Here is a 68,013-nt window from a genome sequence, read left to right on the forward strand (position 1 = left end):
TTTCTTCTCATAAATGACTCTAGTATATCAGCAAATTTACCAATTTGACATTACATTTAATGCTCATGGTACTTTTATGACACTTCCATTGAGATTTGGCTAAGAGCATCCCGAGTGTATGTGACTGCTCCCACCCTTAAACTGGGCCTCACCCACATATGGTCGCCTGCCCTAGTGTATAAGATCGACCAGGTCTTAAGAGGTGGGTCCCGATCTGAATAAAATAATATTTTTCTATTTCCCAATCCCTTTGCCAAGCTGCAGCATGCACACATCCTTTATTTCATTTTGTAGTCCTTTGCTGATTTTTTATTATTTTTATGGCTCGATCTTTAGTTTGAGATTGGGTTTTTACCGCACTTTTTGCTGTTATAACCCCCTCTTAGGATCGGTACTATTACCCTAAGATCTAAAACTCCCTTATTCCCAACACTACTGATGCTTAACATCCTATGGAGTTGATAGAGATAGTCTTGGTGCTTTAATTCGGCCCTTCACCATCTTCTTCTTCTTTGACGAGAACACGTACCCATCATGTGAACGCTGAAATCTTTCCAAGACGTGCGCAGCTGAGGAGGAAGAAGAAACGGGCGCGGAGCGCGGCCGAACTACTGATCCGGAAACCCACCGGCGGGAGCGGCCGTACGGTCTCACTCGCCGCCCAGCCCCGCGAATCCGTGACCGTCGCTTGGATCAGAGCTGGCAAACGGGGACGAGCCGGCGGTGCTCCGGCCATGAGTAGTAGCTGGAGTAGGGCCGGAGCGCCGGTCGTTTTCAGTGCACGCTAGCTGCAACGCACGCATCTCTGCTGCTCATCAGGTAGCGACGTGCGTGCGCGATAAATAAAACGTTACTACGTGGCACCGGCCGGGTACCGGCGCTCCGTCGTGAGCTTCGGTTTGATCAGGCCGGACATGGCAGGGTCGCCCTGGTCGCCTGGCTGCCGGCGCTCTCCATGAGAACATCCGATGCGGGCGTCGCTGTCCTCCTGGAAACTTGGGTAGTTCTGGGTCTGCACTGTTCATCATGGGATTCCTGCTGCCTACCTGCGGGCGCCGCGGCGCCTGATTCGCGGCAGCGGGCGCGAGGGGGCACCGCACAGCGAGTGGTCTCGGGCCCCGTGCTTGGCCATCCGTGGACGGACGTGCCACCGCCGGCGAACCGCACCCCAATCGATGTCGATCGCACCCACTCCCGCCTCGTCCTCCACGCGATCCGGCCCGAGGGTCGCCGCGGTGGACGCTGTCATCATCAGATGGCACGCGACGCCGTCGCCGGGGTGCCAGCCAGTTTCTGGGTTGCGACTTTCCCCGCGTGGAACCCGTGCCCTTTTCCGCCGGGGAACACCAGTTGGCGGAGGCGCGGGGAAGGCCGGCTGGCCCCGCGTTGAGCCATGCCCGGCCCCAAGCGGGTTGCCGGCGCCCGGCGCGCACGGCGCACGGATCGCGATCGGGATGCCACCGGCCTGCCTGCCAGTCAGCTTGGTGCGACCTGCGACGGGCGCGTGTGGGCCGGGTCCACCTGCACTGCAGCACCTAGGACTCCAGCGTTTATTCCGCGGGGGCCCATCGTCAGCCATCCTATGACCTGTCAGGGAGCTGGGTCCTTTCACTGTTGCTGCTTACTCCTGCGCCATCTCATCAGGCTATGTGCTGGTTCCACGGCGCTTTTGCTGGAACACGGGGTGATAAGCCACGGTTGCTCAGTATCTGTAGCAAGATTGGTTCGGCCATGACTCATCTTAACCACCCAAACAGCTTTTACACTCTGCGTGTTCCTTTCGGCTAGGATATAAACACCAGCATTACCCAAAAAAGATCACCACCCAACGGTGCCGATTGCAGTACTAGTAACGAGCCTAGAACGAAAGACCTTCGGGTAGGGAGGTCATTTGAGTAACGTTGATGTAGATGTCACACCAGTACTTACAAAAAATAAACCCGTTGGCTCGCGTGAAATCACAGTAGAATGGTGATGTATTCGTCGTTTAGCGTTCTATCATCATCAACAGGGATATAATTGTCACACGTGAAGGTATAATAGGACAAGGACGCACTCGTTGCCAGCCGAGCCCAAATCAAAAGGTATAACCGTCTCTGAGTTTTACATGCATGCGTGTGTAGAGACGCAAATACGTGTACAATGAGCTGTATACACGTACATCTATTTGACTATTTCAGATACTGCAGTTGTACCTAGCTGTAAACACAGCCCCAAATCAGTCGAGCAGTCCTTGATCTGATTGTGATCCTGCAGAAACCCCCAAACCATGGAGCCGCAGCAGCGCTGATCCTCAAGGCATCAATGGAGGCTGGAGGCAGCTGTCCCATTATTTGACCACCACTTGTACTCCCTCCGACTCCGTGTACCGCACCACCACCTTTCCCCCGCTGCCAGTACTCCTTCCTGCTCTCCCCTCGCCTCCCCCGACGCAGGCTCGGCGCTACTTCGCCTCGTCGTCTCCCTCTCCCGGGGCTTAAAATCCAACAAAGCCATTGCGCGGAGGTCAGGGGGATTTCTCGGTTCTTGCTGCCTTCTCGGCCTCCCGGGTGGCGGCATTCCTTGCGCCGAGGGCGGCGCGGCGCTCTTCGCCGGAGGCGATGAGGGCCGGCCATGTCTGCTCCGTTCTCGCGTCGCTCGTGCTGCTGTGGCTGGGCGTCGCCGCCGCGCAGGAGGCCTCTTCTTGGAAGACATTGAGCGGTACGCGTCCCCCCACGGTCCTCTTCTTTTCTTCCAGGGCCGAGCCTTTGGCTTTGGGACGCCGCCAGTTCATGTTTGCTCAAAAAAACCCTCTTTTGCGCACCACATCTGTTTTAGTTTTAGCCTTGTTCGATCTTCATCCATTCTAGCATGGCCGGAAATTCCTACAATCAGCTACGGATTTTAGATTTTGGGTCAGAGGATATTTTTGGACCGAGCAAGATGTCTTCTTTCAGCTGATGGTCAACTAATTACTTACTTATTTGGATGAAGTTTTTGAGATGAAACTTTGGTACATGACTTTGTGGTTTGTGCTGCTGGTATCTCTGTATACTTGACGTTTATTGTTAACGGAGAAATATAGCGTGGTCTCCTTGAGGTTTTATCATACCTGCATATCCCGTTTTGCACAAGACATCCTGCTTCTTGGATGCATTTCGGATCAGAGTTTGGATCCACCCATTTCATGCGTACTGTAGGATAACAGATACGCATGTTTTTTCAGGCAAGGCGCCAGCAGTTGTAGCAAAGGGTGGATTTTCAGGGGTGTTCCCTGATTCAAGCGAAGATGCTTATAGATTTGTGCAGTATGCTAGCTTGCCGGATACAATACTTTATTGCGATGTGAGGCTGACCAAGGATGAGCTTGGCATTTGCCTGCCGGACATAAAGATGGACAACTGCACAGATATTGCAGATATCTATGCACAGGGTCAGAAGACCTACCTTGTCAATGGTGTGCCTACCTCAGGATGGTTCTCTGTCGACTACAATATCACTGAGCTTGGACCAATCCCTCGTAAGTGATATGATACTGTTCTAAGTTATCTCATTAAATATTGGATGTTGTTTATGCCAGTAGCCATGTCAGTATTAGACGAAGAACTGGGAAATGCCTCTTCCCCTCTTAATGAAAAACATACCTAGGCACAGGGGGAATGCCTCATGCTGTGAACTTTCTATGATTTCAGCAACATGATTTGTTTACTTATCTAACTCATTGTGATGTATATGTCGTGCAGTTGTGCGGTCAATCAGCTCTCGATCTCCCAGATTTGATTCAAATTCCTATGCAATACTTGCTGTTGAAGATGTGCAGTCCAAGTTCAAACCTCCTGGAATTTGGCTTAATGTCCAGGTACCACTGATAATATCATTCTATATAGTAGATCACATTGGACTGTTTTCTGCTGTCATGCTGTAACCTCGTATTAATGCCATTTGCAGCATGATAGGTTCTACAGCCAGTTCAATCTAAGTATGAGGAACTATATCATTTCCGTATCTAAGCGTGTTGTTGTTAATTATATCTCATCACCTGAAGTGACCTTCCTCACCAGCGTACATGGAAGAGTTAGCAACAAGACGAAGCTTGTGTTCCGCTTTCTTGATGAGAGCACTCTTGAACCATCTATGAACAAGACTTATGGTTCCATCTTGAAGAACCTTACATTTATCAAGACATTTGCATCCGGGATACTGGTCCCAAAGAGCTATATTTGGCCTACTTCATCAGATAATTATCTACAACCGCATACTTCAGTTGTCGATGATGCTCATAAAGCTGGGTTAGAAGTTTATGCTGCTGATTTTGCAAATGACTTTATGCTCAGTTACAACCATAGTTACGATCCCTTAGCAGAATATCTGTCATTCATCGATAATGGTGTGTTCTCTGTTGATGGTGTACTCTCTGATTTCCCTGTTACACCATCAGAAGCAATTGGTGAGTCCTAATTTTTTCTATATTTTTTGTTTTATATCAACACAATTTTGTTCTTCGAATTTACTACCATTTTCTTTTATGAGGGAAGAAAGCAGTGGGTGAGGCTTCTAAGTCAAATAATTTGTAAACCACAAAAGTTTTGACACAAACTTGGTTTTATCTAATAGGTTTTATAGCTATTGTTATTAGAACTCAAATTTTTTTATTGAGGAAGCGGTTCTCTGTTCCTGAAGGAAGTAACTCACTAACCAAATCTACAAGCTGCATAATTTCGCTGTTTTCTTAACACACAGCGTGGAATAATCTTGATATTCTCATTTCTTTTCATGCTTGCTTCAATCACTGTTCAAAATATGTACTTTTCAAATATTCCATGTTTTCTGCTTTTTGCGGCATGTACTTTTATACTGGTTTCAGTGGTTTGGATGGCTGTGAGATTGCCTTTTTGCTGGATCTCCTCCTGAGTCCTGATGAAGCCAAGAGGTTCTCAACGGATCTAGCTTGATTGCCCTAATAAATCTTATCTTTAAACGTCTGTAACTTGATACGCAAGCAAATTAGACAAATCATTAGTATAGATACAGCAGGTAACTATGAAATCGTATTACTAACTTGATATCCAGGAAAACTAACAAGTTGAAAGAGATTAGTATGCAGCTTAATTGCCCTAACGAATTTTAGGATAGATACGGCAGGTAACTATACAATCTTATCTTGAACTTGATATCCAGGAAAACTAACAAATCGAGAGAGAATCAATATCTAAAACTCCTGTGCCTTTGTTGTTTCTTTTCTGTAGAAACCAAAGAGCATTTGCCACAAACATCCAGTGCATTTTCAGCTTTTACACCATATTTAGAACCCGCTTTCTTTTGTTCTTGTTTCTGTAGTCTGTGTTCATACAATTTTCCTGAAGATTCAGATGGGTTATAGCTTCTCATCCACAGTGTTTCATATCTTATTTCTGCAGGGTGTTTTGCCAATTTAAACAAAAGCAACACAGATCATGGTATGTCTAGATCCTTTGTTCATTGTTTTTTTTTCTTGCTTAATGTTTATCTATTGCTGGTAACCAGTTTCTCACTTTTGGAATGTAGGAAAGCCTATGATTATTTCCCACAACGGTGCTAGTGGGAACTACCCTGGGTGCACTGATCTAGCTTATAAAAAAGCAGTTGATGATGGCGCAGATGTCATTGACTGCCCTGTTCAAGTGACCAAAGATGGAGTGCTAGTATGCATGAGTTCTGTTAACCTAATGGATGATACTACTGTATCAAGATCGCAATTCGCCTCTCAGACGACAGTGATAAAAGATGTTCAGAGTGTGCAAGGAGTCTTTACATTCAACCTCACGTGGGATGACATTGTAAAGAATCTGAGACGTAAGTTGAATTGAAATGTTTCTGCTAATGAAACGAAGTGCAAAATCTTATATTTTACTTGTTACGTAAATCAAGAGAAACAATTTTGCTCACCTGCTATCTGATCTGGATCAGCTTTTATTGACTACTTATATATTTTGTTGACCAGCTAGATAGCTTTATTGCTCTGCTCTGCATTCTGAGATTAACTTTTCTCCATCCTTACAGCCAAAATATCTACCCCATTTACCATCTACAGACTTGATAGAAATCCGAGATACAGGAATGCAGGAAATTTCATGAGACTATCAGACTTTTTGGACTTTACAAAAGATAAGGATTTATCAGGAATCATGATCAGTATAGAGGTAAGAATTTATACTAATATTGAGTTTTTAAGTGCATGAAAAGAACCACGTTCATTTATTTACTATGATGATATTGGCTGCCACTATTACTTCTGTTGATTCACTAGTTCGTTCTGCCATCATATTTTAGCACTAGAGTTTGTCATATCGATGAAGACAAAACCCATAAAAATGTATAGGCTTGCAGTTATAGATTATGCCCTCAATTAACTTGTTGTTCATATTTTGCAGCATGCTGCTTTTGTGGCAGAGGAACTTGGATTTGACATGGTTGATACAGTTATCAAAGCCCTTGGCGATGCTGGTTACAACAATCAAACGTCCCAGAAAGTCATGATTCAGTCGACGAATAGTTCAGTTCTAGAGAAGTTCAAGCAGCAAACGAAATACGATCTTGTGTACATGATCAACGAAGTAGTCAGGGATGCTGCACCTTCCTCCCTCACGGACATCAAAAAGTTCGCTAGTGCCGTCTCCGTTGATACTGGCTCTGTTTTCCCTGAATCCCACCATTTCACAATGTACAAGACCAATCTTGTCCAGACACTGCAGAACGCGGGTCTCTCAGTCTATGTTTACACGCTCATGAATGAGTTTGCATCTCAAGCATACGATTTCTTCTCAGATCCAACAAAGCAAATCAATTGGTATGTTACAGCCGCGGGGGAGTGGATGGCCTGATCACTGAGTTCCCTGCCACAGCTAGAAGATACAAGTGTAAGCTCAGTTAGCCTTGTTGTCTGTCTTGCATCTAGATAGCACCCTGTTCAGTTCACAAAGCATCCACAATACCTGAAGCTGTCAATCTGCTGCACTCACACAATGCGTTCTATTTTGCAGTGAACAATTGCATGAACATGGGGAACAGCACACCGGAATTCATGGACCCTTCTCGTCCTGGCGATCTCATGCAAACCATCGTCAAATCTGCGCGGCCACCAGCATTGGCTCCCATGCCGCTCCTGACAGACTCGGACGTGGCAGAGCCGCCCCTGCCTCCTGCCAGATCAAACAGCAGTACACCGCCAACACACTCGGGCGCAACCAGGATGCATGCTCATGCTACTCGTATCCTGGTCCTTTGTAAGGAAAATGACCTCATTAAACTATTGTTTTGTGATTTTAATGATTAAGTAACAATATAATTAATAGGACTAATGCTTTTGTCAAGTGAATAATAATAGATCCCAGGGATGAAGCAAAAATGCCAAACAAAGCAAAACACGAAGAAAGAACTCAAAAAAATATCGAATTGGACGAGTTCTGCAAGAACCAGTAGGACCAGATACACCGGTGATGCCACACCGGTCTAACTGGTTGGCATCGGATGCACCAGTGCCCTATGACCGGTGTATTGGGGCCGAGCAATGCCCAGGCCAAGGGGGAGCGGTTCAAGTTGCACCGGATGAACCGATAATGTTAATTGAAGCACTGGTGCAAGCACCATGCTACTACTCAGAGAGCATGTCAAGCAGCCAACAAACAACTCTTCAGGACCGGATACACCGGTGCCCCACCGGATCAATGCACCGGTGCAATGCCGTGACAGTTGCAAAAGAGAATAGCTGCACCGGTGACTAGGCACAGGTCTAACCGGTGACACCGCGTCAGCTGTTAGAGACCCAATGGCTACCCCATGGCGCAGGGTGACCGGATGCACCGGTGCTATACCTTCGGATACACCGGTGTGTGCGCAGAAAGTTGGGTAACGGCTCTAAACGGCTAGTTCGACTTGGAGGCCTATATATATATGCCACCCCCGGCTATTTGAAGCTTGCTGGAGTTTAAGGAAGTCACAAACACACCCAAAAACATCTCCAAGCCATCCAAGAGCTTAGTGTTCATATCCTTAGTCCTTAGCACACTTTGATAGTGTTGTGTAAAGGATAGCTCTTAGTGAGTGAGATTGCAAGGCCAAGTGCCTTTGTGCTGAGGTTCTTTAGTGAACCAAAAGAAGAATTCGGTGCGCCAGCACTTTGGAGCTTTGAAGGCTCGCCGGCACGTCATCGACCCTCCGACTTGGTGTGGAGAGGCGACGACAACATTGTGTGGGGGACGTGGAGACCCCCATCCTTTGTGGAGAAGCTCTTTAGTGGAACCCAGGGCCAAGGTGACCGTGATTGTGTTCACGGAAGAGACTTGGTGGCCGAGTAGCAATACTCTTAGTGAGTGCTACAACAACGTGGATGTAGGTGTGTCTTTGTGGCTAACCGAACCACGGGATAAACACCCGCGTCAAGAGTTTGCTTTCTCCTATCTCTCTCTTTAAGCTTCCGCATTTCATACTAGCAATTTGTGTGCCTTTACTTTCATAGAGTAGTTTCTTGATAGAAAATGCTATAGGTTGCTAAACTCTTTTGGGATAGGGGTTTCACACTAGAACAATCATAGTTGCACATTTAGATAGTATGTTTTAGTTTAATATTGTGCAAATAGTTGGAGCCATAGGTCTAAGGTTTTAATTTGTCTAATTCATCCTCTCTTCCTCTTAGACTAGACCACCCGATACGGTCTATCATCCTTGTCATACTGCCAATGCTTTTTGCTTGGTGTTCCCTGGTCTGAGCTTGCGATGCAAGTCATGTTCGTCGTTCAAGCTGGACACCCCACCAATCTAGTACTAATCAAATATCTTCACCACCTGTAGCAGATTAGGTTCGGATTCGGAATGCATATGGCACTTCTCTCAGTTATCCATGCTGGCGTTTCAGTACATATATGTGTGATGGGTAATATCTTATCCATTTCTTCTCAAGGTTCTGGGCAAAGTAAGGGGTATGGTCTAGTGTGAGCAACTCAGATGGCATAGTTCTTTACAATCTGAGCCTAATGAGCAGTGACTGTTCTGTTTCTGAAAGGCTGAGAAATATGAAATTTGCGATAGATAACCATCCCTGAATTCTGATGGCGTTGCACATGAGAATGAGATGGATGTGTTTCCGGATGACCTGTGTTGTGTTCTCTGATCTACTCGCAATAGGTGTTTTCTTTCATGCTCTTGTGCCCTGTGCACGTTGCAGGTGCTAGTTTTTGCGTTGATTGGCTGTTTCCCTGGCCTGGCGGCTTTTGTCGTTGGCGAACATTGTAGAGTCCTTGTGGTTTTTCTCTGCTTCCTCGTTCGGAGGCCATGCTACCGTTCTGTTCTCTGGAGTCTGAAACCCTGAAATGACAGCATGCCCTCATCCAGCTGGTTTACCCGGTGCCGGAAACCTAACAGAAACCAAATGCCATTCCGAGGCCTGCCCAGGACCTCGATCGGCAACTAGTCCATTCATGATGATGATCCATCCAAGAAGATGACCATGCAAGCACGAAGAGGCGGGGTGGGTGGACGGATGGCACCTCTGCGCCATATCTGATGCGTGATGCCGATAACGACCTGCAAATCCGGTTCTTATCTCGTCGCCAGCCCTGTTGATGATAAGCACTGCGATGGACAGCCACGTGCACATGATAAAGAAATGTTAGGTCCACGTCTGCCGTACAGCAATGCATAGTATCTCACTCTTGTGCCTGATCCGTCTTTCCTGTTCTTTGGGGGGGGGGGGGGGGGGATCTTTCCCATCTTGTGTAAACTCTGTCATCATCATCATCTTCTTTACCTCTGAAAAGATCAGCAACTTCTTCATCGGCCGGAGTGAGCCGTGAGGCCGTGACCAAGGACTTTGAAACGATTGGCACGGCGCACGCAAACAGAGTCAGCCGTTGTTCTCTCGGTCTGATCTGAAGGTTGCGAAACCCACGTAGGCACGTAGCCCACGCGGCATCCAAGCACGGAAGAACTAATCGTCGAGCCAAGAGCAGCTTAACGGCTATCTACTGTCTTTAGCTGTAGATTACAGGAGCATACATACATGTATACGAATATACGATCTCGGTTGGTTGGGATACGGGCAATCACGATAAGAGCAAGCAACGGTTACATGCATCTGAGCACACATGCGCACGGCTGGCGCGCGGGAGTCAGGCGTAGATGACGTAGCGCAAGCTCTCGCGCACCAGGAGGTGCCCGACCTCGTCGGCCGCGCGCGCGGGGCGCCACCCGCTCGCCGCCGCCCACGCCTCCTCCACGCCGGCGCCGCCCTCGCCGTCGCCCAGGCCGACGGCGCCGCGCGCCGCCGCCACGTCGCGCCACCCACGGCGCCCAGGCCCTGCCGCACGAGCGACAGCACGCCGCCCCACATAGCTCGGAACCCACCCAGGAGAACTGCACTACTACGGTCTACGGATCGTCGGTCTCCTTCACTCCTTGGAGAGCTCCATCATCGAAGCCATGCCTATCTTATATATATACACACGACTGGCCGTCTCGGTAGCTTGTGAGCTAGTGCTAGCACCGATCAAACACACCCGTGGCAGCTAAGATCTAAGGTTAAGGGGACTTGGACAGGAGTCTTTCTCGAAAGGCGAAAAGGCTAGCTAGGTGGTGGTGGAGTGGACCGGTACGTGGGGCTGAGGGGAGGGCACTACTTACAGAACATGTTTTTGATCCAAGCCATTTGTTTCGGCTGTCTTTAAATCCGAGACAAAAAGTGGTTTTTGTCCCGGGTCCAACGGCTAGCCGGGCGGGGGGGAGGGGGGGCCTTTGGTCCCGGTTGGAAGCACCAACTGAGAGATTGGGTTATGATGTTAGATCATCTCTAGAATACTCGAGTTAGACAAATCAAACCTCGTGAGACTAGCACTGGTAGTAACCGATGCCTATTGGGACTAGGAGTTGTAAAACTGATGAGTTTCAGTTCCTATATACTCCATCCGTTCTAAATTATAAGTCATTCCAAACCGGGACCAAAGGCTCTGGACATTTAGTCTCGGGTGGTAACACCAACCGGGACAACCCTTTTTGTCCCGGTTGGTGGCTCCAATCCGGACTAAAGGGGTCTTTTGTCCCGGTTGGTGGCTCCAACCGAGATTAAAGAGTCCTTCACAGGTTAGTTTAATAGGAATGTATTCATTCTAAAGTCACATGTGATGTGTAGATGGGGTGGTAAAGAAACTACATGCGAGGCAAGACATCTCGGGTTCGAGTTTTGATTGCACAGAATATTTTTTTACATTACACATGGTCTTTTTAGTCCCGGTTATTTCACCCGAGACTAAAGACTCCGGGTCTTTTGTCCCGACTTCATTGTCCTGGTTCTAAAACCGAGATGAAAGAGGGGTTTGGAACCAGGACAAGCGGGGGTTTCACGGCCGCGTGATCTCGGTCGCTCGCTTTTGGAAAGTGGGTCCCAAAATCTGTGGACGCTGGTGAACTGTTGGCACGTGTGGATGGGTTCTGAGAGGTAGTGACACCAGGTAGTAGGGCGCGGCACTTGGCCGGAGAGGCCGGCCAGCAGGCCAGTGGTGGCACGCACGGACTGTGGCTGGACACATGTGGGTAGATGGCAAAGACAAGCACGGCTCGAAAGGTGTAGGTAGGTTGCCATGCTGTGTTTCTAGAGTGGTGGTTTAGTTCTTGATCTCATTCAAATATACTCTACCAAGCGCGCTCCTCGTGAATTGCTGCTTTCAACAAAGGGCTCGAAAGGTGTAGGTAGGTTGCCATGCTGTGTTGTACGCTAGCCCGTTAGAGTGCCTATTCACGCGCAGACTAAATTGTTCAGCCACGTTGACTCAACTGTTCGCGATATTTATTTTCTATTATTTACCCTATAAAAATAAATATTCACGATCTTTAATACTTTGTTTGTGGTACATTATTATTCGGTATGTTTAATTTTTTCGTAAAAATAATTATTTGTTCGTTTTGTTAAATCTTTTGTTTCCAGTATTTGAAATTAATTATTTGGTGTTAAAAATATATTTTTAAAAATAATCATGCAAACATAGGTAAATGTGATTTTGTTTTGAAGATCTTGCAATAATAAAGATGATGGTGCAATCGGAATTTAATTTTTATACATGATTTAAGATTTATAGATTTTTTTTCGTATGAACTCTTGCATGTGAGTGATATCATCAACTTATCTCTAGGGGTGGTAATGGGCCATGGCCCTAATGGCCTCTTCACAGCCCAATAAAATCCTTAAAATTTTTAGTTCAAAAATACATATATTTAGAGTCCGGCCCTTTTAGGGCCCGATCCTTAGATTTTCTAGTTCAAAATGTTGGGCCCTTTACCACCCCTACTTATCTCCACCTGCATGCATGCATGTATTAACGGACCTGAGATTGAAATTCGGCTACCCATCCCACCCGAGAGCAAAAAATTAGGGCGCTTACCTTCGCCGCACCACAACCAAACTGCGTTTCGCGAAAAAAGAAAGGGAAACGAGTAACGACCAAACGCCGGAAAAACAAAGAACATAATTTCAGAGCTCTTACACCTTAACGGCCCACGAAGCTAAGCAAAACCCAACTCCGGAACCTATGAATTGGGCCGGAGAATCTCGTTTGCTGCAGACCAACACACACCCGCTGGCCCACGCGACCCAACCCAACCCAATTCTGTAACGCGCGCGTGCGCAGCCTGCAGGCAGTTCGTTCTGGGCCCAAAAGGCCGCAACACGCGAGGACCCCCCCGGAAAGCCAACCTACCCACCCTCTCGGCCCCCGCAGCACGCCCAGCGGCACGTCGCAAAGCGTCCGCCCCCCGCGACGGTCCAGGCTCCCAACCCCGACGCCGCTCGCGCTCGTGTGCCGCCCCATCCCCGCCGCCTCCGCCCGACCTGGTGCGATACCGTAGGACGCGGCTGCGTCGGCCGCCTGAACTTCCGGGGGGACAGCGGCCGGGGCGGGAGGGGCGGCGGCACCGAGCCGGCTAGGGTTCCCCTCCATGGACGGCGGCGAGGGCCGGACGTTCAAGGCCAACTTCACCGCCGAGGGGGTGAAGATGCTGCAGGACCGCGCCAAGGAGAAGCTCAGGGAGCTCATGGGCGACTACTCCGACGACACGCTCGCGGTGAGCGGCCCGGCCCCCCACTTCCCTCCGGCGCCGCGCAGCGGCGCGGCGCGATCCCCCGATCCGCTGCTTAAACCCTAGCGTTGCGCGTGCCATTCTGCGAAGTGCGGCTCCGCAGCGGGCGGTGCGCGGCCGTTTGGATTTTGCGGAATCGCGGCTATCTGATTGGTTCCCTTTACGGCCGGGCGCTTTGGCGTTTTAGTTATCTCGCATTTGGGGTTTAGTGTGGTTCGTGTGCTTTTGAGGATTGGTGGCGTACGATTACGTTCGTGCGTTTTAGAATTTGGATTTTGTTTTGGGATACATGGCATTTAGCCGCATATGGAACCAGTTATACGTTGTTTTTTGAAGAACAAACTCCAGCGTGTCTGGTGGAGTGGAGGAGGTTAAAGCATATGGTTGAGTTCTTCCAGTTTTGTTGCTGAACATTATGTAGTGGACAATTTGTATGATTGATATTAATTGTGTGCTTTTCTCAAAGCGGCAGATCCATTAAGATTGCTGATCAATCAATTTCTTCTCATTGTTGCTCAGGAGTATGTTGTAGTATTGCTAAGGAATGGGAGGTGCAAGGACGAGGTTGCAAAGGAGCTGCTGGTTTTTTTGGGCGATGACAATGATGCATTTGTATCCTGGTTATCTTCTTTCAACCGAACATTTCTTAATTCATTTTTTTCATTTACCATGCATTTCCTCTGACAATATCATGGATCTGTCTATGATTGTGCAGGTTATGGGATCATCTCTCCTCAAATTTGCACCTCTATGTTCAACCTAAAGCTGCCACTTCTAGTGATGAACCTAAAAGCACTCGCAGTGCCGGTAGAGGATTGCCTGTTGGCAGTTTGTCTAGCAGCAAACAAATTAATTGTGAACCTGAACCTGAAAACCAGAAGACAATGAGAACTCATCAGAGAAGAGATTGGGGTAGAACTGTTCGAGAACAGCCAGAAGCAGTTCCTCTTCGAAGTGTTGTAGCCAATGTTTCTCATGCAGAAGAAAAGGAGGCTCATGAATCACATGCACATGAAAGGGATTTTCATAAATCACATGCTGGAAGACAAACCCGCTCTCCTGACATGCATAACCACAGAAAGAGGAGCAGAGATGCAGATGCACGATCTACCAAGGTTTTTAATCCTCTTCAATTTATGCTTGTTGTTTTGCAAAGCTTAGCAACATTGGCAATATATTTATTTATCCTTTTGCTAATTTATCATGTTAAATAGATGAATATGTTAGGTATATGCTTCTTATAGTCCTCAAAATCTGCTAAATGAAAGTGCTATTAGTATAGCAGTGTTTTATTTTCTGTCTCGATATTACTGCCTAGATGGTAGAACAGATTGCCTGTCCCAGATTACACCACATGAGTCTGTTTCGATTTTATAACTAGAACATTACTATTATCTACACCCCTGGTGAAAGCATAAGTAAAACCCCGGGGCAAACTAGGTAAGTCATTTGCATTTTGGTAATTTAAGGTAGCACTATTTGCACTCCCCCCTTTCTGTGTCTATCCCATGATAATTTGAATGTTTCCCTGGTTTGTTTTTGTTGCTCTGTATAAAATTCTACAAAAAATGACCTCTTTTTTGTTGGGCTTGGGCCTAGGCTTGTAATTTGAATATTGAAATCTGATTGTGTACCACCTTTAATAGGACATCAGGATGGGCAAACCCTTTTCTTTACGGAGTAGTGTATAACCCTGCCCATGTTTAATCCTGTTATAGGATTTGCATTGTGGTAACCTCTGGTTATATAATCTTGTCTTAATTGCAGCGACCAGAAGTTTATATCCTCTGTTCTATTTTTTAGCATGTATTTTGGAACCCTGTAAACTATGCAAGCAGATGTATATTAGACATTTGAATCTGGATTAACAGCAACCCTGATGGTTATACAAATGGTATTCTAGATTTGTAGTCACATAACCTTATTTTGAAAACTCATTCCATGTTGGTACGCAGTCATGTCGGGGTGAGGTGCTCATAGGATGTGAGTATAATATGGGCAATGTGAATATTTTCCTATTTTGGTAGGAGCAAAGATAAAATAGATCTACAAATGAGCCTATAGTGCCCAACTTGAATTGATGCCCTGGAGTGCTTTATCTTGTTTTCTTGTTTATTATACCATTACTGATAACTGATGTAAACTACCTCCGCTATTTGTTCATTGAGATAATACTTTTAACATCTTTCCAGAGGACGCCCCACCCAGTTATCGGTGCACCACGCCGACTTCTCCAGTTTGCTGTTCGTGATGCTGTCAGAACTGTGCAGCCAGTGACTCCTAGATCAGAATCAGCTTCCAAGCGACTTCGCTCTGTGGTGTCTACATTGGCATCAGATTCCACACTTGATATTACTCATATTAGGTTGCAGAGAACAAATTCAGATGTGAGAATACCAGGTGCAACAGCAGCACTAAGGGCTGCAGCTGAGGCGGCTGAGGATGCTATCAAGGGTAGCTTTTCGGGGAGTGTTTTTAATAGATTGGGGAGGATGCCCACAATAAATCATACCGAAACTCTTAGAGATCAGGATCCAGAAGGTGAAGAATACGAGAATAAAGATAACATACGAGCAGAAAATCAAGTTGAATTTTATGAAAGAAATCAGTATAGTGGCAGTGATGCTTACATGCATGACCAGGAATCAGAGGAAGCTACAGGTTCTGCTCCCATTATTGATGAGTATGATAGGTATAATGGATTGGGTTCTCGCCGAAGTACATTCCCTTCTACTGGTGGCAAAGAGTCATTAGTATTAGGGTATGTAAGGGGAGCTGCGGAAGTAAGAAGCAGAAGATTGATAACTCAGGGCACACATGCTGGTTCAGGACCAAGACCATCTGAAAAGAACTTAAATATTTCTGCTAACACTAGTATGCTGAAGCTTCCAACTCATGAAACCAGGGATGCTGTTGTATTTGACCCTCAAGTGCCAGTGGAGAAGAAGGTTGCTGATGCAAGGAAGTCAAATGTGAAAATTGCACATGTTAATGATATGGTCATGACTGATAAGTCCAAAGTAAGTTTTTATCTGTCTTTCCCCCCTTAAATTGAATATTTGATTTACCATAAAGTTAACCAACATTTGAGTTCCTCGCATGTTTGGTGCTTTGAGGTTTAGAGGTATAATCTTCTACAAATTTAATATTTCAAGTCAAAGCATTCAGAGAAGAATGCTTCCGCATATCCTTACGGCAAACCATGGCATGCTATTTGACACAAAAATCATCAAAAGACCTCGGAGTGAAGAGAGAGTCCAAATAAAACTCATGTAGCTTGATAAGTTGGTTTAAAAAATATGTTGAGGCCAGCAATTCTCATAAGTTCGTTGAGTGCAATACCCATACATGTGGCAAGGAATACAGTAGATTTTCAACTATTGTTTATTTGTTTCTCATTTTTTTTTCTTTCATGTTTCTTGCCCACATTATTATTTTGTGGACGATTCATGACACATTGTATTTTCTGGATCATTTATGATGCCTCATTCTATTCTAATTTCTTGAAATACATTCCAGGATTTTGTACATTCGAGTTCTATGCTGGAGGTGCAGAAGGCTTCATCACCTGGTATGTAAAGCTGCTCGCTTTTTCGAAGCGACAACTGCAGTGCTTTAATTGCTAACCTTAGGACCTTAGGGAGACGTTTATGTGGAAAACATTCTTTTAATCCTATTGGAGTTATGCTTTAATTGCCATTTCCTGTTGTGATTGATAATTTGATATCAAGTAAACAAAGAACTGCTCTATTAGGGATTTGGAAATGCTAGTTACGAGTTATGATATCATTAGCACTGCTATTGATTTACTTATGGTTCTTATCTCTGAACTAACCTGCAATTGATTTCACTAGGGAGCTGCTTTTTCATGAACAATCTTTTTTAATACTAAATTATAACAAAAATTTGCATGGATTTGACATCTGCTTACTTTTGTGGTTTATTAAGCTTTGATATGAGCACCAAATTAATTTTTTTCTTTAAAAGATCTTTATTTTATAATCCTTAATATTAACCATTTGTTTACCTATTCACCTTTTTTTAACCCTGTTAATTACTACTCCCTCTGATCACAAATACAAGTAGTTTGAGCCTTTGAGGTTTGTCCTAAGTACTCTTTTTTAACTTTAACAATCAATAGCTAAATATCCAAATAGTTTTGCAATATAAGCTTGAGGCTATTAAATTAATCATGAACAGTAATTTCATAAGATAAAACCTTTTCTTTTTGAAACAAAACAACAATATATTTTTATCGAAATTGATAGTCAAAGTCACTTTGTAGACCGTGTCCAGGTCCCAAAACTGCTTATATTGGTGATTGTATGCAGTACATTTTTCATGTTATTTTTTTGTTTTTTCAATTCCCCTTGCCTTGATGACTAAAAGTTTTTGTTCTCCCCCCGTCAGCTGTTGGGTCAAATACCACAGGTCAACCTGAAGGTGGCCCTGATTCTAGAACTGTCTTTGTTAATAATGTAAGTATTCCGCTGCATTTTCCTTATGGTCATGTAGCTGAAGACTTGCACTCATTACTAGTTGTTTTGTTTCTTTTTAGGTACATTTTGGTGCATCAAAAGATGCTCTTACTCGACACTTCAATAAGTTTGGGGCTGTCCTAAAGACCCTTATGGTGACTGATGGCATCACTGGTCAACCAACTGGGTATGAATTCTAAGTCTTATATGTAATTCTGAAAAATCAACTATGTTAGGCAGTATCCTTAGTTTTCTTTTTCTCCTTTTGACTTAACAGCTCAGCGTACATTGAATTTTTGCATAAAGAATCGGCAGAGCAGGCATTAACCCTGAATGGCACATCTTTTATGTCACGCATTTTGAAGGTAAAAACCTTGACCTAACTCCATGTTTACTTGTACAGTAGTTTGCTTTAGTAAGATTTGCTAGTGTAATTCTCAAACGTGCATATATATACATTTAGTTTCAAGTAGTCTTTTTCACTATCCATGCAAGGGTAGCACAATATATGCCATAACTTTTGTCAGTTGCTTTATTAGTGTTTTCCATATTGGTAATTTATGACAAGAAGTTATGCTCCGGCTGTTGCAGTTGATATTGTGCTTTGAGCATTATTGCGAAACTATTCCCAGCATGAAGGTCTTAGAAGTAACTCAAATCATATTGCGCTGCAGGTTGTTCGGAAATCCTCCACCGAAGCAACCCAATTGCCTGGCCTACCCCGTGCTTCTCGGGGATCACCCTTTGCTTCAAGGCTCATTAGAACTGCGTACCCAAGGCCGACCTTCCCTGGTGCTACCCGTGGGCGACTGCCACTCAGAGGTGGTGCCCGGAGTTTACAGTGGAAGCGTGACGCATCTGATTCCGTCGATGCTGGAAAACCTTGTCAAACTACACCTGCAGCCCCTGGGAATCAGTTGGTCACCCCAACCACACGAAGCTTCACCTACACACGCACTGAGCCGAAACCAAATGACGGTGCGATGGCATGACTGGCAAGGCGCAGCAGGCCACTGTTCCTGATGAACCTCGCAGAAAGAGCTCTTGATTGATGGCTGTTTTGTAGTTCATTCAGCCACTTTTGGTACATATTGAAGTAGCTGCAGATCTTAGTTTGTAGCAGGCTGTTTTTTTTTTGTGCACGTCAAAACTTCGAGCCATATTAAGTGAGCGGCGTTCCATGATTTTTTCCCCATCAGCAGACGTTGACACGTTGTGCTGGTTGGCTGTGGGGTTTGTGGGGAGAAAATCTATATAAAAAAATTAGTAAAGGAAAGATGAATGCGACAGGAACGCTGGAACAATTGTTATTATTGCTAGATTATTAAGCCTCCACGGTTTCCATGGCGGATGGTGATCGTGCCCAAACCTGTAGTTTCAGTAAATGTGCTTCATCATATTTCTACAGATGGGTATATTTTCCTTTCAGCTTTCTTGGGTCAGGTTTTGTAAATATATAACCCATGGGGTGCCTATGAGATTTGGTTGTCAACTGTACATGCTTATACGTATTTCACTTCTTTGTCTTTCTTTTCCTAGTCAATCATTTTTGTACATTTGGGCGTCTGCTGTAGCTCTGTCTGCAGCACAGCTTAAATCTGGGCGTCTGCTGCACATGTTTCGTGCATTTTATCTTGGAATAGCGAAACTCACGGGTAGCTGAAATCCAAGGTCTGTTCGTGTTGACCACCGAGTCGTGAAAGTCAGGTGACTGAAGGGGCAACAACCTTTGTCGTAACCCCCACCTTTTTACTGTCTCCCTCAAGCTGCTGCCTCGAGTATTTCTTTACTACCAGTTTTGGCCCCGTTTAGTTTCCAAATTTTTTCCTATAGTTCCCGTCACATCGAATTTTTAGACACAAACATGAAGTATTAAATATAGTTAAAAAAAACTAATTACACAGTCTGACTGATTCCCACGAGATGAATTTAACGATGTTAATTAATTCATGATTGGACATTAATTATCAAATAACAATAAAACATGCTACAGTACCTAAACCCAAACTTTTTCACCAACTAAACACACCTTTGTTTGGATTTGTAGGTGGTGCAACGCCCGTGACGTGCGGTGCCAAGGATTAAAATATAAAATATCAGCCTATAAAAAAGATTAAAATATCAGTCCAGTTTGTTTCACTGCTTGTCCTTGCACTTTTCACCAATCCGAATCCATGATTGAAGCTTGAAGGCTGTTTTAAGTGAGAGCAGCTCGAGGTTACTAGGAAAGTCACCCGATCTTCCCATAAAAATCAAGTTGCTTTCTTTTTCAACTTAATGGCATAATAGGTCGAGGTGGATGTAGGATTCGATGATAGCAGGAAGGAGACAACGATCCGATCGCTCACTACCTATCAAGCCATCCAAGCTTAAAAAAAACACTACCTGTTTGCTTTGCGCTACAACACTGGGAATTTTGTATATATAAAGTACTAAATAAAGTCTATTTGCAAAATTTCTTTATGAATAAAATAACGTTAATTAATTTATGATTAGCTACAGTAACTATTCTCTAATCATACGATCAAAGATTTCATTAGATTCATCTCACGAAGTAGCGCAGAAATGGTAGTGTTAGTTTTATAAATTAATTTTATTTAATATCTTTAATTAGTGGTTAAAGTTGTGCTAATGACTCCTGCCGAGCGCAGAGCTGCTGTTTCTGCTGCAACCACGTTACCACGCCCTGCACGAGCCGACCCGGGCCCATGCCATGCCAGTTTGCCACGGTGCCCGGCACCAGTACTCCCTGAACGTCACATCGCGTCCGACGCGCAGGACAAAGGCGCCACTCCAAAGTCCAAAAGCAGCAGCGCCAGTGCCAGCGTCACCATCCCAGAGTCCAAACGGAACAATGCAAGAGGCGAGGGCGTCCGGCATGACTCGGCCGGCAGAATGTACTGCTAGAGGGTGTTTTCGAACAGAGATTTAAAAAAGTCCTATGAACTTTTTAGTATTTAGAAGTATTAAATAAATGTTAATTATAAAACTAACTGCAAAATCTTGAGGCTAAACTGCGAGACGAATTTAATGAGGTATCTTAATTCATAATTAGCGAATGGTTAATGTAGCATCAATGTAGCAAATTATGAATTAATTAGGATCATTAGATTCGTCTCGCGAAAAAGCACTCAGCTGTCAAAAAATATTTATAAACAGATTTTATTTAATACTATAAAATAGTAAGATTCTTTTTGATGTGATAGAGACTTCTGAAAAAAATTTAGAAGCAAACAGGGCTACTCCACTGCCACCTAATCAGCAACTAGTAGATACTACTCGTACAGTAATGACAAGCGAGTTTTTTTTTGGGAGAGGATTAGACCAGACGAGCCGCTGGCGAGTGGCGATTAGTGAACGAGTGATCAATGACAGGGCACGAACTAGTCGCGCCCTGGCCAATTACACGATCGGTCCTACACCTGCAGAGATTACCACCAAACAGACGGCAGCCGCGCCCACGGCACACACTCAGTTGACACTCCACTAGTCCAGTCCCAACTCCGGCCCTCCGTGCGGCGCCACGCTCACCAGCTCCGTCGTCCATGGCATCCGCCGCCGGCACCGGCGCCGCCAGCCTTCCGCTCTTCCTCCTCCTCGCCTCAACGCTGATCGCGGCCTCAGCCTCGCCGTCTTCGGCAGCAGCGGAGGCGCTGGCGCCGCAGGAGCTGCTGCTCAACTTCAAGGCGTCCCTGCGGGACCCGTCGGGCGCGCTCGCCGGCTGGTCGCGCTCCGCGCCCTACTGCAACTGGCCGCACGTCGCCTGCACCAGCGCCGCCGCCGCCGCCGCGAACGCCACCGTCTCCGTCTCGCTCTCGCTCCAGGGCCTGGGCCTCTCCGGCGAGCTCTCGGCCGCCTCGCTCTGCCGCGTGCCGGGCCTCGTCGCGCTCAGCCTCGCGTCCAACGGGTTCAACCAGACCATCCCGCTGGACCTCGCGCGCTGCGCCTCCCTCGCGTCCCTCAACCTCAGCGCCGGCGCCTTCTGGGGCCCGCTCCCCGAGCAGCTCGCCGCGCTCCCCGCGCTCGTCTCGCTCGACCTCAGCGGCAACAGCATCGAGGGGCAGGTGCCCGCCGGGCTCGCCGCGATGGGGAGCCTCGAGATGCTCGACCTCGGGGGCAACCGCCTCTCCGGCGTGCTCCACCCGGCGCTGTTCCGCAACCTCACCAGCCTGCACCTGCTGGACCTGTCCGGGAACCAGTTCCTGGAGTCCGAGCTGCCACCGGAGATCGGCAGGATGGGCAGCCTCAGGTGGCTGTACCTGCAGGGCTCAGGGTTCATCGGCGCGATCCCTGAGTCCTTCCTCGGGCTGGAGCAGCTGCAGGTTCTTGATCTGTCCATGAACAGCCTGACCGGAGCCGTGCCGCCCGGGTTCGGCCTCAGGCTTCCGAAGCTGATGGCCCTGGACTTGTCGCAGAACGGACTCTCTGGGCCGTTCCCGGAGGAGGTTGGTAAGTGTTCGATGCTCCAGAGGTTCGAGGTGCACGACAACGCCTTCACTGGGGAGCTCCCCGGCGGGCTCTGGTCGCTGCCGGACCTGCGCGTGATCCGGGCCGAGAACAACCGCTTCACCGGCCGGTTGCCCGAGTTCCCCGGCGGCCAGTCTCGGCTCGAGCAGGTTGAGCTTGACAACAACAGCTTCTCCGGCGGGATACCTCAGAGCATCGGCCAGGTCCGCACCCTGTACCGGTTCTCCGCGTCCCTCAACGAGCTCAACGGCAGCTTGCCGGACAACATCTGCGACTCCCCGGAGATGAGCATCATCAACATCTCCCGCAACTCGCTCTCCGGCACGATCCCGGAGTTCAGGAGCTGCAAGAGGCTGGTGTCGCTGTACCTGGCCGGCAACGGCTTCACCGGGCCGATACCGGCGTCCCTTGGGGACCTGCCGGTGCTGACGTACATCGACCTGTCCAGCAACGGCCTCACCGGCGGCGTTCCGGCGGAGCTCCAGAACCTCAAGCTCGCGCTGCTGAATGTCTCGTACAACCACCTCTCCGGCCGCGTGCCGCCGTCTCTGATCTCCGAGCTTCCAGCCGTGTTCCTCCAAGGGAACCCTGGGCTGTGCGGCCCCGGGTTGCCGAACGATTGTGACGCGCCATCGAGGAAGCGTCGGGGGCTAGCGCTCGCCGCGACCGTGGCGTCGTTCCTCACCGGCGTGGCGCTGCTCGCCGTGGGAGCATTCGCAGTTTGCAGGAGGCTACACGGCAGCGAGCCCTCCCCATGGAAGCTCGTGCTGTTTCACCCTGTCAAGGTCACCGGAGAGGAGCTGCTCGCCGGATTTCACGACAAGAGCATCATCGGCAGGGGTGCGTTCGGGAAAGTTTACCTGATCGAGCTCCAAGACGGGCAGAACATTGCGGTGAAGCGGCTGGTGAATTCAGGCAAGCTGACGTTCAGAGCAGTGAAGAATGAGATGAAGGCGCTGGCCAAGGTCCGGCACAAGAACATCGCCAAGATTCTGGGGTTCTGCTACTCCGACGGCGAGGTCAGCATCATGTACGACTACCTGCAGATGGGAAGCTTGCAGGATCTGATCTGCGCTCCGAAATTCACCATGGCGTGGAAGGACCGGGTGAGGATCGCAATGGGTGTGGCCCAAGGGTTGGCGCACCTTCACCGTGACCATAGTCCCCAAGTGCTGCACAGAGATCTGAAGGCGAGCAACGTGCTACTTGGTGAAGAACTTGAGCCTAGGATTACCGGATTTGGGGTCGATCGTGTTGTCGGGGAAATGGCGTACCAGACTTCCATGGCTTCGGATCTGAACTGCAAGTGCTACGTCGCACCAGGTAAGCATTTTTGCAGTTCAAAATGCACCCAGATTGCAAATCTTTGAATGTTCAGTTCAGCTATCAGAGGCATTTTGCACAATAGGCATAGTATCTTATGTGTTCCAAATCATTCTTTTTGCACAGTCTGAATATCAATACTAACGAGAACTGACGGCAATAGAACTCACTGATGCTGTTCGGCTTCTTGTTTCTGAAACCAGAGCAAAGCCGCGCCAAGAATCCGACGCACCTCATGGACGTGTACAGCTTCGGGGTCATCCTCCTGGAGCTGGTCACCGGGAAGCCAGCGGAGCAGCCGGCGTCGGACGACTCCGTCGACATCGTCAGGTGGGTGCGCCGGCGGATCAACATGACCGACGGAGCGTCGCAGATACTTGACCCCAGCATCTCCCACACCGCGCGGCAGGGAATGCAGGCCCTCGAGCTCGCCCTGCGCTGCACGTCAGTGATGCCCGACCAGAGACCGGCCATGGATGAGGTCGTCCGGTCGCTCCAGCCGCTGTGCTTCAGCTTTCATCCACAGATGCCGCTGACCACTGAAATCGTTCTGGAGCCCTGAATGCAGAAGCACGTTGACCTCGCCTGCTTCTGCCCATGGTAGCTCAAGAGTTCAGAGAGTATGTATCACTGCATAGCCCTTGCTTGTTGTATTTGTATAGCATGACAAACAGAATAAAGAGAAGGGATCAGCGTGATCACCAAAACCTTATTCTGTACTCCCTCTAACCCCAGATTTAGACCAGAAGGAAACAGCAGGCATCACAGAAACTGATACTACAATTCATAACACTACCAACACCTAGATACACTACACCAATCCATTGAATTATTTCAGCACGAAATCATGCATACAAAGAAGGAATAATTATTCGGTTACATGACATGAACATACAAATATGCAGAGGCTACAGACGGGCAACCAAACTGAACATTATTATAGGAAACAGGAATTAAAATGTATACTAACAGCTACACATGATGCGGTTCCTCATCGCTTCTCTGCCAGATTTTGCTTCACGTTGGGATGGAACTCTGCCTCTCAAGACCGCAAGCGGTTTGCAGAGCCTGGCAATAAACTCAATTCCCACCAAGGTACTTGGTGGTGGTGCTCACTATGTTGCCAATCAGTGTGGCAACGCTTCAATCTTCCATGTCTTGTGCAAGATCTGCCCGGGCTCTTGCTCGGGTCTGATAAACTTTTCTTCCTCCATTGGTGGTGCTGCTGCTACTGCTAATGCAGCTGCTGTTGTTGCTCACTACATCGCTCAAGAAGTACCAGCAGATAGTGCTATGAGGATGCCCAGGTAAAAAGCCAACCTGAGGAGCCCGGCATGGAGTGGACCTCCCGGATTCCATGTCAAATACCATGCCCTGATCCCTGCCACGCCCACCGATCCAGTATACACAGTTGCCCCTTAGTCCTGGAACACCCTCTGCATACATCGACACTGCATTGTTCCTTCCCACAAAGAGCGAGTAACCTCCCAAGTCCTTCACCACATCCCAGCAAGGCTGGCGCCGGGGATAGTACCTCAGAACTAATATCTCATTTTCCGCAACGCGCCGCTGACCCCCTGCAGGCAGCTGCAGAGTAACAGTGCAGCTTGCGTTCCTCCAAACTTGGTACAGATTACCATCACAGAACACCAAGTTCTTAGCACTGGTGAACGCGGACACAGTGTCATAAGGGGGTGCAAAGACAGTGGCAGGGTTGAACGGGAGGTTGGCATCGGACAGGAGGGGTTCAACTGTGGCCCGCGCGTTGAGGTCTGGGCCTTGAGATTCAGGTGGAACTCTCTTATACGGGATGAATGCCTGCGCACAGAGTGTCAGCCTCAGCGGTGCGGTTTCCAGCTGATTACATATTCGACCCTGTTCGTAGCGCAGCATGCGAAGGTTGCTGCGCTGCTGTTGGCACCGCCAGGGGCGGAAATTGATGGTGCGTTCAGCAGGCCGTTGGATCACAGAGAACTCCGGCTCGGAGGGGCCCGCCTCGTCGGTGTTGGCGGGCTTGCGGCGGCGGCGCTCGGGGAGGCGGAGCAGGTGGACGTCCCCGCACTTGGTGAGGCAGTAGACCATACCTTGGTCGGTGTAGACGACGTCGGTGAGCTGGTCGCCGGTGGTGAGGCGGACGGGTTCCATGACGGCCCACCTCCTGGCCCCGGCGGTGACGTAGGCGATCCTGTCGATGTCGCAGATGGCGGCTGCGGCGAAGTCGTCCTTGGCGGGGGTCGGGGTGAAGACGACCTTGGAGACCCAGCGGCTCTCGTAGATCAGGGGCGGGAGGAGGATCTCGACGGCGGCGATGGGGTTGAGGAGCACGAAGACGGTCTGGCCGGTGAAGAGGGCGACGGAGAGCGCGAGCCAGCCGTTGCTGGAGCCGACGCAGCGGCTGCCCGAGACGATGGCGGTGAGCTCGAAGGACCTCCGGGTGGGGAGGGAGGCGGCGCGGGGGCACCAGCGGGCGTCGTCGGCGACGACGAGGAGCGCGGGGGAGGGCGGCGCGAGCGCGCAGCGCCAGGCCGTGCAGGCGCCCCGCGCGCTGGCGTACCACTTGAGGTCGAGGCGGTCGCCGATGCGGCAGAGGAGATCCGGCGGCAGGTCCGCCCAGCGCCGGAACGGCGCCATGGCGACGGCCGGATTCGGGCCGCTAGGGTTTGCGGGGGAGGAGGGCCGATGCGGATGCGGATGCGGATGCGGGCGAGACCCCCGGTGGGGAATTTTATGATCCATCCTCTTCTCCGAGTAGGAGGTGATTTTACGGGGGAGCCCCTCGGGATTACGACTCCTTCCCGAAACGGTCCACGTCCCGGGCCGGATGCCGCGGCCGGCGCCGTCGCCGCCCGCGTGAGCAGGGCTGTGGGCTGCCCGGCGGGCGGCGTGAGTGACTGCGTGAGGCAGCAGCCAGCCGCAGTGTGGTGGGCGTCGCGTGACGTTTGCAGACGACGCGTGGTAAACGGTCGCGCGCCGCGGTTTTTCCGCGCGATGACGCCGAGCAAGACCAAGATGGTGGTGGTCACTGAGCGTGGGAGAGGGACGACGGCCGCGCGGGCTGGAGGGGCGGCAGTCAGCCCGCCCGCCCAGCAGGGGGGACGGAGCTGAGCTCCTTCCCTCGTATATTTTTATTAGTCGTATGTAGTATATTTAAATATCTTGTTTAATTAATTGGTAGTGTGTATTTTTATAAAATTTGATTGTAATAAATGGAACCTTCAATGTAATATCTTGTTTAACGTTCAATTTAAATTTCGTTTATTATATTAAATTGGTCAGCCACAAATACTTGGACACATGGTTTGTGGCCACCTTTAGCACAAACACCAATTAAACAAATCAAACAATTCTGAACGTCAGCTCTACTTGACCGAGTCATGGAATCACACAAGGTTCAAGGTTCACAAAAAATATAATCATTGGAATTACCTCCATCACCCCTCCTCTCTCCCTCTCCCCTCTCTGGATATCGTGGACAGGAAATAAATGTGCGAGGGAAGGGGCTCAGCTTTTATATTTGGGGGAGGGAGCCTGCGGCCCCCTTACTGGGCGGGCGGGCTGCCTGCCACCCCTCCACCGGGCGGCAGGTGCTTGCCGCCCGGCAGGGGGCGGCAGGTTTCCGCCAAGGGCCTCCACGTAAAAAATTATATTTATTTACATGTAGGTCTCTGTCGCCCCTTACCGGGCGGTAGGGGTATAAAACTGTAAAATGCCGCCCCTTACCGGGCGGTAGGGGTATAAAACTATAAAATGTGAAACCGAAAATATATTTATGTAAAAAATATTTTTAAAAAAATATAAAAATAAAAAAGCCGCCAGCGAACACGGGCCCGCGACGACAGTTTGTATCATCACCCAAAGCAAATGAACCCAATTTGGCCCACCAACAAGAAGGAGCGGTCCATTGACGGCAACTACTTTTTTCCATTTTTCTTCTCTTTTTTCTTGTTGCGTAGTACCTCCGTCTCAACCTCCTCAGAAAGAATACCTCCATCTCAAAATATAGCAATATTTAGATTTAGTCAAAGTTGGGAACTAAGCTGAGGCTCAGTTGGCTAGCCCAACTGGAGTTTAGCAAACCCACCCGCGTTCAACAGTGGCCGGCACGGGTGCTCCACCTCCTTCTTAAGGGTCTGATTGGTTTCTTACATCAGCCCCGGGTCAGACCCGTGGGATGCAGTTTCAGCTTGTTCAGTTACCTGCATCAGGTAGTGGACTTGGCTCAGGTGATGATGCAAAAGGCGTTCAAGAGCCTGGCCCCGAAGAAACGAAGAAATCGCTCGTATCTATCGAGCCTGGCTGAAGTGATGCAGTGGCAAGCTTTGGGACCGTGTGCAGAGAAACCAAAGAAGCTGGACATACTAGTGGAGCAGCTAACCAATCAGTTTCTCTGATTGGCCTGGATGCATGGAAACGTCAACCAAACAAAGGTAGGAGTGGCCTTCAATCTCTGTGCGTAGAGTTCCCGCGCACGGTTCATAGTCTGGAGGAGAGCTTGTTCACCACCTTGTGATCTTATGGCTAGGAGAACCTGCATAATTCCATAAGTTCAGAATCTCCTTAAAACGAAAGGTGGGCCGATTCCTGGCCGGGCAGCGTGGCCACGTCGCCCGCTGTTCCCGACCGTCGGATCGGCCGGACGAACGGCCTAAATCTTGCTTTTCCTGGCCATTTTGTAAAAAAAAAATCTCGAACTTTATAAAAATCAACCCACGCTCTAACTTTTTATCTTAGGAATTTTTGTGAAAAAACCCTCAATCTTTCTCAAAATCAACCCGCAGTCCAATAGTTAGGGTTAAGGAAAATTTGCAAAGAAAACCTTAAGTTTTTATCAAATCAACCCGCCATACTATCCCCTCTCAAGATTTTTTACAAAAACCCTCAAATTTTAATTAAATCAAACTATAGCTCATTCCACCCGTTACTTCTACACGAGTAACATTATACGTACAATTTGAACACCAAAACATATTAAAATCAAAAGTTGCTCAACATAGAATTTGATCAAAAATTCAAAACCAACTTTATCATAGAACGAATTTTAAAATTCAAAACGTTTTCACAATTTGTTAGCACAAACACTTACATGCAACCCATTGTACCTACAATTTGGACACCAAAACGTATTCAAATAAAAAAAGTAATCAACACAAAAGTTGCCTAGAATTTCAAAATCTACAACTTTAGCATATAGCAAAGTTTTGTAAATTCAAATCATTTTAATAATTCGTTCAACATAACATCTTATTTTGCTTAAAAATATAATAGCGTACCACTGTTCTTCTATGCCTTCTCATGCTACGTCCACAATAACACATTATATTTTAATATAAACACTACTTCCCTAAATAAATAACACGTCTATTAATCGCAATAAGATTTTGTAAATACATTAATTATCAGACTAATTGTGCTCCGCCCTCGCTAATCAATTATCTTACCCCTTCTTTCACCACAAAAATATAGCAACAAATGTCATAGCTCCATTTCGATACCCAAAATAATATAGTACTTAAAATAACATCACCATAATAGAATGCCCCAAAATATATACAAAGTGCAATAGTGGATTGCAGACCATGACACCTACGCTTAAAGAAAAACCTACTACATGCATCAACTAAAGTTCACATCAACTACAATCGTCTCACCTACGTTGCAATCCTGAAAAAATCAAAGAGTATATCAAGCTACGTACATTCGTATTCCACATATTAAATAAAGTTTTACCAAATACAATAAAATGGTCACAAACAGGCCTTGCGCGCCGCGTGGCCTTTCTAGTCAATAACACATAGAAATGAGCCTTCATCAAACAAGATGCAGCTCAAAAGCTTGGCCAGCGCGGGCCTGGATGGCTAGCGTGAGCCAGGATGCCGGCCGCAGCAAACCAATCAGCCCCTAAATGATGCGCCAGAGCTCCTGACTAATTTAAAAAAAGATTTGATCAAAGTTAAATCTTTTTATTTTGACTAATATTTTTTTAAAAATAATTCCTTTTAAATAGAAAGATCACATATTACGATATAGTTGGTTTCATTATGAATAAATTAATATAAGTTTTATTTTATATTTTTACCATCTACAGTCGAAGTTTAAAATATTTGATTTGAAAGAAATCTAAATATAGCTATATTCTGAGATGGAGTTAGTACTTATTAGTGACTTTTTTATGCAAAGGCGTGCGTGAAGCTAGCATGTTTACACGTTAAAATGATTTCATCGATGTAGAGAGCATCCTATAATAGAATTGTTGAAGCATTGTAATGTTCTAAAAAGTAGAATTTATATCACAAATTCTGATGCTTTGTTTAAAACTTACCAAATTTACATCTCAGTGTTCAAAGCAGAGTAATGCATCATCTATCAGAGTTTATAACCGCATGGAAGGAAAGAATGTGTAGCATCCAACTTTCGATTCACTGACCAAGGATGCTTGACCACACCTCAGGGGAGCTTTGGGAGCTTGGATCAACGTGTGAGCTTTCTGATCCTTTTATGCAATCCCCTTTAATTTGGAGGGAATGAACTGATGAACAAGCTCTTAAAGTTATCTGATTCATGGCGGAGCACGCAGAATCATGTTTATTTAGGCCATGTCGGGTTTATCACCTGCTTCCGAATTGTTTCTTGTGCGTGTAATTTTCCCATAAAAATTCAAAGCACGTGATTGGATAGTTTGAACTGACGCTCTATTCTCGTTGATCAACTTATAACCCTATAAAAATCATTTACACATAGAACAAAATAAAAAGGGAAAAGTCTATTTTTCAACCTCGAACTATCACGATAGTCCGATTTTCAACCCGGAACTACAAAACCGGACATCCTACACCCTCAACTCTTCAAAACCGTGCAGATTACCCTCTCGAACCGAAACGACCCGGTTTTGGTCCATGTCATCCGGTTTTGTCCACGTCACCCATCCAACGTGGCACCTCTCCTCTCTCTTTCTCTCACAGACAGGTGGGCCATGCACCTGCCGCATCACCCGTTCGCATGCGCCTGTCGCTGCCTCGCCGCCGCCTGCGCCTGCCGCTGCCTCGCCGCCGCCGCGTCCTCCCCTGCGCTCCCGCTCTCCCATGGAGCTCCGCGGCGGGCCTCGTGGGGCTGCGCCGGGCCCGCGGAGCTGCGCGACGGCCGGGCCGGTGAGGGCCAGGCACGGCGGCCTCCTTCCCCCTCCCCTGCGCCGCCTCCTTCCCGAGCTCCGGCGGTGGCCCTCTGCTCCCCATCCTCCTCCGTGCGCGGGCGCGGGGCGGCGACCCTCCCCTGCTCCCTCGGCGGCGAGCGCGGCCCGCGGGCGGGCGAGCTCCCCGACGAGCTTTGAATCGGCGGCGGGCCTCCTCCCCGGCGAGCTTCAAATCGGCGGCGGGCCTCCTCCTCCCCGGCGAGCTTCGAATCGGCGATGGAATCGGCGGTGGGCCCGCCGCTCCTCCGCCTCGCGCGCAAGGAGGAAGCAGGGAGGAGCGCACGCGTCGCTCCGCCCGCCCTCCCTCGCCCCGCCCGTATGCGAGCCGAGCTCCTCCGCCGCAAGCCGAGCTCAAGCTCGCGCCGCTCCGGTGGCCCGCCGCGACGGCAGCTCGCCTACGCTAGCTGCCCACCCGCGCCGGCCGTGCACCGCGCTGCAGGGAGGGGGAGAGGGGAGCGAGGAGGATGCTCCGCCGTCCCGTCCGTCTGCCCGCCCGTGCCACCACCGTCTCGCCCGCCCTCGCCCCGCCGCTCCTCTGCCTCGCACGCGTGAAGGAAAGCAGGGGAGGGGCGCTCGCCGCCGGAGGCGAAGCAGGGGAGGGGCACCGCGCCGCGCCCCCGACCCTGCCCAATGCGCCGCCGCGGCCCCCTGCGGCCACGGGCGCGAGGGAGGGCGTGGCGAGCTCGGCCACAGCGCGCGGGTACGGGCGCAGGGACGGCCGCTGGGAGGAGACCGGGCCGCTCGCCGGCGGAGGAGAAGCAGGGAGGAGAGAGAGAAAGAGACGTGGGGAGAGAGAGTGGCCAGGCTAGCAACCACGTCACAAAACCGCTGCCACGTCATAGCAATACCGGTCTGGTTTCAGCTCGAGGGGGTATTTTGCACGGTTTGGTTAGTTCAAGGGTGTGGGATGTCCGGTTTCGTAGTTCAGGATCCAAAATCGGACGATCATGATAGTTCAAGGTCCAAAAACGGACTGCCAGCCTGTCCATTAACCAGACAAGGAATTCTGAGTCTTATGCAAACTGACACGCCCACAAATCTGGAGTACATACGTTCGGTTGGTTGCCCGCCGCCTCTCGAGTCGAGTCCAACGTTATCGCCCGCCGCGCGCGCCATGGCGACGTTGGGGCTTTGGGCGGTTCTTCGCCCGGATCTCCTACGCTTCATCAGCGATGGCTTCGGCCTCCCGTTAGAGTCCTACTCCTCCGTCCGCGGCGTCTGCACCGCCTGCCCTGGCGCTCCGCCCTCCCGGCGGCAGCCCCTTTTGCTCGATCTCGACGCGAAGAGCGTGCACCGTCGGGGTGCGCTGCTCAAGGTTTTCCTTATCGATAGAAAAAAATATCGGAGGTCATTGATAAACAGAAATATCGGATATATCAGAATTCTACCGGTGATAGACTTTTTTCGGACAAAATTTAGGAAAAAAACACTGAATTTTTGCAGAATTAAACATAGATCCTTTCCAAACCAAAGAACATGAAAAACTAGACATAAATGATGTAGAAAATAAGACAAAGTCACCCTTTGATAGCACATATTCAATAACAGCTATTGGATTGCCCACCATATAGGCTCATGGCATTCTACATTAAGTTAAGTGGTGAAACAACAAATAAAGTCCAAAATATTTCAACCAACAGTCCCAAATGCTACTGGTTAGAATGAAATTATTGCAACAACAGTCCATAGCAAGCTTGGTCCACAGTCCCAAATATTACAAAGTTCGAATGAAACTTGAACACACACACAACAATTCATAGTCCCAAATACTACAGTCCACAGACCCAACTTTGGACACCAAAGTAGTATGTAGTCCAAAATATAAATGATCTTTTTAATCTAATTGAAAGGGGCAAAATATAACAATTGCATAAATTGAATGAATAAAAAATAAATTCATAACAGGCCTACAATATTGGCCAGCTGTACTAATTAGAAATACAGAGAATTTTTAACCTGATTGATGATTTATTGCCCTCTAATTTCATTCCATGTTATAGTGAGTCACATACACTCTAATAAGCAACTGAAATTAAACGAACAAAACAATGCTAGTGTTATGTTGTGCCTCTTTACCATCTTCGCAGACCACCTCAATGTCGGTGTCCGTCGTCGTGCTCGTCCTCCTACCACCAGTCACAACACCAGTGGTTGATTCCCTGGCGATACCCTTGCCTTTCACAGCGGCTGATGCCCTGGCAACACCATTGCCTTTGCCAGCAGCAGCAGTTCCACTGCTCGACGCCCCAATAATGGCTACATCAGCATCATCTCCATCGCCTCCTGTCACCATCAGCACCCTGTTTTGCGCCATATGGCTTTGTGGAAATGACTTGGCAGCATGTGTCGCCCTAAGATTCAAAGAAATCGAGGGGAGACGATCAACGAGGTATTTGCAGAGGCAGCATTCCTATGTATAGTCAACTCTAGGAATAGCTAATGCAGGTAATTGAATCACTTTCCTAGGTACTAAAAAGCATTGTAAAACAACTAATGAATTCATACATACTGTTGTATTTTTCTTGAACATACAGGAAAGAATTCATACATACTATTTCATTCATCCAATACGCTACGAATGTGGAAGAGCAGGGAGGGTTGACGGCACGAACCTGCGGACGTAGATCTGACGGCGGCGACGGTGACCGTGATCCCTTGACTAGAATAGAGAGGGTGTCGTTCTGCTGCAGTGAATCAAGTGGAGAGGAAGAGGATTGATGATGCAGCGAGGTGGGTTGCAGTGCAAGGCGGCCAGGAATGGCGTGTGGGTGCCCCGAGCAACGTCCCAGCGCGGCGAGGGTGGAGCAACGCAGCCAGGACTGGACGCGCCGCCGATGAGCCACGCGCCGTCCAGGCGGTGGCTATACAGCCCAGGAGCGGGGGCCCGGCACGGCACGGCCGGAGCGCGGTGGTCCGGCACGGCGCGGCCGGAGAGCGGCGGCCCGGGGTGGCGACCGGAGCGCGGCGGCCCGGTCAGAGCGCGGCGGCCCGAGGCGGCGCCCTGAGCGTGGTGGCCCCGCGCGACGACCTGGTGCTGCGCCCGCTGCCCTGGCTGCTGGCCTCCTGGCCGCGCGGGGGCACGGCCCCGGCTGCCCTGGCCCCTGGCTATTGGTGGCGGCCAAGCTTGGGTTGGCGGCGGCTCGGGAGGAAACCAGGGGGAGAGAAGCAGAGAGAGACGAACGGTGGGGAATGAATCGATTTAGGGTTTGGGGAGGCCTGCGGGAGCACTTGACCCGTTCCTGGGCTTTTGGCGGGCCACAAAAACGTGGATGGCGCTAGTGATTTCAAAACGCCGAAATTTTTGAGAAGTAAACTGAATTTATCGGGCCCCACCGGTAATACTGATATATCGAAAATATCGTTTTTTATCAGTGATAAGGAAAACCCTGGCGCTGCTGCTTGTTGTCGGCGGCGTTGACGAGGATCTCGTCGAAGTTCTCGTACATCGTCAGAGTGCGCTGCTTGTTGTCGGCGGCGTTGACGAGGACGTCGTCGAAGATCTTGTGGAGGACTGGGACGTCGGTGACTGTGCGGTGCATAATGGTGCCGCGCTCGTCGACCCACAGCGTCATGCGCTTCTCCACCGAGCCGATGTAGACGTCCGGGCGCCAAGGACGTGATCGAGCAGCTTCTTGTCGCCCCAGCCAGCAGCGGAATCGTGGGCGGAGCTCGACTGCAGCGAGGGCTTCATTGCGGCGCGACGTGCTTTGACTAGGGTTTCGGCAGGTGGGATTTAGGGAAATGGCCCAGATGGGGGTGGGGCGGGTCAGCCCGTCGGGTCGCCGAACCGGGCCCCTTTTGAAAACCATCAAACTGCTATGGATCGATGGATTGGATTTACTCGGACCTAGGGTCGAGCGGGTCGACCCACCCTACCGCCGCCGCCGCCGTAGGGGGCACAGCTCGCTGGCGCCGTCGCGCGACACCGGCCCCGCAGAGGCAGCTAGCCGCACCGCCGCCGCTCCCCACCTGAGCCGCCCCTTACAAGCAGCGGTGGTGGCCGGGCAGCGCGGCGCGACCGGCTCCCGGTTCCAGGTCGCGCCGGGAGCGCAGGCACCGCTGGGTCCTCCGGTGCCGCCGCCGCCAGCAAAGGCTGCCGCCGAGAGGGGCCTCCCTGAAGTCCTCAAGTTCTCTGTGGCGCAAGGTGCGGATGCTTCTATGCTTGTGCGTGTTTGTCAGTAGGAGGATGAGCCAAGAACATGGCTGGGACTAGTTTAATCTGCAGGAAAAAGATTTGGGAGGGATACGCGACACTTGTATAGGATCCGGATGGCAAAAATCTGGGTTCAAGTACAAATCTGGCAGGATTTGTTTGCATTCCTTATTTCAGAATTAGGGATAGTGTAATCTGCACAGAGGTTTAGAATAAGTGTTTGCAGAATTAGTTACCCTTCAGATGCCTTTTCAGATGCCATGCACCATGTGTACCTGCTTGAGCTCTTTCTTCACACTGGTACACAATCGATGAAGTATAGTAAGACCATCATTTCTTTTGTTTGCTGCATTAACTAATTTCTTTTGTTTCATCCAACTATGTTTGTGTTTTTTCTCTTTGGAACAATTCAGTATATGCTAGAGTATGTCCCTTGATTCTGAACCTTACCGTGTAATATTTCCCTGTCCTGCCTATGTCCAACACAAACCATGAATGCTTTTGCTCTTCAACTGTGATACTTGTCATGCTTGGGTGTGGAGTAAAATTGACTGCATCTTCAGTAAAAGTATCTGAACTAATTAACAAGAACGTAGCATCTAGTATTTGGGGTAAAAGTATCTGAACTAGAACATAGCATCTAGTATTTGGGTCTGCAGTTTTTACTTAGTTGTTTTCTGTTCATTTTAACTCAGTCATGCTATAATCTTTCAGACTTTTGGCTGGGATTTCTGTAGCAGATCTGGTAGTTCTTACAATGGGCGTCCAAAGCAGAAGGTCAAGACTGGTGAAGCCGGTAGCATGTCTCGCTGAGAGGGTTCTGATTGTTGGACGATGATGAATTAGCATTCGTTGTGTGTTCTTTTCTGAATGTTAAATGCAATTCTGATCCTTGGATTGTATGAGATTATACGGTTTCTTCTGTACAAGTTAGATCATAATTACCATCTTGTAAGAAAGCTCTTTTGTTCAAAGGTAAAAATGTTAGCAAAATATATTTAAATGTTTGCAACACGCGCATGGTGCTGCCGGCTGCTGGCTACATGCGCAACCCCATGCGGCAGGTTGGCGCAGCTAATTAGCATGTGGTTCGAACCACGTGAACCATCGGAGCACCTAATTGTATTATATATTACGAATGAAATCAATCGGTGCTCCACACTTCCTCAAACGTTATATATTACGAATGAAATCAATCGGTGCTCCACACTTCCTCAAACGGATCGATGGAGCGAGTATGGTTCATTCCGTGGAGCAACCATCCCCATCAAGAGGAAATGGATTTCCCAATGGCGATGCTTTTTTTGGTGGGCTGTTGCGGCCTTGCAGGCTTGACGCAGGCGGCGAACGGGGCCCGCGACAACGCTATAACCCAAAGGGCGAAGCAAATGAACCCAATTTAGCCCACCAACAAGGCTCGGTCCATTAATGGCAACTACTTTTTCCATTTTTCTTCTCTTTTTACTTGGGTAGTACCTCCGTCTCAAAATATAGCAGCATTTATACTTGGTCAAAATTAAATATTTTTTATTTTTAACCAATAAAATTTATAAATTAATTATTTTTAAATAGAAAATGTTATATATTACGATAGCCGGTTTTATTATGAATAGACTATCACTTATATGTTGTCAATCTCTATGATTTTTTTACCATCTACAGTCAAAGTTTAAAAGATTTGACTTGAAGAAAATCAAAAAATAAATTGTCAGATGGAGGTAGTACTTACTAGTGACTTGTGTGTGCAAAGGCGCGCGTAAAGCTAGCATGTTTACATGTTAAAATGATTTTACCAATGTAGAGAGCATCCTATAATAGAATTTTTGAAGCATTGTAATGCTCTAAAAAGTAGAATTTATATCACAAATTCGGATGCTTGTTTAAAACTTAGCTTATTCGCATCATGTTGCTACAAAAAATTAGTGAGTACATTTCAATGTTCCAAGCAGAATAATGCATCATCAATCAGAGTTTATAACCAAGCATGGAAGAAAAGAATTTGTAGCATCCAACTTTCGATTCACTGACCAAGGATGCTTGACCACACCTCAAGGGAGCTTTGGGAGCTTGGATCAAGGTGTGAGCTTTCTGAACCTTTTGTGCGATCCCCTTTTGGAGGGAATGAACTGAACAAGCTCTTAAAGTTACCTGATTCATGGCGGAGCACGCTGAATCATGTTTAGTCCATGTCGGGTAGTCAACGGTGCATTGGAATTTGGAAGCTCACCAAATTGTTTCTTGTGCGGGTAATTTTCCCTTAAAAATTCAAAGCATGTCGTCGAATAGTTTGAACTGAGGCGCTATTTTCGTTGATTTTCTTTATTTCTTTCTTTATTTTGTGAACTTTGTTTGTAACTCTGGTTTTTATTTTCTTGAATATATTTATTTATAATCAGTGGGGATGAGCCCCTCCTGTCTCCTCGAAAAGAAAAAAACTTAAAACCCTACAAAATCATTTGCACATAGAACAAAATAAAAATGGTAATTGGCCATTAATCATGTTAATTAGACAAGGAACTCTAAGTTGTCTTAATGCAAACTGACACGACCACAAATCTACTAGTATATATACTATTATTCTAGACTTTGGACGTTCGGTTGGTTGCCTGCCGCCTCCCGAGTCCAAGAAGGTTATCGCCGCCATGGCGTCGTTGGGGCTTTGGGCGGTTCTCCCCCCGGATCTCTTACGTTTCATCAGCGATGGCTTCGTTCTCCCGTTAGAGTCCTACTCCTCCATCCGCGGCGTCTGCACCGCCTGGCGCTCCGCCCTCCCGACGGCAGCCCCTTTGCTCCTCACCGTTTCTGGTCTCGACGCTCCTCGCCATCGCCAGGTCGTGTCCGCCTCGTTCCTCACGGCGGGCCGCTCGTTCCACCTCTCCGAGCTCCCCAAAGGCGGTCAACTCGTCGGCTCGAGCAACGGCTGGATAGCCGTCGACACCATCTGGCCGGGCATCTTCCTCCTGAACCCTACCTCTGTGGAATGCAGGTGGTTCGATCTCTTCCCGCTGAGGGACGGCGACGACGTGCCTGTGCATAAGGTCGTGTTCGCGCCGAACCCCACGGCCGACGACTTTACCGCCGTGGCGATCTGCGGCCCGCGCGAGCTCGCCTACGCCAGGGCTCGGGACATGAGGTGGACGTTCATGGACGTCGCCATGGCAGAGCAGGGCGACAAGCTCGCCGACCTGGTCTACGACACCGACGGTCGCAAGGTCAACTGCGTCACCGCGCACGGAGACGTGCACGTGTTCCACGTCCCCGGCTGCCGGCGGCGGAGGCCCAGAGTCGCGCCCTTACAAGCCAACCGCGCCGGCGGCCTCTTCGCCCCGCCCTACGACACCGCGTCCAAGCACACAGCAAGTACAACCCCAAACGCCGGCCGTGCTGGGACGCGGTGGCCGATCTGGGAGGCCGCTCGGTGTTCATCGGCAAGAACAACCCCGTGGTGCTGCGACCAGAGGACGCCTCAGGGGTGAGGCCCAACTGTGTGTACTGGATCGACGAGCGGTCGAGGTTTCAGCCCATGGTGTTCGACATGGCCACCAGAACATCCACGCTGGCCGAGTTCATCGGTGGATGGCAAAACCAGACCAAACGAGCACTAGCACCGTGATTATAGTGCTAGTGCCCTCAATGGCTGATCTTGTCGTTCAAGAAGAACCAGCAGAGTGGTCGTCGTGCTGGACCCGGCTGTTCTTCGCCGTCGAAGGGATGCAGCGTTACTCGGCGTTTTCCATGCAACCGGAACATAGGATGCGCTTATAAATTAAGCAAAATTATATGTCCATCGGCATATTTGGTTTCTATGCAACTTCAATCTAGCATTTCCAGCTGATAATATGAGAGTACATGTGAATGGAGGAAAGTTTGTTTTGCGTCTTTGTTCTGTTTCACTGTTTTTTTTTAAGTACATGATAGGTAGTAGCACAAACCACTCATGCACACAATGCACGTCTTGTACACATGATAGGTAGTAGCACAAACCATCTGAACACACACAAACCCGGCCGAAGCAAGCTAGCAGCCTAGCACTGCTTCCAGGGACACAGAAGAACCACTCCCAAGGTTTTGTGATTGATCGATGATCAGTCAGAGGTGTGTGGTGACTCAAAGTGAAGGAATTTTCCATGTCGAAGAGCATGAAGTTAAGAGGGCATTTATGGGTCTTTTGTTAACGCGTTTATGGAGAAGCCGACTTTCGATTTACTGACCAAGGATGCTTGACCACACCTCAGGGGAGCCTTTGGGAGCTTGGATCAAGGTTTGGGAGCTTTCTGATCCTTTTATGCAATTTGCTATTGCGGTTTTTTCATGTGTTATCGGCAAGATATCGCCCTGGAGGTAATCATGTCGAAAGAAGACTCAGAAGGCTTCGAGAGGAAGCATAAGTGGTAATGGAAAAGAACCAATTCAGATTCAGATGGAAACAGAAAATGCATTTTAATTCAATTATTTTGTTTGCCTAGCAAAAGAATTGTGGTAGTAGAAAATGAGATCACATCAATTCCTTTGGACTGTTTGGTTGCCAAACTTCAGGAAACTAAAATTCAACAATGATAAGCATCAGGAGGCGGTAGACCATGTGGGACTGTAATAATGCTAGCACCTAGCAGCCTATCAACGTAGGACAAGGAGCAGGAGTTGGTTGAGCACGGCCGTTCCTACCCTCGCCGTCGGAGTCCGGCATCGGCGACACGGTCGACGGAAAAGTCCAACGTTGGTCACGATTCACGAACTCGCTAGGTGGCTAGGTTGAATCGCGTGTTCCAAATCAGAGGACCATGGGTCTGGATCGTGGGGCCATCTCCCAGGTGTAACCCAATTCAGCTGGAAACGAGGTTGAATTCCAATTCTGATTCCAGGAGCGCCCCAACAGCCACACTTGGCCGGACCTAATTCCAATTCTACAATTCCGAGTTCAATTCTGCTCCTGCCTCCTGATCGCATGCAGGAAACGCGACTATGGACAGTACAATAATGGGGGCAAGGGGCTTGCAGTGGCCAGTGGGAACAGTCGACCTGACCTTTTGCTGTCGCTACCCTTTCTTGGCTTCATTGTGAGTTTTATAAACTTTCCTCAAAGGCAAGATGCACATCCTTCTAGTAATTAAATAATGAACAAAATGCTAGCTAGTGCGATGCGTAGTCAAAAAGTGGCACTGGATTGGTGGATGAATGTAGTCTTTATGCTTCTGATTACAAACCACTCCTGATCATATATTTGTCTAAGCTTTTTTTTTCTTCGCTACAATCAGATGTGTTCTCAATTAGCATGTGCACAGGGATCAGGTCTCTTTTAGGGTGTTTAGTGATTGCACATACATCTTGTTCTTCTGCTCCGAAGTAGGACCTGGCGAGAGGAAATAAAGGTGGAATGCTGCACAGTGTCGCAGTAAATTACACTGTGCCTACTTAAAAAAAAAGAGCCTACGGAAAACTAGGTTTTTACTGACGACTAGGAAAAAATTGTCTGATATAAAGTCTCTACTAAATATGTTTTGTCAAATGTTAGAGATGTACAGGATTAGATACCAGCCGTGCCTTACCAACATATGCAATGAGAATACAAATTTATTTAGTTTAAAACTCAGGAATGATATTTCTATAATGAGTCCATGACAGTAAAAATCATGCTAAATTATATTATCACTCCATGAAAAGAATTATGTAATTTATTGCTTGCTCCTTTCTTTTTATTATCACAATAGACTCTTATGTTTAATATCACAACACCATAAAATTAGCATCACATGAAAATTTACTATTCATCCCACCACATGAAGAATGGTTACTTTAGGTTTGTACTAAGTCGAACCTGTATAACTTTGATCAAGTTTATAGAAAATGGTACTAACTTCTAGGTATCAAACAATTTCATTAAACCCACCATGGATTATGTATTGATAGAGCATTTATTTTTTATTGAGAAAATTTATATAATTTTTTCTATAAACTTTGCCAAAGTTCCAAAAAATGACTTAGGATAAAGATAAAATGACTAATAATTTGGATAAGAGGGAATGATTATTGGTCAAAAGATCAAAAGGTTTGACAAAAACATTATAAAATATTTCCTTCTATTTTAACAAGTACCTTGTCCTAAACATCAAATACATGTTAAAAAATAGCATGAGTATTCGCATTACTATTTTAACTTTAAGCACTATTTTTTTCACATGCACACATTTAACAAATGTATGGGTCAATTTGCATGTTCTGCAATTTGTTGGACCGGAGCGGTATAACCATGCAAGCTATTGTATGACCGGTGCAATTTACTCTACTTTTATGACTCGAACAATATAACATAAGGTTGTATTGTGTTTCATTTTCTTTAAAGCATAAGACAATAGCTTTGACCCTTAAAACTCCTCTAACTTGGACCGTGTTTATTAAAAGAATATTCCAACGTCTACAACATCATTTTTATTAAATCAGTCGTGATATATATCTTGATAATATATTTGTGTGGTATTGTATGACAATCAATATTTTGAAACAAAGGGTGTAACCACTAAAATTTTGCACCTAAAGGGTGCTCACATGCGAAGCTCCAGCTCAAACAAAAGTACAAAACTTACGCCAATGTGATCTGATTTTGAAAAAAAGAAAATTCGTTTTCATTTTGGCACGGAGCCACGGAGCTTCAGAGTGAGATGGTGGGGGCCCAGGTGCACGTGGTGCATGTGCAGCCAGTGCCGGCGCAAAATGCCAGCGTTTCAAAATTTCAAATCGAAAACACTCAGGGCGGCCAAGCCCGCGTGTGCGTGGAAAATTTCGAGCTCGGGGTCGAAAAATTTCAGCGTCCCGCCCATCTCGCAATTTCGATTCGGCTTTCTTCCCTTTTTGAACTAGAGCCGCCGCCACCGCGGGCTGAACCACTCTTCCACCAGGCGCCCAGATTGGACTCCAGACCGAGCAAACTGTGAGAAATTTCGGGATTTCAGCCCCCTTTCCTACCCATTTCTTGGTGTTCTGATGCGATTAAGGGTTCTTTTTCTTGCAATGGTGGAGCTCTAGGATCAGCCGCCGGAACGGGAGCTGGGATTTGGGCCAGGCAAGTGAGGAACGCGAGAAATTTTTGGTTGCTAGCTGCAAATTTTGGGGCTGCTGCCGTGGTCGCCGGAGGGAGTGAGGGAGGGAGCGGCGCGGCGCGGCCGCGCGGGGGCTTCAGTCGCCCACCGGCCGCCGTCAGGTCAGTCAGCGCCATCACAAGCGCCCGTCTCTTATTCCCATCCCGCGGCCTTCCGACCTCGTCGCCATCGACGGCCTCGGTCCACCACCCGCCGCCGCGCCTCCGCCTCCGCCCGCATCCTCGTCCCAGCGGCCGCGACTCGCCGTCGCCCCGCTTCTCCACTCTTTGATGCATTTACTTGCTTCTGAACTCACCAATATGTCTCTCCCCCCGCTGTGTGCGCCTTGCAGGGCTCCGAGATGCCTGATGAGTCCAGGGACGGCAGGAGGGCGGCTCTCGCCGACCTCTCCGGCGGGACTGGGGGCGGAGGGTTCTTCATCAGGAGGGTGGCCTCGCCGGGAGCACTGGCGGCGAGGGGCATCCGTAAGCCGCTGGCGCGGCGGTATATTTCGCCTTCGAGGAACAAGGAGAACCTGCTGCCGGTTTGGGCCTTGAGGGCCACGCCGACGAAGAGGAGGAGCCCGCTTCCCGAATGGTATCCCAGGACGCCGCTCCGTGACATCACGGCAATTGCAAGGGTAATGGACAGTATCCCATTTGCTATGATGTGAAAATTGAACTGTTCGAGGATTTGCAATTGTAGTCGACCTGTTGTTTGCTGATTCTAGTCAAAGTACAATTGTCACCAAAGTAAGCTGCGGGATTTCAGCTGTGCTTTTACTAGCTAGTTGTACTCCGGTTACTTTTGAATTTTATCATATTAGTCCCCTGTTAACTTCTACATATCCAGAGTTTCAGAGCCACTACCGATGTTTAGTGCCTGATATATAGAGTAAAAAGGATGCTAGTGGTTCATAATTCAGAGCTATTATGCTTGACAGTCTGATTTAGAGACTTTCTGGTCCTGGATGCTGTCATTGTTCATTTGAAAACATTACTTTGTTTTTTTATGTAGTAAAATTTAAAACCATATAGTACAGTCAGTAGCAATTATTGAGTGAGAAATGAATGATAAATCTGCAGTACAGTTTTCTACTTTGTGGTGTCCTCAATTTTTTTTTGGATATCTAGTGAGAAAATTTGAGCTGATTAACTTGGCAACGTTCAAAATGAAGTACAAGCTACACTTCACAATCTTCTGCCTCCTATCTTATTACTCTGCAATGTATGATTATGCAATATTGCGTCTCGCCCACATAATAAGTTGGACTTACTTCAACTCTATTCTGAATGTTTGTGCTCATGTCCACCATGTTGTGTAGAATCAGTGCGAGTATACTACTATGTTTACTGGTGGATCTGTATTTTAGGTAATATGTCATCTGTGCTTAGAGATTCCTATGCTACACTTACCTTGTTGCATAGATTTTATCTGTGTCAACAAGAAAGTTCAATTATTCACTTAGCTGCTGTTACTATTTCTCAATATTCCGGTTCATTTTTAAAGCATGCTAAAGTTTATCCCTACATCATTAGTTCATTACAAGATGCTGAACTATGCATTCAGCATATGTCTTTGCCCTTTGATAGCTGCCTGTCTGCCATCCTATTCTAACTATGACTTGCTTGCAGGCTATTCAGAGAAGCCGTTTAAGGATTGCTGCTGCTCAGCAGCAAAGTCAAAGGCCTGACCAGTCTCCGCAATCTGTAAACGTGACTACTACTCCAGGACAAGCAGAGCAGAACGCACCTCACAGCGCTGATGCTTCCCAGGCAGTTGCCTCTGGTTCTGGCTCAACTGAAAGAGAAACTGTAGCAAACCCTGCAACTACCTTGGCTGGTGACAATCTTAGGGCGCCTTCCTCACCAGCGGAAAGCTCATTGGAGACTCCATCCAAACCAATGGATCCTGCCCTTGCTGGCATTGTTGAGAAGAAACTGTCCAGCTCAATAGAGAAGATAGAAAAGTTGGTGAGGAGAAACCGGAAGCGAACACCAAAGGCTGCTCAGGCCTCTAGGAGGGCCACCCAGAGGCGCAATCTGATGTCCATGCGATGAATTTGCTGCTGTAATTCATGGAGGGAAGAGAAGACAAAGTCCACCTCAGGCTTCTCCTCCTTCCCCTTGTCTGCTGCTTCCATAGCTCATAGCTGCTAGCTTAAGCGGCCAATGTGCCGTCACTGCTGCTCTTCTTCCAACACTTGCCATGGCATGGTGCCAAGGAGCCTTCCTGGTTCTCTTCTCGAGGACCAAAGAAAATGTGGCTATTGGCTCTTTGTTTGAGATTCTAGGGTTTGCAGCTGCTAGTGTGAGGTGCCATGTGGTCCATGCTACTATTGTATAATTATGTTTATTTTTCTGTGTATCCCAGTGGGTGGTTGACCAGATGAATCTTGAGTTTTCTTCTGTTCTGCAATATGTACCATAGCCTCTGGTGTCTGAATGTTTTTCTGCTGTGGCTGCTTGTATGGAGTTAATGTTGTGTAGGTACCTTGAGAAGATAGCACTGTCAAATCTTTCTATAACCGTGCTTTCTATATCCATGTTCCTAAGACCCATAACAATTCTACAAACACTTGGTTCTCAGTTAAGATCCTATTGCACCCCCCCTCCTCCCCCCCCTGCATTAATCTGATTATTTCCATTTTTCCTGTTAGGTGCCTCTCCCCCCCCCTGCAGTCGATGGTAGGCTGGTAGCCCTCGTAAACTCAATGGCACAAGCGATGACTGAAGTACCGAGCAATTCTGCCTGGCTGTGGCTGTTGTGCACTTGATTAGAAACCATAGCAGTCCAGGTCACTTTGATCTAGCTGTGTCACGTGTATTCTTGTGCAGCCTTCCTGTTGCATCCATGTAAATTCGCAAAGCTTAAAGTGCAATCTCTTTATTTTGTCAAGTGGTTGTTGTAAAACACATTTTATCACAAAAAAACTGCATAACGTCTAAGGCAAAAAAAAAACATTGTTCATATGACTTGGTGATAAACTTCATAAACTCTGAGTTAATAAAGGATCTTTTCCCCCTGATTCATAACATCGTAGCTGGTCACCATTTAGCACTTTGCTTATAATCTTATATCAGTGTCGAGGCCTCATGATTTTCTCACGAAGTTAAAAAAAAATACATGTAAAAAAACTAACATAAACATCTCACCTCAAGAAACGGGACCAACAAAGTTCACAATTCACACTAGTCAGTTCTGAAGCAGCTCCAACTTTCCTAAAGCACAAGAACCATCTGTTGCCTAGCAGCAGTTCCAATTTTAATCCAGAATACAATGTTCTATGGTCCACGCACATCATCAGCACTCCTGTGTCTTGAAGAAATGAAATACAAGGTTTAACATCTTGCACTATAGATCTACGCTTCATCAGAAAAGGAACATGTTCTCTTAAAGCCACGCTTCTTCTGCAAGTCTTGTTCCGACCCAGACCCCCTCCAGGGCAATAATCTGACCACAACTCCAGCGTTCGTCAGTAACAGCAGTAGTGAGAAATGACCATTAGTCTCATGCCGGTTCGTTCAAAGAGGAAAGTTAGTATTAGCATTAGTGGCACAGCCAAATTGCACAAAATCCAGGCTACCAGAGTCAGTTCTCATCACATATTCACACATCCTGATCCAAAAAGGTATCAGAAAGCTCAAAGCTAGATCCGAAGGTCCCTTGTGGGGGTGTTAACAGCCAAATTTGGCATCTGCTGAGGTCGACCGGTCTGACCGGTCGGGCCGACCGGTCAGACCGGTCAGGTCTGTACAGTCCGAGTAGAATTAGTTTTTTTTTGTAAAGAGTCCTCATGTAATCCTACTCGTGAAGGGGTACGTCTTCCCCGGCCTATAAATATAAAGGCTAAGGCCGATTGAGGTGATTCCCAATCGAATCAATACAAAAAATCGCATTACTTTTATCTCTCAAACCCTAGCCTTTTCCAACCCTAGATTGCTTTCTTCCTTCGTCCCGGCGGAGTTTGAAGACGTTCTGAGTGGCCTGCCGATCTCAGAGCAACCCTACGATCACGAGCTCCGACGGGGTCCCTCCCGAGCTCGCTGTTCTAGGTCTCCAGCGAGTCCCTGCTTTCACCGGTCAGACCGGTCGGCGATACCGGTCAGACCGGTCCGCCCAGGGTTTCGCGGGTGTTGATCGTTGTGACGATCGTTCGTGCGTTCTAGCACATTCGAGTGTGTTGGCGCGATTTTGTGTCAACATACTTTTTGGCGACTCCGCTGGGGAAAGATTAATCTGGTTTTAAAACCGATCTGATCTACTCCCTGAAGAAGATGGGCTCTTCAGAAATCAACAAGGAAAACATCATCACGGCTACCATGGAGGAGCTCACCGAGGAGGAACGCAAGGCCTACCTTCTTGTGGAGGAGCACGTCAAGGCACAATTCTTGAAGGGCTTCAAGAAGGATCGTGGTGGCCTCGTCAAGAGGGTGGAGGAGTTCGTGCTGCCGTCTCTCAAGCTTAACCAGGATAAGATTGAAGAGATCCCCAATGTAAGCCTTTCTCCATCTGATATGTTTGATAGGATGTCATCTTTAATGGATCAGAAGATTATTGCTGCACAAGCTGCCACAGGTGACATGTTAGTTAAATTGAGTACTGATGTTGATGCGCTTAAAGGTAAACAACCTATGTCAGATCCTAACTCATCAGATCCAAGTTCAGCTACCCCTGAGTTCACCTCTGAACCACTTTATGGTATGCCGCCGAACTCGTTCTCAGGGCAAACCCCGCCACCATCGACCGTGCACACAGCACCAGTCGGACCGGTCCCACAGACCGGTCAGACCGGTACGACCGGTCAGACCGGTTACCAGACCGGTCAGACCGGTTACTCAGTGCTGTCGCCGACGCCTCTCGAGACAATTCCAGGTTCGGCTGCCCCTAGCCGAACTAATGAATTGTCGCTTTATACACCGCCCCGCATTGCTGCTGTAGCGGGAGTATCGCAGGGATCCGGACCTAATCAAGGACCGATCCCAACTTCGTTACAGACATGGCACATGGAAATCCTAATGCACATCGGTTTTCTGAGTTCTATACCAGCCAGCACTATCAAGCCGATCTTCTTAAGTTCAAAGAGGATCTGGCAAACGCGATTAAAAATAAGCTTGGGGTGTATATGGGTACTACGCGTTTGTATCAAAAACCTTACCCCATTGAGTTTGATTTCACTCCTTTTCCTGCTGGTTGGCGTATTCCTGAGTTTACTAAATTTAATGGTGATGATTCTCGTACAACTTGGGAACACGTTAGTCAATATGTATTGCAGTTAGGGGAAGCTGGTTTTAATGATGCTTTACGTGTGCGTTTATTTTCTTTATCTTTGACTGGAACGGCTTTCTCTTGGTTTTCTTCACTTGCTCCTAACTCTATTCGCAATTGGGCTCAATTGGAGCGTAAATTCCATGATCACTTCTTTAGTGGGGAAACAAAAGCGAAATTGTTGGATTTAACATCGATTAGGCAAGGACGTGATGAATCTTCTTCGGATTATTTCAAAAGATTTAAAGAGATTAAAAATCGGTGTTTTAGTTTGACAATTTCCGAAAAAGATTTGGCGGATTTGGCATTTAATGGTTTACGCTCTTATTTGAAAGAGAAACTTGAGGGCTTTGAATATCATACCGTGAATTTCTTGCAAGTCAAAGTCATGGGTTTAGAATTTAAACTTAAAAATGCCAAAGATACTTTCAAGCCTCATCGGTCCAACACACACATTCTTGATCATGATTCGGATGGTTCGGACGATGATAGTAAGGAAGTATATGCCGCCGAATTTGTTTGGCCATCAAAGGCCAAACTCGGTTCGGTTCCGTCTCTCAAGCCGATTCAAAAGAATCGGCAGGATGAGCCGAAGTTTACTTTTGATGTTTCTAAGTGTGATCGGATTTTTGATGAATTGCTTAAGAATGGTAACATCCGATTATCGCATGCTATTCCATCTCCCGACGAGCTTAAACGACATGCATATTGTAAGTGGCATAACTCTACATCTCATGCTACTAACGATTGTAATATTTTTCGTCGACAGGTACAATCGGCCATTAATGAAGGACGATTGGTACTTTCTGAGATGCAGATTGACAAAGCTCCTTTCCCTGTTCATACGCTGGAATTGAACAATCCAAAGGTGCTCATTCGGCCGGAACAAGCCGAAGGAGCTAAGGGAAAGCATGTTGTCATCGGTGATCCAAGACCGATGAACACAAGTGACAAAATCCTTGCCCGAGAAGTTATCAAAGAGAAAATTGATGATGGCAAGAGTACTCTGAAGATCATTGTCAGAAATCCCAGACTCGGGGGGCAAGGGAGTTCTCCATCAAAAAATCGGTCTGCTGATCAGGCACGACCGGTCAGACCGGTGTCTGAGACCGGTCAGACCGGTACGACCGGTCAGACCGGTTCTTCCAACCGGTACGACCGGTCAGACCGGTTCTTCCAACCGGTCAGACCGCCCTGGTGACCGTCCCCGGACCTTCAAGCCAAAACGTCCGGAAGTGGGTACTTGGAAGACCAACGAAGTGAAGGTGCAGGGAAGAACTGCGAATCAAAAGCCCACCTTCAATCAGTTGTTGAACAAGTATACAAAGGCCGTTCAAAACGATCGGCCGTTAAAAAAGAGACCGCGTTCACCGCCGCGTCAAGATCGTCCGGCGTCCCCAAGAAGGGAATCCAGCAGGCGCAGAGGTGATGTTGTCACGTTGTATCCTCCTTAGAAGATGTATGCTACCATGCCATGGATGCCACCGGCTTCAAATGCAACAAATCCGGCATGGGAACATGGGGGGATATGGATGCAGTGTTTCCCGATGCCTTATCCTCCACATTATGAAGGGGAAAGCTCCAGGATGCCAGTGCATGACCGATTGGGACCACACCAATCCGGTCCAGGGCAGCAGGTTACACCGGTCAGACCGGTACACATTGACCGGTCAGACTGGTCTCATCAGAAGCCGGGTCAAGCTCCTGTTCCAAGGTTTGAATATCGCGTCAAGGAAAAGAAGGGGGAGCAGAAGACCGTGGTTGATTCAGAAAAGTCCAAGGCGGATGTTATTCAAATCGGTGAAATCGAAGTGCCCATAAGAGATACGGGCAAGAAACCGATGGATGTAGATGCATCGGTTGACGTTCCTTCGCAAAAGCCGGTCATGGCCAATGATCATGAGGCTGGTAGCAGCAAAAGCATAGCGGATAAGTACCATCAGCCTAGATGGTGCCCTTCGGGATTAACTCATACTCAAAAAAGGAAATTGCAGCGCCTCCGCAACAAAGAAAAGAAAGAACAGGAGAAGGAGAAGATGAGGGATGAGGAATTTAATAGATACATGCCTATGTTCCCTCAAAGCAAGGTGTGGAAAGCTAAGGCAGCTGACCAGCCAGACAGACCGGTCGGACCGCCACAGCCGACCGGTCAGACCGGTTGAGCCCAGTGCAGAGGCAACAGCCGAATTGGTGCAGCCCGTTTCGGTTCCTTCTGTTGATGAAGCCCCAACAGTTCCTCCGACAGCTGAAGACGAGGAATTGGTAGACTACGAAGTGTCTCCGGAACGCACCAATATGGAGATCAATGTGGTGCACTTATCTTCGGATTACTTCGTGGTTCCGGAGGAGGATTTGGCTCATCTTTAGTTCGGGCCCCGTGAAGCTGTGTTCCAGAAGCCAAGCGAGGAGGACAATCATTTGAAGGCTCTTTATATGAGGGGACACATCAACGGGAAACCGGTGACTCGCATGCTAATAGATGGTGGGGCCATTGTAAATCTTATGCCCTACTCGCTGTACAAGAAGCTCGGTGGCCAAGACGAAGACCTGATCAAGACGAACATGACCATCAGTGGTGTTGGAGGGAGCGAGCCCCTTAGCGCCAAAGGAGTTGCTTCCATGGAGCTCACCATTGGAAGTAAGACGCTTGCTACAGCTTTCTTCGTCGCAGAAGTGCAAGGTAATTACAATTTGATTCTTGGGAGGGATTGGATTCATGCAAATCAGTGTGTTCCTTCTACCTTGCATCAGTTTCTTGTTCAGTGGATCGGCGATGAGGTTGAGATTGTCCATGGGGACACTTCATCCTTTGTTGCTTTAGCCGATTCGGATTCCATTAGTGCACACGACAACGTCAAGTGTTTATCGGGCGTGGATCTGTCCGATTATGATTTGATCAGTTGCACTAAGGATGGTTTTGTTTCTGCTGTGCTAAAGCCGATGAATAATCGGCTAAATCATTTAATGTAAATCAGATGAGTACAACAGAAATTCCAGAGGAGACCGGTCAGATCGCCAGTGCCGACCGCTCAGACCGGTCCTGTCTCGTTTAGCGCACAGGGTCTACCGGTCAGACCGGACACCCCGACCGGTCAGACCGGTCCAACGTAGAATGGCTGCAGCAGAGGCTAGATCAATATCGGGCGCGCACGAACGATATGTGTGAAGCCATTGAAGATTCTGGTGATCTAGATAAGTTGGGCCAAGGGTTTGCATCGGCTGATCCTTTAGAGAAGGTAGATATTGGTGATGGAACTATTCCTAGGGCAACTTTTGTAAACAAAAATTTATCGGCTGAATATAAAGCCGATTTGGTTAAGAAATTAAAGGAATATGTTGATTGTTTTGCTTGGGAGTACCATGAAATGCCTGGTTTGAGTCGTGATCTTGTTGAGCATCGTTTGCCAATTAAAGCCGGTTTTAGACCTTATAAGCAACCGGTTAGGCGTTTCAATGCCATTATTTATGACCGAATTAAAACTGAAATTAATCGTTTACTTGATGCTGGATTTATTCGGTCTTGTCGTTATGCTGATTGGATCTCTAATATTGTGCCTGTTGAGAAAAAGGATTCGGGGAAAATTAGAATGTGCATTGATTTTAGAGATCTTAATAAAGCTACTCCCAAAGATGAATATCCTATGCCTATAGCCGATATGTTGATTAATGAGGCTTCCGGACATCGTGTCATTAGTTTTCTTGATGGTAATGCCGGTTATAATCAAATATTTATGGCCGAAGAAGATATATCTAAAACGGCCTTTAGATGTCCAGGATTTGTCGGTTTGTTTGAGTGGGTGGTTATGACTTTCAGTTTGAAAAATGCGGGTGCTACTTATCAAAGAGCTATGAATTTAATCTTTCATGATTTGATTGGTGTCATCTTGGAAGTGTACATTGATGATATTGTCATTAAATCGGCTGGTTTAGATCATCATTTAGCCGATTTGAGACTTGCTTTTGAGAGGATGCGCCGGTATGGTTTGAAAATGAATCCACTCAAATGTGCTTTTGGTGTATCGGCTGTAAAGTTTCTTGGCTTCATTATTCATGAGAAGGGAATAGAGATTGATCCTAAGAGAGTTGAAGCCATGAAGAAGGTTGAAGCCCCTACATGCAAGAAAGATTTACAGAAGTTCTTGGGCAAGGTGAATTTCTTGAGAAGATTTATATCTAACTTGTCTGGGAAGATTGATGCTTTTACTCCTATTTTTCGGTTAAAAGATGAAACCGAATTTACTTGGGGGGCAAAACAGCAAGAAGCATTCGAGAAGATCAAGATTTATTTGTCTTCACCACCCGTACTCAAAGCACCTAGGGGAGGAGTACCTTTCAGACTTTATGTGGCTGCTGAAGACAAGGTTATTGGAGCTGTTTTGACTCAAGAGACCGAAGGGAAGGAGTATATTATTACATATTTGAGCCGACGACTTATTGATGCAGAGACGAGGTATACATTCATTGAGAAGTTATGTTTGTCTCTTTATTATGCTTGTACCAAATTGAGACATTATCTATTATCTAGTACTTGCATAGTAATATGTCAAACCGATGTGATCAAACATATGCTACAGAAACCGATTTTGAGTGGGAGAATCGGTAAGTGGGTTTATGCTTTGGTTGAGTATGATTTGGTTTGTGAACCTTTAAAATCTATGAGAGGCCAAATTGTAGCGGATTTTATTGTTGAGCATCGGATTAATGACGAGCATGATTTAAAAGTCGGCTATATTACTTGCACACCATGGAAGTTGTACTTTGATGGATCGGTTTGTGATGATGGTCAAGGGATTGGTGTTGTTCTTATTTCTCCGAATGGTGCTGTTTTTGAATTTTCAAACCGATTGGAAGAAGAATGCACAAATAACCAAGTTGAATATGAGGCTCTTCTATTTGGTTTGGAATTCTTGCAATCCATGGGCGTGAAGCATGTTGAAGCCTTTGGAGATTCTCTTCTGGTGGTGCAGCAAGTATCTAAGGTATACCAATGCTATAACGGTCCTCTAAAGGCATATATTCATAAATGACTTGATATTATTTCCTCCTTCGATGAATTTATTATTAAACATATACCGAGGGAAGAAAATGAAAAGGCAAATACTCTGGCTCAGCAGGCATCTGGTTATAATGTTACGAAAAAATATTTCAACATTCGCAAGCCGATGCAAACGAAAGCCGAGTTTCTGGTTCTGGACACACCGGTCCAACCGGTCGGCGATACCTGTCTGACCGCCCAGACCGGTCTGACCGGTCCAGAGACCGGTCTGACCGGTGATGCAGCTGTTAATTCTGATTCGGCTAAAAAAGTTGATTCAATTGTTTCGGCCGAAGCTCAGGATTGGAGGGTCCCTTTTATATCATATTTGAGAGATCCTGGTCGTGGCGCAGAAAGAAATATTCGGCGTTTGGCTTTCAAGTATATTTTAATTGACGACAAACTTTATCGTCGAACTGCCGAAGATTTGCTCCTCAAATGTTTAGACTCGAATCAGGCCCGGATTGCTATGGGTGAGGTTCATGAAGGTATTTGTGGTACTCATCAATCGGCTCCTAAGATGAAGTGGTTCCTTAGAAGAGCCGGTTTTTATTGGCCCACTATGCTATCCGATTGTTTCAAGTACTATAAAGGATGTGAGGAATGTCAGCGGTTTGGTAATTTGCAATTGGTGCCTGCTGCGTTGATGCATCCTATTATTAAATCATGGCTGTTCCGAGGTTGGGGGTTGGATTTCATTGGACAAATTAATCCTCCATCTTCAAAGGGGCATCGCTTCGTGCTGGTTGCTACGGATTATTTCACTAAATGGACCGAAGCGGTTCCTTTGAAGAATATGACGCATAAAGAGGTAATTGAGTTTATTACTGAGTATATTATTCATAGATTCGGCATTCCACAAACTTTAACAACGGATCAAGGTACTTCATTTATATCAAAAGAGGTGCGTGCCTTTGCCGAATCTTACAAGATTAAATTGCTTAATTCATCTCCATATTATGCTCAGGCCAATGGGCAGGCCGAGTCTAGTAATAAGATTTTGATCAAACTTGTCAAGAAGAAGATAGAAGAAAATCTTAGGAGATGGCATGAAGTGTTATCCGAAGCGTTATGGGCTCATCGTATATCTAGACATGGTGCTACTAAGGTTACTCCTTTTGAGCTTGTGTATGGTCAAGAGGCCATTTTACCTGTTGAGGTAAATCTGGACGCATATAGATTAGCAAAACAGAATGACCTCTCCGCTGTTGATTATCATGATATGATGATGGATAATATTGATGAGATAACCGACAAGCGTTTGAAGGCTTTGAAGGAAATTGAGAAGGACAAGCTTCGGGTGGCTAGAGCCTACAATAAGAAGGTAAAACTTAAGTCTTTTCAGGTTGGAGATTTAGTTTGGAAGACAATTTTGCCTCTTGGGTTGAAAAGCAACAAGTTTTGCAAATAGTCGCCAAGTTGGGAGGGTCCTTACAAGATTATCTCCGGTAATTCATATATGATGGAGACATTGCAAGGTGAGCGTCTACCTAGAGCTATCAACGGGAGATACTTGAAGAAATTTTATCCTAGCATATGGCAAAGTGCATGAAGACAAAGACGGCCGGTATTGTATATCGCCCTTAGTTTTGTTTTTTAGAGTTGTATGTCCTGTGTAAAACATGTACATCAAGATAGTTCTTGCTTTTTGGCTTGTGAAACTCACCAAAAAGCAGGGGGGCATATGTTGACAGCCAAATTTGACATCTGCTGAGGTCGACCGGTCGGGCCGACCGGTCAGACCGGTCAGGTCTGTACAGTCCGAGTAGAATTAGTTTTTTTTTGTAAAGAGTCCTCATGTAATCCTACTCGTGAAGGGGTACGTCTTCCCCGGCCTATAAATATAAAGGCTAAGGCCGATTGAGGTGATTCCCAATCGAATCAATACAAAAAATCGCATTACTTTTATCTCTCAAACCCTAGCCTTTTCCAACCCTAGATTGCTTTCTTCCTTCGTCCCGGCGGAGTTTGAAGACGTTCTGAGTGGCCTGCCGATCTCAGAGCAACCCTACGATCACGAGCTCCGACGGGGTCCCTCCCGAGCTCGCTGTTCTAGGTCTCCAGCGAGTCCCTGCTTTCACCGGTCAGACCGGTCGGCGATACCGGTCAGACCGGTCCGCCCAGGGTTTCGCGGGTGTTGATCGTTGTGACGATCGTTCGTGCGTTCTAGCACATTCGAGTGTGTTGGCGCGATTTTGTGTCAACAGGGGTGGTAAGAGTATGGACCCTCTTGCAAATCCTGAAAGAAAGGCAAGTAGGTCATGGTAGGAGCACAATTTGTAATTGCTAGATATCACACTTAAACTGGTGTTTGTCTGAAACTATCATAAAACCTTTGGATTGTTTCTTTTCTGTCCCTGAAAGCGGACATGCAAGCGGTTCAGAGATACTGATTGACATAATGTGGCAAGTACGGGAACCGCAACCGTCGGCGTTAAACGCAACCGGCACGGTTTTTTCCTCATGAGGGGCTGCCACATCATTATCTGGATGGGTCATGTTTAACTTGACAAGGTCAGGTTTGAAGGTCCTTGTCCAATTCACACCCTGCAGGCAAACTGTAACCTGTGGTTCGGACTTCTTTCCCATGTTTTCAGAGAAAACCTGCAAAAACATTCAAGGATAACATCAACGTGCTCTGTATAAAATTGTGGCTGTCCTTTAATGGATAAAACTGTTGAATCCATATAAAGAACTTCCATTTCTAACGGGATATATTTTCTGATCCACATTTCAGACGCCCTCCTCCTCCGTACCTCCCCGCCGAGCTCGATCGGGATGCCACTGCGGTTGTAGTAGACCTGAGATGCAATGCAGCACTGGTACGTTGGTGACCGCGCGGTGGCGGTGCGCTTCCCCACCGGGCCCATGTTGTCCTCCGGGTGCAGGAGCAATGGAGGATGATGCGCTCCCTCGGAGTCTCGCCGGTGCGGGACATTTTGAGTGGACGGTTGCGGAAATGGAGGTGGGCTTGACGGGCTCCTAACGGGTTCGTTTTCCCTTGAAGCAAAAGGCCCAGATAGGCCCACCGATAACAACTCGCAGCCTATCAAGTATCAAAGGCCAATTGTTTCTCAGAAAACAAAAATCAAAAGGCCAATTCTATTCTCCCGTGGGTGTTCATCTGATGTTTTCGTGCTGGGATATGAGGTTGCTCCGAGCTCTGATCTAGTGATGATCCACCCCTTTCGTTCAAAATTATAGGTCCTTTTGCCATATCTAGGTGTATAGTATTTATTATGTATCAAGATATAGTGTATATCTATATATATGGTAAAAATTATGCACTTAAAAATGCCAAAACAATCAATAATTTGTAATAGAGGGAGTCATCATCTGTGCTGTGCATTTGCTTATGAGGAAAACGTGGTGGCGTTCCTGCCTGCATCCATCTTCTGGGGCACCAAGTGCCGTTTGCTTGCGGAACAGCTTTCCAATCAATTTCAACGACAACTAACCCTTTTTTTCCCCTCACGAATTCACCGCAAAAACAGCTTCAAATTGCCAAAAAAAAAAACAGATCCTTGTTCGAGTGACTTGCCGCTAAACTTTGTAGTAATTGGAGTTACAACTTTACAAGCGGATTTCGTTTTGATTCACAGGGTAGACCCTAGCTTGGTGGTCGCTGTTCATCACTACAGTGATAATAGTGTCTAGGCATCATGATTTAGCCAAGTAAAGGAAACGCAGAGATTTTGTTTTTTAACTAGTGGAACCATGCAACCTTTGGTAAAGCAAGCGTACTAAACTCAGGGCAATGAGCAAAATGAGAACAAAAGAAGGCAATGCATGAAATATCGAGAAAGAAACCAAGGGACCAACAAAGTTCAAAAGGACTCGATATCACATTAGTTTTTTCTTGAACATTCAGTTCTGAAGGAAGCAGCAGACCCTACATTGAGCTGGGATTTGCCCAGCACGGTAGCAAGAGTGAGCAAAAGGTAAAAATGCCCTAAGCCCACGATACTATTCCATTGCCGATGGACGATGGTCAAGATACTTCAATTGCAACGAGGAGAATAAAGCTCCAGCCTGAAGAATAAAATAGGATAAAATAAAGGGGCTTCTTTGGTTAAAGCAAACGAGGGCCCCAAAAGCCTCTGAATTGCTTTTGCTTTCAACACAAGTACGCCACTTTGCCCTTTCCCTCCTCTTGGTTCCATTATGTAAACTGAGTATGTCATAACCCAACCTAGAATTTTTTTTCTGGATCAAAGAAAAAAAGGGATTTGATTTAGTTTTTCCTTCTACGATGTGAAAAGCAACCGTCCATTTTGAAGTGTCATAACCCAACCGAGAATTTTTTTTCTGGATAAAAAAAATGTGATTTGATTTCATTTTTTCTTCTACGATGTGCAACCGTCCATTTTGAAGTGTCACTCCGGTCCAGCAAATCCTCAAGATTTATGGTCTGTTTACATGCCAGCAACCATTTTATTTCGAGCCAACTCTGCACACTTCAGAATTTTAATTTCAACCTTGAATACTAGTCAAGGCAACATTTTTTTATGAAACCTGACAATGTCTATTTCAGTTGATAATTTCCACAGACAAGTCTTGCAGGAAAAAAAAACATGACTGTCAGAGATGTATTGCTTCAAAATTGTCACGGCTCTTTCATCCCCTGAAACTGTATATACAGGATACAAAAAAGCAGCTGTATACACAGGCAGTTCCCCGAGAACGATCTCAGGAAGTCTTCACCAACACTCCTCGTCCTAGCCTCCTAGGTCCTATTCAAATCTAGGCAGATGCATCCCCACCAACTCGTCGTGGTGCTGATGCACCTCGACTCGAACCACATCACCTCAGCTTTAGTCCGGCATCTATTTGATCTTTTTACATCACTGCCGGTATCCACAATTGCTTCAAGCTTCTGCAAGGAAGTGTTCGCACAGTCCCTTGCTCGCTTCGTGCCACCTTGCATGCCTTCCCTTGCCGGCGACGGGGAAGCCGACCACCTAACCAACAGCGCGGACACGTCGAGAGCGAACGCCCGGCGCGGCCATCCCTTGCCGGCCTCGCCGGTCATGGCGTACCCGTACGTGTTCCGCGCGCAGGCGCCACCAGTGAGAGTGGAGGATCACAAGGCCGCCAAGGACGCGGCGGCGCCGGTGGCGCCACAGGCCAGGGAGCAGTGGCCGGCCGGTGCCAGCAGAAGCGCGCGCCCACACGGCGCCGGCGCCCGGTGGCTGGGCGGCCTTGGCTCCGGGGAGAGGCTGGCCAGCGCCTACGACCTCGTGGAGACGATGCAGTATCTGTACGTGCGCGTCGTCAAGGCGCGCGGGCTCCCAGCGAGCGCCGTCTCCGGCGGGTGCAGCCCCTACGTGGAGGCGCGCGTCGGCAACTACCGCGGCGCGACGCGGCATCTCGAGGGCACGTCCGGCCCCGAGTGGAACCAGGTGTTCGCCTTCTCCATGGACCGCGTCCAGGCCACGGCGCTCGAGGTGTTGGTCAGGGACAAGGATGCCCTGGCGCGCGACGGCTGCGTCGGCAGGGTCGCGTTCGACATCGCCGAGGCGCCCGTGCGCGTGCCGCCGGACAGCCCGCTCGCGCCGCAGTGGTACTGCCTCGAGGGGACTGGCGGCAAGATGGCGGCAAGCGGCGAGGTCATGCTCGCCGTCTGGGTCGGCACGCAGGCGGACGAGGCGTTCGCGGACACGTGGCACGCCGACGCCGCGTCGGCCCGCGGCGGCGGCGGCGCGGCGGCCGTGCAGAGCACGCGGTCCAAGGTGTACGTGACGCCGAAGCTGTGGTACCTCCGGATAAGCGTGCTCGAGGCTCAGGACGTCGTGCCGCCCGGCGCCGGTGGCATTGCGGACAAAGGCCGGCACGCCGACGTCTTCGCCAAGGTGCAAGTCGGCGGCATGGTGCTCAGGACCAGGCCTTGCGCCCCGAGGAGTCCGATGAGCCTGGCGTGGAACGAGGAGCTGGTGTTCGCCGTGGCAGAGCCGTTCGACGAGCCGGCGGTGCTCATCGTCGAGGCCCGCGTGCACCCCGGGAAGGACGAGATCATTGGACGCGTCGTGCTGCCGCTCACGCTCTTCGAGAAGCGGCTGGATCGCCGCCAGGTCCAGGCGCAGTGGTTCAGCCTGGAGCCGTTCGGGCGGCCGCCGGAGGCCGTCTTCGCCGGCCGTGTGCAACTCCGTGCGTGCCTCGAGGGCGCGTACCACGTCATGGAGGAGCCGACCATGTACGCCAGCGACACGCGCCCTACCGCCCGGCAGCTTTGGCGCCCGGCGATCGCCGTGCTGGAAGTTGGCGTCCTCGGCGCGCAGGGGCTCACCCCGATGAAGACGGTCGACGGCCGCGGCACGACGGACGCGTACTGCGTCGCCAAGTACGGGCACAAGTGGGTGTGCACGCGCACCGTCGTGGACTCGTGCAGCCCCCGATGGAACGAGCAGTACACGTGGGAGGTCTACGACCCGTGCACGGTGCTCACGCTCGCCGTGTTCGACAACTGCCAACTCGGCACCGCCGCCGCCGGCGGCAGCGGCGCCGCCAGGGACCAGAGGTTCGGCAAGGTCAGGATCCGGCTCTCGACGCTGGAGATGGACAAGGTGTACACCACCGCGCACCCGCTCGTCGTGCTGCACCCGTCCGGCCTGCGCAAGAACGGCGAGCTCTGCCTCGCCGTGCGCCTCACCTGCCTCTCCCTCGGCAGCGTCGTGCTCCTCTACGGCCAGCCCTTCCTCCCCAAGATGCACTACGTCCACCCGTTCACCGTCCTGCAGCTGGACAACCTGCGGCGGCAGGCGATGGGCATCGTGGCGGCGAGGCTGAGCCGGGCCGAGCCGCCGCTGCGCCGGGAGGTGGTGGAGTACATGCTGGACGCGGACTCGCACGCGTGGAGCATCCGGCGGAGCAAGGCCAACTTCTTCCGCGTCACGGCGCTGCTCGCCGGCGCGGCCAGCACGGCGCGGTGGCTCGCCGACGTGTGCCGCTGGAAGAACCCGGCGGCGACGGTCCTCGTGCACGCCCTCTTCGTGACCCTCATGTGCTTCCCGGAGCTCATCCTGCCGACCTTGTTTCTGTACATGTCCGCGGCTGGGCTCTGGAGCTACCGGCGCCGCCCGCGCCGGCCGCCGCACATGGACGCGAGGCTCTCGTGCGCCGAGGCGGTCCACCCCGACGAGCTCGACGAGGAGCTGGACACGTTCCCGACGTCGAGGCCCAACGCCGTGGTGCGCCTGCGGTACGACCGGCTGCGGAGCGTCGCCGGGCAGATCCAGACGGTGGTCGGGGACGTGGCGACGCAGGGCGAGCGGGTGCGGTCGCTGCTCGCGTGGAGGGACCCGAGGGCCACGGGAATGTTCACGGCGTTCTGCCTCGTCGCCGCCGTCGTGCTCTACGTCACCCCCATCCGGGTCGTGGCGCTCGTCGTCGGGCTGTACGTGCTCCGCCACCCGCGGTTCCGGAGTCGCATGCCGTCGGCTGCCGGCAACTTCTTCAAGAGGCTGCCGTCCCGGGCTGACACTATGCTGTAGTCGGCAGCTCACTTCGTATCCTGCTCCTGCAGAGCAGTTTTCATGGCCAGTGTATTGGTGTCCAACAACAGTACTAGTTTTTTTGCGGTGCACGCTATGATGGTGCACGCTATGATGGAGTACGACAAGATACATCGTACTGCCCGTAGTGATTATCTCCGCAATTCCACACCACCAATCAGAATTCACCAGTACGAGATCAACATTCCTCAGCTCTGCAGACGGATGTTCACAACAGCACATTCAACCACCAAAACAGTCAAATAAAGAAAAATGCATTCACTATTTGATGTGAAGGCATAGCAAACTTAACTGACAAAGGAAACACCAAATGCAGCACAAATCTGATCATACTCCAGTGAACTCGAAGCCATGGAAGAATGCACATGTCAGGACAGGATCCCGTTGTTGATAGCTTACATATTACATATTGTCGTGGCTCAAGGAGAAGGGCTACAACCGGGTGGCGTAGTGCACCCGCATAATCCCGGAGGGTGGTTATTCGGGGAAGTGCAAGCTATTCCTCAGATCTACTCATGAAGCAAGAACACAAGAACACACGAGGATTTAGAGTGGTTCGGACCGCCGGAGCGTAATACCCTACGTCCATTGAGAGTTCTATTGCTCTAGAGTTCGTGGATGAGTCTATCCTCTGCCTCTAAGCCCCTTTTGAGACTTGAGTTCTTCTCTAACGGGCGTCTCCCTTTTATAGCGCAAGGGAGGCGCGTACACAGGTGTTGGACCCCGACAGGTGGGCCCAACGAGGATGTATAGTATACCACGAAAAAGACATTATCAGTGCTTTGTGAATCTCTTGCCGGATACGCTTCATCGCCCTGCAGACTCTCTGACCGAGGGGGGTCTTCACCTGTCCCATCGGCGAGGAGCCCGTTGAGGCGGTGTAGGTTGCGGCGTAGACTGTTGGGTCTCCCGCGTAGGCGTCATGATACTTCGTCGCCGAGCTGTCGTGTCTAACTGGCGTTGCAGACTGACGCGCGTGGCGCCAGCGGCTGCACTGTGCGCCTTGGTAACGCGTGATCAACAGTACAGCCTGGCAAAAGTCACCTGGGGCTCTGCTGTGGCAGAGCGCACTTAACGCCTCCCGCATTAAATGCGGTAGGTGGGCGAGTCTTCCCGAGGAAGCCTCGCAGCCGCGTGCGTGCTTGCGCCTGCGGATACGTGGCGGCTCCGGACCCCCCCAGGCGGGGTGTCTGTTCACTCCCCGCTGAGGGGTCCGGATAGTCTATGGGGGTCCGGGACCCCGTGGGAGGTCCGGGGCCCCCGGCTGTTTTGGCTGAGCGCTCCCTTCTCCGGGACACGTGGTGTCACCGGACGTGTCCCCGAGCGGGAAGCGGGTCCGGGACCGCTGGTGAGATGGAGCCGGACCCCAGGGGTCCGGCTGCTCAGCCCCTTAGGGCATAGTTACGGATAACTACGCGAGTCTTGACACAGCAAGAGGGGGTACCCTAGTACAGAGATACCGACAGTGGCCCCCGGGCCCACCTCGGGGGAGGTACGAACCCGCAGGTGGGACCATTATCGTGATGTGTTCTGGTGCAACTTGGCTGTGTTGGCGTGCTCACGTTGCGAGCGGGTGCTCCGGACCCCCTAAAGGCCGTAGCACTTGCTGCCAGGTTCAGGTACTAGTGCGCTCTCCGCAGGGCGGCGAAGGTGCAGACTTAGGGTACGGAACCAAGCTAAGCGGCTGCACGGACCTCGAACCGCCCAGGGAGCAAGCACCACTTCCCCGGACCCGGCTCCAGGCGACCGTGGAGCGGGCCACCGGAGTGGACTTGAGCGACCGTGGCGAGCGGTCTCCGCCGGAGCGGGCCACCGGAGTGGACTTTGAGCGACCGTGGCGAGGGGTCTCCCCCGGAGCGGGCCACCGGAGTGGACTTGAGCGACCGTGGCGAGCGGTCTCCGCCGGAGCGGGCCACCGGAGTGGACTAGAGCGACCGTGGCGAGTGGTCTACGCCGGAGCGGGCCACCGGAGTGGACTTGAGCTGTTGCCATCGATCCACCGAGATATGTTACCAGACCTCGCGGTGGGGCATTAGGAAACCACCCCTTACACTAGAAAGGAGTCCGGACCCCTAGGTACGGCAGTTTCGGATACTAGGGTACTCGTAACAGGGCAGTGAAGTGCGTAGGCTTAGGGTACATTACCAGACTAAGCGGCTACGCAGAACTTCTCCACCCCAGGATACAAGAACCACTTCTCCGGAGCAGGCCCCTAGGAGTTTGGACCGCCTTCCAGCTAGAAGGGGTGTCCCAACCTGACCACAAGCCAGCAACTCAATTTGGATCGTTAGCAACAAAAGAAAAAACTCCGTTCGGGAGAAGGAAACATGCAAACTGAACGGACAAGTGCTATTAAGTTAATGTAAAGATAGGACTGAGAAAGCAAATATCTTTTATTACTTGATTCGTGGTGTACATCAAATGTCGGGATTACGAGGGCGGACCTCTACCGCTCTGGACCACTTGCTGGTGTCGCCTGTTTGTGTGATGAAGCCAGAGGTCAGGTTTACAAGGGCGGACCTTTACCGCTCTGGGCCACACGTAGGCACCACATCATTACAAAGGAGAAACACACTCAATCCTATCTAGTGGTAAACTACAGCCGTCGCCCCGTAAGGCATGCACGTTCTTGGCCGGAGTGGAACTGCCACCTTGGAGGTTCCTCTCAGTCGTTGGGAGGGGGGGAAGGCGCCCTGGACGTGCCTATACAGCATCATCCAGCATCACCTCGGGCGCTTGCAGGGCCCTTCTCAGCACAAGAACTGTTTCATGCTCAGATAGCATGAGAACAACTTCTTTGGCTTTGAATGGGAGTGGCCCTGCCGTTGCCGGCTGCCGTCGGAAGCCAGCTCGATGGCCGCTCATAGTGAGCTGAAGCCAGCTTGTCACCCTGGCGCAGCGGAAGGACGGGTGCTCGTTTGGACGAGTACGGAGCGTGGAGAAGGACGGTCGTTCGCCGGCTCCACCTTGGTGCTGGCACAGGGCCCCCGCGCCTTGCGGTGGAGGTCGACGCCTGTCTGCAGCAGCTCCAAGGAAGGCTTGAGCCAGGCGAGGGAGGAGGCGACAGACATCCTTCCCGAGCCACAGCCGTCGGTTCTAGCTCCATCTTGAGAGGAAACCTTGAGCCGATGTCGTGCCGCCGCAGGGGACCCCCGGTGGTTGCTTGAGAGAAAACCTTGAGCCGACGCTAAGGTGTCGCAGGGTGATGCACAGCAGGCGTCGCCCCTGCGCGCCACCGTGCCGGCTTTGAGGTGTCGCCGTGGCGACGCACAGCAGGCGCCGCTGCCGTGGGTGCCAGGGCATGCGGCGTAGGTGACGCCGTGCCACCCTTCATCTTCTCATCGTCGTTGCAGAGGATGAGCTTCAACCTCAGAAGCCAGGAGGTGAGCGAAGATCTGGCCAACGCTTGCGTTCTCCCCACGGACGACGCCAGATGTCGTGGCTCAAGGAGGAGGGCCACAACCGGGTGGCGTAGTGCACCCGCCTAATCCCGGAGGGTGGTTACTCGGGAAAGTGCAAGCTATTCCTCAGATCTACTCATGAAGCAAGAACACAAGAACACACGAGGATTTAGAGTGGTTCGGGCCGCCGGAGCGTAATACCCTACGTCCACTGAGAGTTCTATTGCTCTAGAGTTCATGAATGAGTCTATCCTCTGCCTCTAAGCCCCTTTTGAGACTTGAGTTCTTCTCTAACGGGCGTCTCCCTTTTATAGCGCAAGGGAGGCGCGTACACAGGTGTTGGACCCCGACAGGTGGGCCCAACGAGGATGTATAGTATACCACGAAAAAGACATTATCAGTGCTTTGTGAATCTCTTGCCGGATACGCTTCATCGCCCTGCAGACTCTCTGACCGAGGGGGGTCTTCACCTGTCCCATCGGCGAGGAGCCCGTTGAGGCGGTGTAGGTTGCGGCGTAGACTGTTGGGTCTCCCGCGTAGGCATCATGATACTTCGTCGCCGAGCTGTCGTGTCTAACTGGCGTTGCAGACTGACGCACGTGGCGTGGGTGGCGCCAGCGGCTGCACTGTGCGCCTTGATAACGCGTGATCAACAGTACAGCCTGTCAAAAGTCACCTGGGGCTCTGCTGTGGCAGAGCGCACTTAACGCCTCCCGCATTAAATGCGGTAGGTGGGCGAGTCTTTCCGAGGAAGCCTCGCATCCGCGTGCGTGCGCCTGCGGATACGTGGCGGCTCCGGACCCCCCCAGGCGGGGTGTCTGTTCACTCCCCGCTGAGGGGTCCGGATAGTATATGGGGTCCGGGACCCGTGGGAGGTCCGGGCCCCCGGCTGTTTTGGCTGAGCGCTCCCTTCTCCGGGACACGTGCTGTCACCGAACGTGTCCCCGAGCGAGAAGCGGGTCCGGGACTGTTGGTGAGATGGAGCCGGACCCTAGGGGTCCGTCTGCTTAGCCCCTTAGGGCGTAGTTACGGATAACTACGCGAGTATTGACACAGCAAGAGGGGTACCCTAATCCAGAGATATCGACACATATATTATAGTAGTATTGTGCAAAGCAATGCTAACTTAAGGAGCAATGACTTCATTAAAGATTTGACAATGAATCAAACAAAAACCAAAGGTTCACCGGTCAAGTACAAAATTCAAGAGCTCACTCAGGTAGACCAAGCAAAGTGACTATTGAGCTTCGCACCCAGCGCCAACTAATCTAGAAAACCATCTCATGTGGCTTATCACCATCCCTGAGAGAGAACCGTGCACCAAGGTAGGTTTTCAGATCTGGCACGGCCTCAATAGCTTTGGTCAGCGCAGCATCCAGAGCCTTCTGGTCATCCTTCTTGAACTGCGGCAGGTCCTCAGTCGCCTGAAAGATACAGACAGATCCCTTCTAAGTAATGCAATGCAGGGTTGCATAAAAAAGGAAATCGAGCTTCATATTGTTCGTAGGAATGCACCTCCTCTTTCTCGAAAAGTTCACCCTCGGTCTTCTTTGCCTTCTTCTTCTTTTCCCTGGCAAAGTAGCTGTCATCAAATTTCTTCACGTTAACACCAGAGACATCAATCTTCGTTGAGGTTGCAACGACGTAGGTCTGGTTCACACGGCGGATTGGGACTCCGTTGATCTTGAAAGGTCCTGAAAGATACGGAATATTAGTATTAATACACAAGATAATACAACACTATGATAATAGCATGAAACATAGCTTCGCAAACAAAGAACTAATAGTAACTCACAACCCGCTCGTATTTGATGATAACATGGCAGCTGGTACTAGCATGCCCACAAAAAAAAATGCAAGCATAATACAATACTCCATGTACAACTGATACTAATAAAGCAGCTGATACACATCATATAAAGATGCAAAATGTGCATGAGCAAATGATACACATCAAGTGCTCCTGAATCTTACAAACAGAAATCATGTTTTAACACCATGCCTTATCATTCAAGTCTATTCATATCAAACAGGCATTGAGTTTGCAAATGCACAAACCATAATTGCCCGTGTCAAAGACAGCACAAATCATAATATTTCTTTTGAAGTAAACCAATTGTACAGATTCTTCTTGATAAAAGAGCAAAACATTAAATGCACTAGGACCATCCATATAGTATTTGTCAAAATATGGTATGCAATCAAAAGATCGAGAAAACTAAAAGAAAAAATGTTGCAATACATCTAGAGACTCATAACCTGTAATTTCATTTCATCCCAACCTATTACCACTAAAGAGGATCATGTAACAGGGCTGAAGCAGAAATTGAGATAAATTCTACACTGGCACACCATTCCAAGAACCATGGTCAAATACGTTGAGACCTTCCATTCTCAAATAACAGAAGACCATAGAACCAACCGACATTACTGCAATAATTTCCAATTTCACACCCAAAGACGAATGCAAGCATGGAACTGAAATATGACAACAGCCTCAATTTCAGCAAGCACATGTGGTTTCCTCAATCATAATCAGTGCAGTTGACAGCAGTCAGCAAACAGCAAGGCAATAGCTTATAAAGCATGCTAACCAACGCTCAAACTAGAACATTCCACTACAGAATAAGGTCAGTAAATGGTTACACGAAACGTTCAATATAGCCATCCCCTACAAATAATTCATTTGTAACATCTCCACATATTCAGCGAACACTAGACTTTTAGCTTAGGATACCAAACATCACGAAGCAATCAAGCAGAATTCGAACTAAACTGTGTCAGATTGTAAAGTAGGCTCACCAGTAACAAGGAGCATGCCGGATTTGAGCTGCTTGAGGAAAACAACTCTCTTCCCCATGAACCTCCCAGCGAGCAGGATCAGTACGGTGCCCGGAGTGATGGACGACCTGCACGCATAAGAAACCGTCAGAACTCGCAGCTCGCAGCAAGAAATTCGGAACGAAGAAACCATGGTGCTGCTGGGAACCTGAGCTTGGTGGGTTTCGGCTTGCGGGTGCTGGGCTTGCGCGGTTTCACGTCATCGGCGGGGTAGAACTTGAGCTCGGCGGCAGCGGCGGGCTTCTCCGCCTTGGGGAAGGCGCCGCCGTGCTTGGACTTGAGCGCCCACAGCCCGCGGCGGTGGTAGGAGTGGGACCGCGAGGCCTTCTTGATGCCCAGTGACAGCTTAGACGACGGCGCCATTGGATCGGCTCGCGGCGCAGCGGCGGGGCGGCGGCGGCAGGGAGTGGAGGCCGAGGTGGAAGAGAAGAGGGGATGGGGGTTAGGGCTCCGCTTTTATATCTTGCGGCGGCGTGGGATTTGTGAGGTGGTAAACCCTAGTCCTCGAGTGGAGCATGATGGGCCGAAAATTTGGGCCTCTCGGCCCATGTTTTTTCGCTTGGTTGTGGGCTTGTGGCTCACACTCAGAGCCTGGTGCTCTCCTTTTTCTTTTTCTGATATGATATTTCTTTCTCGCACAAGAATTTGGTATACTATGATCTGCAAGACACATCAGGAAGTCTCTATATTTAATCCATTTTTAACTCGTCATGAATCTTTTGCTACATGCTCCTGCAGATGCAATGGTAAACTGTACAGTCAGCAGTCAGCAAGCATCTATGGATCTCATGCCGGTTGCTTCAGAAAAGCAAGATTCCCTTCCAACAGTTTGTGTAACACATTCTGCCCAAGTTTCATCAGAAGTGACAGACCAAGTGCTATTCAAATCCTGCCCAAGCCATAAGCAAAATCAGCCCTGCTAAATTTAAAGCAATGCCAGTGATCAATCATGGAACAAAAGCAAGTATGCTAGTTCAAGCTATCATGTTAAATTTTTTTAATGGTTCTTGAGCACACAAGCCAACATCCATAGCCGCCCATTGCTGCTGGCTATTGGAAATCTGACAGCCTTAAAAACATCATGCAGAAACCTCTGTTTATAGAAAAAACATATAAATGACCTTAAAAACATAATGCAGAAACCTCTGTTTATAGAAAAAGCATATAAATGACCATCTGATACCCTCATTGACTGGATTCAATTTGATAGCGTCAGATGCAACGCTTACACTTCTCAGTACATGACACTTTTATTTAATAAAATTCAGAAAAGAGGTCGAACGAGATTGTAATAAACTAATAACATATTAATCTGTTTCTGGGGGCAAAGAACAACTGATGCTGCTGCAACTGCAATAATGCTAGCAACTAAGGCTAGATAAATCCAAAGAAAACGAAAATTGAATTCCTTGTACTAGCTTGGAGCCAAGCTGGATAGACAGAGAGGTCCTACACATGCATCCCAGATAAGTGCGCCTGCAGTCTTTCCCTGCCCACATATGACATAACTGAACAAAGTTGCCTTCTTCCTGGAATGGGAAAAGTCACGGAAGTTCTTGATTCCTATCCCAATCTGAACTTGAACAATCAGGTTTGAACGCCAAATATGTTTGAAAACAAGCTGTTAATTTATAGATTAAAACAACCACAGATCCAGACAGAATGTCAGAGAATGAACCAGCAACAAAACAAACTAACAAGATTATAAGGGAAAGAATAACTCATACATGGTGTACACACTTATTAGGAATTCTATCCCCATTCCCTAATTTGTATGCAGAAACAATGTTTTGATGAAAGGTAATCTCTGGTGCTGTCTCCCCTACTACAACAATGGAATTAGAACCAAAAAGTCATCACAGATTCATTCCAACAAGAAAGAGCACAATCATCGTGGAATCCCGCTCACGCCTGATGACTGATCAAGATCACACTTACCATCCTCCTCCTCCGCCTTGGCGCGCCCGCGAACGATCACGGTGACTGCCTCCTTGGCCCCCGGCCGTGGTGGTGGATGGGGTCCGGTCCCGTCGGCACCTCCCTCTCGGACTCCGCGCCGAACCCCGTCGTGCTCACGTCCTCCGCCGCGACCTGCGCGCCGGAGAGAGCCCCCGGCCGAGAAAGGAACCATCAGAAAAGAGCCGCCTTTTCTCGACCCTAGGCCGCCGCACGGCGCGTTGTTTACCTTGACCACGTCCGC

At 48.8% G+C, this 68,013-nt stretch overlaps 9 protein-coding genes and 1 pseudogene across 12 annotated transcripts in view; 7 read left to right on the forward strand and 3 right to left on the reverse strand.

Moving 5' to 3' along the window:
- Positions 1 to 2,295: 2,295 nt before the first annotated feature.
- On the forward strand, positions 2,296 to 7,316 carry LOC120683134 (annotated as a pseudogene).
- A 5,421-nt stretch (positions 7,317 to 12,737) lies between these two features.
- LOC120681890 lies at positions 12,738 to 19,047 on the forward strand. The gene is made up of 9 exons (XM_039963548.1): positions 12,738 to 13,062; positions 13,597 to 13,697; positions 13,793 to 14,192; positions 15,270 to 16,097; positions 16,597 to 16,648; positions 17,488 to 17,555; positions 17,636 to 17,742; positions 17,833 to 17,920; positions 18,230 to 19,047. Exons 1-9 carry the CDS (start codon positions 12,937 to 12,939, stop codon positions 18,545 to 18,547), a joined length of 2,088 nt encoding a protein of 695 aa, XP_039819482.1. The 5' UTR covers positions 12,738 to 12,936; the 3' UTR covers positions 18,548 to 19,047.
- A 1,829-nt stretch (positions 19,048 to 20,876) lies between these two features.
- On the forward strand, positions 20,877 to 24,120 carry LOC120681443 (probably inactive leucine-rich repeat receptor-like protein kinase At5g06940). Its single transcript, XM_039962938.1, has 2 exons — positions 20,877 to 23,345; positions 23,549 to 24,120. The coding sequence occupies exons 1-2, from the start codon at positions 21,101 to 21,103 to the stop codon at positions 23,905 to 23,907; spliced, it is 2,604 nt and encodes an 867-aa protein (XP_039818872.1). The 5' UTR covers positions 20,877 to 21,100; the 3' UTR covers positions 23,908 to 24,120.
- A 49-nt stretch (positions 24,121 to 24,169) lies between these two features.
- On the reverse strand, positions 24,170 to 26,061 carry LOC120681444. Its single transcript, XM_039962939.1, has one exon. The coding sequence runs from the start codon at positions 25,974 to 25,976 to the stop codon at positions 24,489 to 24,491; it is 1,488 nt and encodes a 495-aa protein (XP_039818873.1). The 5' UTR covers positions 25,977 to 26,061; the 3' UTR covers positions 24,170 to 24,488.
- A 7,895-nt stretch (positions 26,062 to 33,956) lies between these two features.
- Positions 33,957 to 35,681, forward strand: LOC120680541. The gene is made up of 2 exons (XM_039962036.1): positions 33,957 to 34,675; positions 35,399 to 35,681. The coding sequence occupies exons 1-2, from the start codon at positions 34,273 to 34,275 to the stop codon at positions 35,419 to 35,421; spliced, it is 426 nt and encodes a 141-aa protein (XP_039817970.1). The 5' UTR covers positions 33,957 to 34,272; the 3' UTR covers positions 35,422 to 35,681.
- A 1,645-nt stretch (positions 35,682 to 37,326) lies between these two features.
- Positions 37,327 to 38,297, forward strand: LOC120681173. The gene is made up of 2 exons (XM_039962700.1): positions 37,327 to 38,044; positions 38,143 to 38,297. The coding sequence occupies exons 1-2, from the start codon at positions 37,327 to 37,329 to the stop codon at positions 38,295 to 38,297; spliced, it is 873 nt and encodes a 290-aa protein (XP_039818634.1).
- A 3,136-nt stretch (positions 38,298 to 41,433) lies between these two features.
- On the forward strand, positions 41,434 to 44,206 carry LOC120683154 (protein POLYCHOME-like). Of its 4 annotated transcripts, none has more exons than XM_039965183.1 (4): positions 41,434 to 41,609; positions 41,699 to 41,879; positions 42,110 to 42,397; positions 43,392 to 44,206. In XM_039965183.1, the coding sequence occupies exons 3-4, from the start codon at positions 42,119 to 42,121 to the stop codon at positions 43,815 to 43,817; spliced, it is 705 nt and encodes a 234-aa protein (XP_039821117.1). In that variant the 5' UTR covers positions 41,434 to 41,609; positions 41,699 to 41,879; positions 42,110 to 42,118; the 3' UTR covers positions 43,818 to 44,206. The 4 variants fall into 4 exon arrangements, with proteins under 4 accessions (XP_039821117.1, XP_039821116.1, XP_039821115.1 ...); XM_039965182.1 differs by having other exon boundaries at positions 41,705 to 41,879; XM_039965181.1 differs by having other exon boundaries at positions 41,434 to 41,879.
- Positions 44,207 to 56,827: 12,621 nt separating this feature from the next.
- LOC120682459 (FT-interacting protein 1-like) lies at positions 56,828 to 59,599 on the forward strand. The gene has a single exon (XM_039964384.1). The coding sequence runs from the start codon at positions 56,842 to 56,844 to the stop codon at positions 59,548 to 59,550; it is 2,709 nt and encodes a 902-aa protein (XP_039820318.1). The 5' UTR covers positions 56,828 to 56,841; the 3' UTR covers positions 59,551 to 59,599.
- A 4,492-nt stretch (positions 59,600 to 64,091) lies between these two features.
- Positions 64,092 to 66,268, reverse strand: LOC120682460 (60S ribosomal protein L6-like). Its single transcript, XM_039964385.1, has 4 exons — positions 65,962 to 66,268; positions 65,775 to 65,881; positions 64,488 to 64,666; positions 64,092 to 64,396 (listed from the first exon to the last, which is right to left on the reverse strand). Exons 1-4 carry the CDS (start codon positions 66,174 to 66,176, stop codon positions 64,241 to 64,243), a joined length of 657 nt encoding a protein of 218 aa, XP_039820319.1. The 5' UTR covers positions 66,177 to 66,268; the 3' UTR covers positions 64,092 to 64,240.
- Positions 66,269 to 67,505: 1,237 nt separating this feature from the next.
- LOC120681794 overlaps positions 67,506 to 68,013 on the reverse strand; it is a 795-nt gene continuing 287 nt past the window's right edge. The window contains exons 2-3 of the mRNA XM_039963403.1: positions 67,999 to 68,013; positions 67,506 to 67,904 (exon numbers count right to left, since the gene is read on the reverse strand). The exon at positions 67,999 to 68,013 is cut by the window's right edge and continues 65 nt beyond it. Coding sequence (XP_039819337.1) covers positions 67,788 to 67,904; positions 67,999 to 68,013 — 132 coding nt within the window. The 3' untranslated portion in view covers positions 67,506 to 67,787. The remainder of the gene's footprint in view (positions 67,905 to 67,998) is intronic.

Source organism: Panicum virgatum, chromosome 7N, assembly GCF_016808335.1.
Source record: "Panicum virgatum strain AP13 chromosome 7N, P.virgatum_v5, whole genome shotgun sequence".
Lineage (NCBI taxonomy): Eukaryota > Viridiplantae > Streptophyta > Magnoliopsida > Poales > Poaceae > Panicum > Panicum virgatum.

Coding starts and splice junctions, on each gene's coding strand:
- LOC120681890 (XM_039963548.1), top strand. CDS start 12,937: ATGGACGGCGGCGAGGGCCGGACGTTCAAGGCCAACTTCACCGCCGAG. Junction 16,649..17,487: donor GCAGAAGGCTTCATCACCTG/GTATGTAAAGCT, acceptor TCCCCCCGTCAG/CTGTTGGGTCAAATACCACA. Junction 17,921..18,229: donor TTATGTCACGCATTTTGAAG/GTAAAAACCTTG, acceptor ATTGCGCTGCAG/GTTGTTCGGAAATCCTCCAC.
- LOC120681443 (XM_039962938.1), top strand. CDS start 21,101: ATGGCATCCGCCGCCGGCACCGGCGCCGCCAGCCTTCCGCTCTTCCTC. Junction 23,346..23,548: donor CAAGTGCTACGTCGCACCAG/GTAAGCATTTTT, acceptor TTCTGAAACCAG/AGCAAAGCCGCGCCAAGAAT.
- LOC120681444 (XM_039962939.1), bottom strand. CDS start 25,976: ATGGCGCCGTTCCGGCGCTGGGCGGACCTGCCGCCGGATCTCCTCTGC.
- LOC120680541 (XM_039962036.1), top strand. CDS start 34,273: ATGGCCCAGATGGGGGTGGGGCGGGTCAGCCCGTCGGGTCGCCGAACC. Junction 34,676..35,398: donor CAAGTTCTCTGTGGCGCAAG/GTGCGGATGCTT, acceptor ATAATCTTTCAG/ACTTTTGGCTGGGATTTCTG.
- LOC120681173 (XM_039962700.1), top strand. CDS start 37,327: ATGGCGTCGTTGGGGCTTTGGGCGGTTCTCCCCCCGGATCTCTTACGT. Junction 38,045..38,142: donor CGCGTCCAAGCACACAGCAA/GTACAACCCCAA, acceptor TGCTGCGACCAG/AGGACGCCTCAGGGGTGAGG.
- LOC120683154 (XM_039965181.1), top strand. CDS start 42,119: ATGCCTGATGAGTCCAGGGACGGCAGGAGGGCGGCTCTCGCCGACCTC. Junction 42,398..43,391: donor ACATCACGGCAATTGCAAGG/GTAATGGACAGT, acceptor ACTTGCTTGCAG/GCTATTCAGAGAAGCCGTTT.
- LOC120682459 (XM_039964384.1), top strand. CDS start 56,842: ATGCACCTCGACTCGAACCACATCACCTCAGCTTTAGTCCGGCATCTA.
- LOC120682460 (XM_039964385.1), bottom strand. CDS start 66,176: ATGGCGCCGTCGTCTAAGCTGTCACTGGGCATCAAGAAGGCCTCGCGG. Junction 65,882..65,961: donor CCGAAACCCACCAAGCTCAG/GTTCCCAGCAGC, acceptor TTATGCGTGCAG/GTCGTCCATCACTCCGGGCA. Junction 64,667..65,774: donor CGGCATGCTCCTTGTTACTG/GTGAGCCTACTT, acceptor CGTATCTTTCAG/GACCTTTCAAGATCAACGGA.